Source organism: Danio aesculapii, chromosome 5 (assembly GCF_903798145.1).
Source record: "Danio aesculapii chromosome 5, fDanAes4.1, whole genome shotgun sequence".
NCBI lineage: Eukaryota > Metazoa > Chordata > Actinopteri > Cypriniformes > Danionidae > Danio > Danio aesculapii.
In genome coordinates this window covers 8265163-8337251 of record NC_079439.1, presented here as the reverse complement: position 1 = coordinate 8337251, position 72089 = coordinate 8265163, and the positions used below count along the sequence as shown (strand labels likewise).

Genomic DNA, 72089 nt, shown 5'->3' with positions numbered 1-72089 from the left:
CAACTGATCCAGCGCGAAGAAAACAAGTCCCGCGCGCGCACCTCATCATCTGTGCGCACGATGTACGCTCTCGCGAGCGCGGTCATGCCTACAGCGCGCGCGCGATCAGTTCTCTCCGCTCGCTCGCTGGTTCTTCTCTCTGCTCGCGCGAAACATTTTGGAATTTTGTCAGTCCTGGGGCGGGACTCGGTTCACTTGTTATCTCTAGCGCTATTGGCTACTCTACCTTTCCGGAAGTTAGCCGGGATTGGACGCCGATTAAACGACGAACCATAATTCACGTGATCTTATCATCACCTTAACAATGTTTGTTTGCTTCAATGGACCAGCACGTAAGTAATCATTTCATTTATTATGAAAATTATTGCCTTTGTTAGAAAAGGTAGTTATTAGAAACTTTATTAACAGGCGTCCTGTTTACTGACACATTGTCTTGTTAAATCAACTAATCTACTTAATCTTTAATTTATATTTAATTTACACAAAGCAAATTAAAATTTTTATTATGCTTACTTTGTAGTCAAAGTATCAATACTTCATCAATATATGCAATTGCACCATTGAAGGTAGTAAAACTACATTATTCACAAACTAGTGTATACTTTATATTTGGTATTCTGCTCAAATAAAGTATATAGCATTGCACACTGTATTTTTTCTTTCACATTTAAGTTTTCATTATATACATTTTGTTTAGAGGGAGCACTGCAAAAAATGCTTTTCTTACTTAGATTTTGTCTTGTTTCTAGTATAAATATCTAAAATCTCTCATATCAAGAAGAATTTTCTTGACGAGCAAAACATATTGTCTTGTTTTGAGAAATAATATGCCAATGTGAGTTTTTCCTTAAAACAAGCAAAATAATCTGCCAATGGAGTAAGCAAATTAATCTCGTTTTTTCTTTTGACGTAAGATTATTTTGCTTACCCCATTGGCAAAAACTCAATTAATATTAACATATTATTTCTCAAAACAAGACAATATGTTTTGCTCGTCAAGAAAATTCTCCTTGAATGTGAAAGAAAAAATACAGTGTGCAATGCTATATACTTTATTTGAGCAGAATACCAAATATAAAGTATACACTAGTTATAAAATTTTAATTTGCTTTGTGTATGTCACGGATTGGCCAGGCTCTTCCACCAGCATCACGCAAAGATCACCATCACCTGAGTATTAACCACACACAGCTGCACCCAATCACTTAGTCACTATATAAGCACACACCTCACTTCACTCAGTGTCCGGTCTCGTTCCTACGAAGCGGACTCTGAGTGAAACACCTCCTGGTAATCACTAGCATTTCAACCTCAGTTTATTGTACTTATCTGCTCTTTGTCTCTCCTAGTTTGTCCAGTGTTCCCGGTGTCCTGTCTGCCTTGTGTTTGTCATCAGTCTGTCTTCCCCGCAAGCCCTCTGGTGTGTGCATTCGGTCTCCCTCTGTATCAGTCATCCAGCCTGCCACCAAGGATCACCCGAACAACCAGACTCCACTCACTTCTCCTCCGTTCTCCTTGTGTGCTCAGTTGTTGTTAAATAAACATCGTTGATAATCCACTCACCTCCTTTGTCCATCTGCTTCCCATAACAGAAGACCGGACCACTACAATCAACAGCATGAGCACTCACGATCCCATTCAAGAGTTGGTGGACTCATTGAAGAGAGTTTTATTACCATCTACTCCACTTCCCGAAGCACCACCAGCACCGAGCACTTCTTCACCGTCCACCCACTCATCCAGTCCCATGGCTCGACCAGCGCCCTACTCTGGCGGGGCGGAGGAGTGCAATGGATTTCTTTTGCAATGTTCTCTCATATTCACCATGCAACCTGAGTTATATCCCACAGATCGGTCCAAAATCGCATTCATCATCTCCCTTCTCTCTGGATCGGCTCTTCGGTGGGCAGAAACCATTTGGCAACAGTCTGGGCCGGTAACCAGCTCCATTCAAGCATTCACCAAGTACTTTAAGGAGGTTTTTGGTCGCGCAGATGCAGAAGTAGCAGCTGGAGAACAGTTATACCATCTCAAACAGGGAGCCATGTCCACTCAGGATTATGCGCTCCGGTTCCGTACTCTGGCTGCTGCTAGCGGATGGAATGAGCGATCTCTCCTCACCACCTACCGGCTCGGACTGGAGCCCAGCCTCCGACTACAGCTAGCAGCCCTCGACGATACCTTGGGGTTGGAGAAATTCATCCAACTATCCCTCCGCTGTTCCGATCGTCTGAGGGTATACCAGCACGATCTTCCACCTGTTCCCCAAGCACTCCTCCGTTCGCCAGAGCCAGCAGTCCCTCCAGAACCTGAACCAATGATCGTGGAATCTGGTAGACTCACCATCACTGAGCGACAGAGGAGGCTGACCCGGGGTCTATGTATGTACTGTGGTGCCGAAGGACATGTCAGGCTGGACTGTCCCATTCGTCCAGCACGTCCCTTGGTGAGTGTATTCAGTTCCCCTATTGAAAAAATGCATCCTCTCACCACCGATGTCCAGTTAACTACCCCTTCTGTATCTGTTTCAGTCACGGCCCTCATCGACTCCGGGTCAGCTGGAAATTTCATCTCGTACGCCCTCTGTCGCCAGCTCCATCTTAACACCGAAGCCTCGACGCACGTCTACCAGATCCAACCCATAACCAACGCAATCCGTTCCCAGGCACGTATCCATCGCAAATGTGAACCTATCTATCTCCAAGTGGGATTGCTCCACAAGGAGGAGATCCAATTTCTGGTTCTGGAGGGTGCATCCATGGACATCATTCTAGGGCGCCCGTGGCTGGTGAAGCACGATCCCATCCTCTCTTGGGGCACAGGAGAAATAAAGAAATGGGGTGAAGACTGCAAAACCAGATGTTTTCCCGACCTACCTGTTCAACTTCAGAAACCACTTACCATCTATGTCACGTCTGTCGAAAGTCCAGTCAATAAACAATCCATTCAAATCCCAAAGATCTACTCCACATATGAAGACGTTTTTTGCCCCAAGAGAGCTTCCCAGCTACCTCCACATCGGCCATGGGACTGCGCCATAGACCTGCTGCCAGACGCTCCTATGCCCAAAGGTAGGATCTACCCGTTGTCCCTTCCGGAAACTAAGGCCATGGAGGAGTATATTCAGGAAGCACTGAGTCAGGGGTATATCCGCCAGTCCACGTCACCCGCTGCCTCAAGCTTTTTCTTTGTGGCCAAGAAGGATGGAGGGCTGCGTCCTTGTATCGATTACCGAGTTCTGAATCAAGGAACAATTAAGTTCCGGTATCCCCTTCCTCTCGTCCCTGCGGCCCTGGAACAACTCCGATCCGCCAAGATATTCACGAAGTTGGACCTCCGCAGCGCCTACAATCTGGTCAGAATACGTGAGGGGGACGAGTGGAAGACTGCGTTTGTGACCCCTACAGGGCACTACGAATACCTGGTCATGCCCTATGGTCTGGTCAACGCCCCCTCCGTATTCCAGAACTTCATTCACGAAGTCCTCCGGGAGTTCCTCCATATCTCCGTCATAGTCTACATTGATGACATCCTGATTTACTCCCGGAGTGAGGCCGAACACCGCCACCACGTTGCGGAGGTCCTACAAACCCTCAGAGACCATCAATTGTACCTCAAGGCTGAAAAATGCTCCTTCCACCTACCATCTGTTCAGTTCTTGGGGTACATTATTGATCAGAAAGGGGTTCACATGGACGAGGGGAAGGTCACTGCCGTTGTCTCCTGGCCACAACCAACAACTATTAAAGAACTCCAACGATTTCTAGGGTTTGCCAATTTCTATAGACGATTCATCCACAACTACAGTCTCATTACCGCTCCGCTGACCAACCTACTCAAAAATCACCCCAAGAAACTCTCCTGGCCTCCCGAAGCCGATGCAGCCTTCCAAACCCTCAAACAATCATTCACTCAAGCTCCACTCCTGACTCACCCAGATCCTGAAATCCCGTTCGTGGTCGAGGTAGATGCCTCGACAACTGGAGTTGGAGCCATCCTGTCACAACATCAAGGTACACCAGCATTACTCCATCCATGCGCCTATTTCTCAAAGAAGCTCAGCCCGGCGGAGAGAAACTATGACATCGGAAATCGGGAGCTATTAGCTATCAAGCTTGCCCTGGAAGAATGGCGACACTGGCTGGAGGGAGCTAAACATCCTTTCCAGGTGATTACAGACCATAAGAATCTCCAGTACCTCAAGGAAGCCAAAAGACTCTGTCCTCGTCAGGCCCGATGGTCCCTGTTCTTCTCCCGATTCCAATTCTCAATATCTTACCGACCTGGGTCAAAGAACATCCGAGCGGACGCACTGTCCCGTATTTATGATCAGCCGGAACTCATGGAGACCCCAGCCAGAATCCTCCCAGAACAGATCACGGTCTGTCCCATCACCTGGTCCGCTCCTACAGTCGTCGCCACTCCCGAATCCAGGACTCCGCCGGGCTGTCCCCCCAATCGTCGCTTCATTCCTGAAAACCAACGGGTAGATCTGATCCATTCCACCCATACATCTTTGGGCACAGGACATCCCGGGACCAACAACACCCTCTCGCTGCTATCCCAACGCTTTTGGTGGCCGCACATGGCGAGGGATGTGAGGAGATACGTTCAAGGCTGTAGAGAGTGCGCTATGTCGAAGAGTCCTCGCCATCTACCTGCAGGTAAACTCCATCCCTTGCCCATCCCAAACCGCCCCTGGTCACACCTAGGAGTTGACTTCATGACAGATCTCCCATCATCTGAAGGTAATACCTGCATTTTAGTCATTGTCGATCGATTTTCCAAATTCTGCCGTCTGATTCCCTTGAAGGGTCTGCCCACAGCCCTGGAAACCGCAGAAACCCTATTCAACCATGTCTTCCGATGCTTTGGATTGCCTGAGGACATAGTCTCGGACAGAGGACCCCAGTTCATCTCCAGACTATGGAAAGCCTTCTTCAGACTCCTAGGTGTGACCGTCAGCCTCTCGTCTGGCTATCATCCACAGACCAACGGCCAGACAGAGAGGAAAATCCAAGAAGTGGGGCGGTTCCTCAGAACATTCTGTCACGGTCATCAAAACTCCTGGAGCCAGTTTCTGGGCTGGGCGGAATACGCCCAGAATTCCCTGCGGCAACCTACCACCGGACTTACGCCATTCCAGTGTATTCTGGGCTTCCAACCTCCACTCCTTCCCTGGGATGGCGAACCTTCTGATGTCCCCGCAGTGGATTACTGGTTCCGGGAGAGCGAGAGAGTCTGGGACGATGCTCATCACCATCTCCAGAGGGCAGTTCGCAGAGCCAAGGAGGTCTCCGACAAGAGGAGGATCCCAGGTCCAAGCTATGCGCCGGGGCAGAAAGTTTGGCTCTCCACCAGAGACATCCGCTTGCGACTGCCCTCCCGAAAACTTAGTCCCAGATTTGTTGGTCCCTTCACCATCCTGGAGCAGGTCAACCCCGTCACATTTAAGTTACAGTTACCACCACAATATAGGATCCACCCCACATTCCATGTTTCACTCCTCAAACCCTTTCACGACCCTCTGATTCCTTCCACAGAGCCTGGCCATGAAGAGGAACCTCCTCCCCCACTGATGTCGGAAGTCGGATCCATTTACAAGATCAAGGACCTTCTACGGTCCCGACGTCGTGGTGGTCAGCTGGAATATCTTGTCGACTGGGAGGGATACGGTCCGGAGGAGAGATCTTGGGTCCCCAGATCAGATATATTAGATCCTGCACTTATGGAAGAGTTCCACTCCAATCACCCCGAGTTTCCAGCACCTCGTGGACGTGGTAGACCACCACGGCGTCGGAGGTATAGGCCCTCAGGAGCGGGCCCTGGGGAGGGGGGTAATGTCACGGATTGGCCAGGCTCTTCCACCAGCATCACGCAAAGATCACCATCACCTGAGTATTAACCACACACAGCTGCACCCAATCACTTAGTCACTATATAAGCACACACCTCACTTCACTCAGTGTCCGGTCTCGTTCCTACGAAGCGGACTCTGAGTGAAACACCTCCTGGTAATCACTAGCATTTCAACCTCAGTTTATTGTACTTATCTGCTCTTTGTCTCTCCTAGTTTGTCCAGTGTTCCCGGTGTCCTGTCTGCCTTGTGTTTGTCATCAGTCTGTCTTCCCCGCAAGCCCTCTGGTGTGTGCATTCGGTCTCCCTCTGTATCAGTCATCCAGCCTGCCACCAAGGATCACCCGAACAACCAGACTCCACTCACTTCTCCTCCGTTCTCCTTGTGTGCTCAGTTGTTGTTAAATAAACATCGTTGATAATCCACTCACCTCCTTTGTCCATCTGCTTCCCATAACAGTGTAAATTAAATATAAATTAAAGATTAAGTAGATTAGTTGATTTAACAAGACAATGTGTCAGTAAACAGGGCGCCTGTTAATAAAGTTTCTAATAACTACCTTTTCTAACAAAGGCAATAATTTTCATAATAAATGAAATGATTACTTGCGTGCTGGTCCGTTGAAGCCATGTTTGTTAAGGTGATGATTTATTTATTTATTTGTTTATTTATTTATTTATTTATTTATTTATTTATTTATTTATTTATTTATATATATATTTTTTTTTATTATTTATTAATATAATACGTTCAAGTACAAACCATTACGGCATATACAACAATCCAATACTTATAGTGTTAGTGTTGATATAAAAGTACATTACTAAGAACATAACAAACAAAAAAAAAACATAAATAAATACAATTAAATAAAAAGTAGGGGCGTGAGAGTCTTAATCAAGTAATAGAAACGAGTTCAAGGCATGTGAAAGTTTTCGGGCATTTTTGTTCCTCATGAAGTGTAAAGACCTTCTGAGCATCTTCAGATCATTCCTCCATCCATTGAAATTGGGTTTCACCTTTACAAATTTACATCTATGAATGAAGTGTTTAGCTAGAATAATTAGATTATTAACCAAAAAGTCTAGATCTTTGTCTTTCAAAAATATACCAACTTTGATTGAGACCACAGTTAAGGAGTGTATTTGTATCTGTTTGGAATGCAGCCAGTTTTGAAATTCCATCCAAAAATGTTTCATAACTTCACAGTGAAAAAACATATGTTCTACACTTTCAATATCTTTCTCACAAAAACTGCATGAATTGTTTCCCCAGTTAAATTTTTCAAATAAAAAAAAATTAGATGGGTATATGTCATTTAAAATTTTAAATACTACTTGTTTAGCCTTAGGAAGAACCGGATACGATAAGTAACGTTTCCTTATTCTTCATGCTTCTTCTTCATTGAAATCTTGTAGAACATATTTTCTCCTTAATTGACATGGAAAATATTGTTTTGACAATACATTTCTAACAAACTTATTTGTAAACTGTTAGCTATTAACATTAACACCGTCAATACAGAGTGATCTCATTTCTGGTATAGTATCTGAAAACAATATAAATTGTTGAACCATTGTTTGTAGGGATATTGGAATGGCCTTGATTACTTTATTATATTCTCTAAATGAGCATGGAAGATTAAATTTAGCACATAAATCACTATAATGTAAAAATTGACCACAATTATCCATCAAATGTGATATGGCCCAAATTTCTTTTTCCATCCAAGATCCTACAAACAAAGATTTTCGGTTACAAAGAATATATTTATTGTTCCACAGGGGTGTATTGTGTGGAGTAAAATTATGTTTAAATAATAGATACCAGTATCGCAAAACTTGTTGATGAAAATCTGATAATTTCACAGGTAATTTGCATAAATCATAACCACAGCACAGGAGAAAATTAATACCATCCATTTTCCTGAAAACTGCATTAGGAATGGTGTACCAAAATGCATTATTCTGACTAAGAAAGGAATTTAACCATTTTAACTTAAGAACCCCATTCATCACAGAGAAATCTATAGCATTCAGACCACCCTCCTCAATATCCTTTGTTTGTTAAGGTGATGATAAGATCACGTGAATTATGGTTCGTCGTTTAATCGGCGTCCAATCCCGGCTAACTTCCGATAAGGTAGAGTAGCCAATAGCGCTAGAGATAACAAGTGAACCAAGTCCCGCCCCAGGACTGACAAAATTCCAAAATGTTTCGCGCGAGCAGAGAGAAGAACCAGCGAGCGAGCGGAGAGAACTGATGGCGCGCGCGCGCTGTAGGCATGACCTCGCTCGCGAGAGCGTACATCGTGCGCACAGATGATGAGGTGCGCGCGCGGGACTTGTTTTCTTCGCGCTGGATCAGTTGAGCGCGCGCGTGAAGATCCCCTGTGCGCTCGCGAGCTGTAGTTTTCTCGCGTGTAGATCTGTAATCTGCTCACGGTTCACTTCTCCTCGCGCGCAAACATCACCGCTGCGCTCGATTAAAATTGGCATTGATTTGCCGCCATATTGGGCGGATAGGCTACAGCAGCAGAAGACCACACCGGGTGCCACTCCTGAGTGCCACTGCTGAGAACAGGAAACTGAGGCTACAATTCGCACATGCTCACCAAAATTGGACAATAGAAGATTGGAAAAACGTTTTCTGGTCTGAGTCTCCATTTATGCTGCGACATTCAGATTTTAGGGTCAGAATTTGGCATCAACTGCATGAAATCTATCCTGCATTTTATCAATGGTTCAGGCTGCTGCTGGTGGTGTATATATATATATATAAATATATATATATATATATATATATATATATATATATATATATATATATATATATATATATATACAGTTAAAAATCTGAATTATTTATTTAAAAACATTTTCTAATTATCCATATTACGTCATTGCATATTAAATAAAATGATAATTGATTATCCATCACAGGACGGATACAGAAAGCACTTCACGTTTTCAACACTAGAGGTCAGTAGAAGATTCTGAGAAAACTAAAAGTCCAGATTTGTTTTGAAGTGATGTCTGCGTCCCACTCTCACATCTACAGGGTGAGTGTGTTTTTAAATATCACAAAATGTCATTTTCTGAGTAGTTTTCGTCCTTGATTTTCTTAACCTTAGAACGAAAGCTTTCAGGAAGTAAACGCTCAAATGAAGAAATCAAAACTTTAATTCTCCTCAGCTGAATTCTGTACTTTCATTGAGCAAACAGTTCTAAACATGCAGGTAAATGTTTTTTAGAAGTTAACTCAACACTTAGCTCAAATATATGTCCACCTAACTTACAGTTTTAAGCTAAGTTAACAATTTGTAAGTTAGAATTTTCTACAGTGTAATAGCTGAGCAATATTAAAGGGATAGTTCACCCGAAATTGAACATTTCCTTACCATTTACATACAACCACACGGATCTAAACTTGAATTTCTTTCTTCTGTTGATCACAAAACAAGATATTCTGAACAATGCTGTAAATAAAGCAGCCATTCCCATTCATAGTAGAAATGAAAAATACTATGGAAGTTAATGGCTGCTTTTTTCACCATCATTTTCCACAATATCTTCCTTTGTGTTCAACAAAGTCAAACAAGTGGAGGATGAGAAAATTAAGACAGAATTTTTATTTTTGGTGAATTATTGATTTAAATAAATATATTTTCTTTGTAACATGTCACTCCTCATTGTTTGATATTTAATTTAAGCACTTAAATTAACTACTGGTTTATTACCTGCTTATTATTCAGATATTAACTGTCTATTAGCACTATATAAGATAAGACAAATAAGTATGATCTTATTTTACATCCCCAATCCTACCCAATACCTAAACCCAGTGGCTCAGTGGTTAGCATTGTCACCTCATAGCAAGAAGGTTGCTGTTTTGACTCCTGGCTGGGTCAGTTGGCATTTCTGTGTGGAGTTTGCATGTTCTCCCCGTGTTGGTGTGGGTTTCCTCCGGGTGCTCCTGTTTACCCCACAGTCCAAATACATGTGGTATAGGTGAATTGAATTAACTAAATTGGCCGTAGTGTATGAGTGTGTGTGAATGTGAGAGGGTATGGGTGTTTCCAAGTACTGGGTTGCGGCTGGAAGGGCATCCGCTGCGTAAAACATATGCTGGAGTAATTGGTGATTCATTCCGCTGTGGTGACCACAGATAAATAAGGGAGTAAGCTGAAGGAAAATAAAAGAATGAATATAATAATGCAGGCAGTTTACTTCATAATTTTAAGGTAACTTGTTTACTTACTCCAAGTCAACTAATTGCCTTAAAAGTAACATTGACTGACTTTTTTTTAAGTAAAGTAAACTTTTTAAAAGTTAAGCCAACATTTTTTACATTGTGTTTATGTCCTAAAATATCTTCATCTTCATTTTTTGTCCAGGTTGGCACATTGCTCCACATGAAGCTGCCGTTTAATCCAAACAGGGGATCAGCAAGTAATCACAACTATTCGCTCCAGATAAAAATTCATTCCATTCATCTTGGCCTGAAAGAAGAGTAATCCCAAGACAACAGAAGATTAAGATACAGCATGGCCCTGATGGCGAAGTTTAAAGCCGTGACAAATTGCATGTTATCTCGTTTCACTGGGGAACAGATCGCCGGTCGTAGAGTCAGAGAATTTTATGTCAAGATTTATTTCTAGGCAAAATAAATGCTTTCTAAGAAAATCTGCCTGTCCCTTGAAGATTGTGAAGGGATATTGTGCACACTCACTACAGAAATGACAACAGATTTTCTCCAAACGCTGTTTGAGCATGCAATAGCCGCATTATTTTTATAATACACTCTAAGAAGTGTATGTGAGCTGTCATTGGGGTGGTACCTTTTTAGAAGGTACAATTTGTACCTAAAAGTTCCATATTAATACCTCAAGGGTAGATATTAGTACCTAAAAAGTACAAAAGCGTTCCTCTAAAAACCTTTTTGGTACTAATATATACTTTTGAGGTACCAATATGGACATTTTAAGTACTTTTGGAAAGGTACCACCCCAGTGACAACTCGAGTACCTTTGTTTCTTAGATTGTAGGTAATGTTTTGTTTTTGGAACTGAACCTCACACTCTAAAAATGCTGGGTTGTTGTAACTCAACGATGGGTCAAATATAGACAAATCCAATCATTGTGTTGAAAATTGTCATTAAATGTAAGTAAATAAATTAATCCAAGTGTAACACGGTGGCTCACTGGTTAGCACTGTTGCATCACAGGTAGAATATTGCTGGTTTAACCCCCGGCTGGGTCAGTTGGCTTTTCTGTGTTGAGTTTGCATGTTCTCCCCATGTTGGTGTGGGTTTCCTCCGGAAGCTCTGGTTTCCCCCACAGTCCAAACACCAGCGCTACAGGTGAATTGAAGAAATTGGCCGTAGTGTATAAGTGCCTGCGAGTGTGTATGGATGTTTCCCATTAATGGGTTGCAGCTGGAAGGGCATCCCCGGCTTAAACATATGCTGGATAAGTTGGCGGTTCATTCTGCTGTGGCGACCCTTGATAAATAAGGGACTGAGCCGAAGGAAAATGAATTAATGAATGAATGAAATTAACCCAGTGTTGAGAGTGTCAGTATACTTTTTTTTTTTTTTAAGAGCGCACTTTTCTCTATCTTCTGTGATTTGCATTAATTACGTAGGAACTAGAGCATCTTTACCACTTCAAGAGGTGCATGGAAACTAACTAGGCTGCAAAATGTGTTGCAGCTGAAATGGCATCTGCTGTGTAAAACATTTGCTGGATAAGTTGGTGGTTCATTCCACTGTGGTGATGCCTGATAAATAAAGGGACTAAGCTGAAGGAATATGAATGAATTAGAATAATAACAGCGCATTTGCACTTAAAAGCCTTTCTTGAAACAGCTTTTTTGGAATTTTTAGTACAAGATGCTAATGGTCTAATCTGATTCAATTATCTATGCTAAGCTAAGCTAAAACTGCACTCGCTAGACATGGAGATTGGTTGAATGGATTCAAAAATGGTAATACTCAACTGTTTAACACTAGCAGAGCTGTACCAAAAAGAAGGTGGCATGTTCCTTTAACCTCAGTTTGTAACCCAACATTCACCAAATTACTTTTCCTGCTTGTTTAAACTACTTAATTAAAATGAATCAACACAATTCGTGAGGTTCTTTGGTTGACAACTTAATATTTTTTTGTTCAATCAACTCAAATTTGTAAAAATGATTAAGTTAACTTAATTGATTTGTGTTAGGACAACATAAAGGAATTGTGTGGAACCCAGCATTTTTTACAGTGTTGGGTCAAATGTGGACAAATTCAACCATTGGGATAAAATTTGTAATTTAAATTTAATAACAAAAACAATCCAGTGATGCATTTGCCCATATTTGACCCAATGTTGGGTTATAACATCCAAGTATTTTTTAGAGCACCTTCCTCTTTATTTTTCTGTGATTTGCACATATATAATCTGGAGCAACTTAACCGCTTCACAAGGTCATGGAAATTAACTCTAGGCTGCAAATACGTAGAAAGATCTTCCAGCACTACATTTGATTAAAATAAACTTTAATAATTTGATAATACCAGCGCATTTCAGCTTAAAAACCTACCCTAGGGTAATCCACACACATCATATACTATACACAAACATTTAAAAAGCACATGTCCATCTTGGATCGCACACTCTGAGAAATGCTTGGTTGTTGTAACCCAGTGTTGGGATAAATATAGACAAAGTCAACCTTTGGGTTAAAAATGTCATTTAAATTTAATTGCAAAAATTAACTTGCCATTGGAGGGCGACGCAGTGGCGCAGTAGTGCTGTCGCCTCACAGCAAGAAGGTCGCTAGTTTGAGCCTCAGGTGGGTCAGTTGGCGTTTCTGTGTGGAGTTTGCATGTTCTCCCTGCATTCGCGTGGGTTTCCTCTGGGTCCTCTGGTTTCCCCCACAGTCATGCGGTACAGGTGAATTTGGAAGGCTAAATTGTCCATAGTTTATGTGTGTGAATGAGTGTGTATGAATGTTTCCCAGAGATGGGTTGCGGCTGGAAGGGCATCCGCTGCGTAAAACATGTGCTGGATAAGTTGGCAGTTCATTCTGCTGTGGCGACCCCGGATTAATAAAGGGACTAAGCCAAAAAGAAAATGAATGAATACATGAACTTGCCATTGGCTCTGTACACATTTACCCAATGTTGGGTTGCAAAAACCAAAACCCTCTAATTATTAGAGTGCATTCATTGAAATCACAGAAGCGAACCAGCAATAATATTACACTATATAAACCAAAGATGCCCAAACTAGGGCCAGTCGGCCACCATTTGGTCCACCATCCCATTTAAGACAAGAAGGAGAATGATAGGGAGGTGGTTGGGGTGAAAATCTTTGACAGAGATCATCATTTTAAATTTAATGTAACCTTTTGTTTTGTAATTTCTTTTGTTTTGTAAATTATTCAGAATTTTTAAAAAGTAAATATTATTATTCTACAGATAATAGAAGGCAATGCACAAGACATGGGCGAGCAAATCAAGGCAAAGGCAGGGGCAGCTTAGTGTATTCAGCATTGAATTCCAATATATTATTAATCTGATTGTTTACGTTTTTACTGTAATATATATATTTTTAAAATACACTGGATTAGTTAATATAATTTAAAGCAATGCTTTGTAGTTAATTGTAAATATTTGGAAATCAATTATGAAATTACTCATGGAAACGTTAATGTAATACAGCTGCTATATTTACCTTCGACTCACAGCACAGCACAGCAATCGAGTTTGGTTTTTGGCCCTTCATATTAAAAAGTTTAGACACCCCTGATAAACACACTTTGAATGTTGAAATGGGATTCCAGTCAATGAAAATCTAAAGAACAAATAAGTGTCTAACGTGCAATAAAATCTGCCTGCGGCATACAGAAAACAGCTGAGCAGTCTTTGTGATTGCATGTGCTGTAATATTATTGCTAGTCCCCTTCATGCCACGTTAATCCAAAATGTGAAACATTCTCTCGTTTAAGCAGACATTTCATTTCATGTCCGCCACATTTAGATCATGGTTACATTAAAGCATGATGTTACACAAGGATGATTTTTTTCAAGACAGGCTAAAGAGGCTTATGTCGACCTTTACATGTGGCGCTGTACCACTGAAATATCAGATTGCTTTTATGCATCGCACTGAGTCTAACATGCCTATTTCACTGTAATGTTCATTCATTTTCCTTTGGCTCAGTCCCTTATTTATTAGAGGTCACCATAGTGGAATGAACCACCAACAGTGGTGTAAAAAAACTAATTACAAATACTCAAATTACTATAATTGAGTAGTTTTTCTCAGGAATTGTACTTTACGAAGTAGTTTTATAAACGTGTACTTTTACTTTCTCTTGAGTACTTTTTAGTGCAGTATCGGTACTTTTATTCAACTACTTTCCTTCAACCTGCAGTCACTACTATATTTTTTCCTGTCTATGTGGATTAGAAACACACAGAAGACACGAGACACCAACATGACGTCAGATTGACGTTGTACCCCAACGTCATGGGGACGTTGTATTTTATTTGGAAATGAAAATCGGGTTGACGTCAGAACTCAACGTCAGACCGACATCAATGTCCAATGTCCAACCTAAAACCAACCAAATATCAACGTCTAATGATGTTAAAGCTTGATGTTGTGTGGACGTTACCACTATATGGAAGGCCATTAGGGCCAAAACGTTTGCAACTAACGCGTTTACACGTTATTACGTGTTAACACGTATTTTACGTGTTAACACGTAGGTTGCAGACGTTTTGGCCCTAATGGCCTTCCATACCACTATGACGTCTATCACTGGATTTTGGTTGGCATACCTGACGAATAAATGTCAGTATTTGACATCAATATGACGTTGGTTTAAGATGTTGGCTCAATGTTGGATTTTGGTAACTTTCTAACACAATCTAAAATCAACATAATTTTACGTCATTATTGTACATCAAAATAATGTTGTCCTCAGACGCTGGCTGGACATTGAATTTTGGTCACCTGGCATCACAACCTAAATCTAACCTAATATTAACCTCTTATGACGTTGTGTGCCTGCTGGGCAATAACTAAATGCACTACAGAATGTTACGTTTACACACATCCACTAATTAGATGTAAATGCATCTGTTGGAGCCATTTCTTTCTTTTATTATTATTATGTTTGGACTAAATGTGTTGGTTGGATGATACGATTATTATTATTATTATTATTATTATTATTAAGTTTACATTTGATAATTATTGTATTCAGGTTTGAGTATTTTGTATTCGTATATTATTCATGTCTAAGTATTAGCTTTATTGTTGTGATTTTGTGAATGAAGACTTTTATTTTGTCTAAATTGGGATTTAAGGAAGTCAGGTAGTAGGTGGAGTAGTAGGGGAAGAGGAAACAATTTTCAGACTGAGATTGTTTGTGGTGACGAGTGCTACTGAGGAGCAATGAGCTATTTCACTGATTTGATGGCACAAGATGTGATAAAAGCAAGATGAGAAAAAGGATTCATAGCGGACTCACGCGTCATTGTTTACCCTTACCGCGATAGCGGCTTAAAGCAATAATGCCGCTACAGCATCACCTTTTCACGTAATACTCACTACTCTTGAGTACTTTTGAAAGGTCTACTTTTTGCTCATACTTTGAGTAATATTTACAACAGATACTTTTACTCTACTTGCACTACATTTTAGGCAAGTAATGGTACTTTTACTTGAGTATGATTTTTCAGTACTCTTTCCCCCACTGACCACCAACTATTCCAGCATATGTTTTACGCAGTGGATGCCCTTCCAGCTGTGACCCAGTACTGGGAAACACCCATACACTCACATTCACACACACGCATACACTATGAGTTCATCCAATTCACCTATAGCACGAGGCTTGTGCGGTAATTTGGTATACCGCGGGATAGGGCTGTACAATTTGGGTAAAATATCTAATTGCGAATGTATCGGAGCTTCTTACTGCTAAAATGCAGGGAGTGTGAGTTAAAAATAGGAACTGAAAAGATATTAACTTACTTAAACATTTATTCACAATTGTTTTTAAATAATCAGAAATGAAACACAAATTTTTCTCTAGAGCAAACAGTAAACACGAATAAAATGACCTTACCTTTAGTTTACTAACTAAAATTAGGCAGATAGTGTAGCTTATTATACAAAAAAATAATGAAATAAAAATACAGAACAATTCAATTCAATTTCAATTCACCTTTATTTGTATAGCGCTTATACAATGTAGATTGTGTCAAAGCAGCTTCACATAAAAGGTCACAGTAAATAGGAACAGTGTAGTTCAGTTTGCAGTGTTTAAGTTCAGTTCAGTTGAGCTCAGTTCAGTGTGGTTTAATAATCACTACTGAGAGTCCAAATACTGAAGAGCAAATCCAACGATGCGCAGCTCTACAGATCCTGAACCATGCAAGCCAGTGGCGACAGCGGAGAGGGGAAAAAAAACTTCACTAAAGGCGGAAGTGAAGAAAAAAAAACCTTGAGAGAAACCAGGCTCAGTTGGGCACAACCATTTTAATTTCTCCGCTGGCCAAACGTTTGTGCAGAGCTGAACACTCCGCAAACTAATATGGCTGATAAGAGCCTTTCTGTAGCTTATATTGTCTAAAACAAAATAATCATCACAGATGCTACACGAAATATCATGACGTTAAACGAAGCTGTGGTACTCCAAAATGGCTAAAACAGGTACGAGACGGATGTATATATATCCCATCCTGCATTTAGATGAGTTTTTTTTAAATCTCTCTTTGGTCACTGCATTAAAAGGCACCATGTCTTTAGCGAGGTAGTGCGTTATGGCATTAGTTTTCTCCTGGGTAGGGTTGCACCAGCTGTTCGGAAGTTCTTTCTTAAACTGGAAGGTAATGTCCACACTAGGGGCATTGTAACTACTAGCTAGTTTGTAAATAAATTTGTTAACATGTTCTTAAAGCAAACCGTAGTTAGTAGGTCGAAAGCTTTCCATAAAGTCATGCGTATAGTCGCATTGAATGACGTAATATCCAATAAGAAGCATTTAAATCTGTAAACTATTGCATCTACAGTTGAAGTCAGAATTATTAGCCCCCCTTTGATTTTTTATTTATTATTATTATTTTTTTTAATTTTCCAAATGATGTTTAACAGATTCAGGAAATGTTCACAGTATGTCTGATAATATTTTTTCTTCTGGAGAAAGTCAGATTTGTTTTATTTTGGTTAGAATAAAAGCAGCTTTTAATTTTTTAAAAAACATTTTAAGATCAAAATTGTATAAAAATACCCTTTAAGCTATACATTTTTTTAATAGTCTACAGAACAAACCATCATTATACAATAACTTGCCTAATTACTCTAACCTGCCTAGTCAACATAATTAACCTAGTTAGGCCTTTAAATGTCACTTTAAGCTGTATAGAAGTGTGTTGAAAATAAATATTATTTACTGTCATCATGGCAAAGATCAAATAAATCAGTTATTAGAAATGAGTTATTAAAACTATTATGATTAGAAATGTTGAAAAAAATCTGCTCTCCGTTAAACAGAAATTGGTGGAAAAATAAACAGGGGGGCTAATAATTCTGGCTTCAACTGTATACTGTATACTGTATAAGTGTCCTGTGAAAAAAATTAAATGACAAATAAAATTTTTATAGTTACGTTACATTTATAGCTACATTACATTACAGTCAGTCACTATAGATGACCCACATACCTGCATCGCGAGCCGTGAAAGCACGTGAAATACACATGAAGTTATCAAAACATTAAACTTTAACTGTATGTGACTTTGAAAACAAGATATTCCCATATTACCAATGTTTTACTTTGCTATTAGTTCGTCTATTAACGATTCTGAAGTGGCAGACGCCTCTGTTGTCCTGTCCTGTTTGTTTTTTGGCCGTTCCGCACAGTTCGGTTGCGCAATTCTGATTGGGCAGAACTAAAGTGTTCTTACACAATTGGCCAGTAAGACTGTCACACACACAGGTGTCATCCACGCATTTGCTCCGGGCAGGGGGAAATGAAATAATACATATTTCATATTATCGCAGCCTCTTGTGGTTAGCTAATCGCAACGTTTCAAATCGCGATAGTGATTCGATTTACATTAATATCGGGATCTAAAAATAGCAATGGTCTCAGTTTCAATGCCGTTATATTCCATCAGAAAATCATTCAGTTTCTGAATAATTAAGGCACAAGCCAACAATTTGGTGTCGCTGTCTGAGCCTTACATCCTAAGTTTCTTTTATTATGCACGGTAATACCGTATCATAGATCTATACACTAGATATCGCATACGGACCCTGAGCATGTGTCAATACCGCCGCCATATTTGTACAGTGCTCCCAGGACATATGTCATTCAACCGCACTAGTCAAGACTAAAGCCAACGTGAAGATGCTGGACTTTAGCGATGTTTACAGGTGTAGAACACAAAGCACAAAGGCAGAACATATCATAGGTAAGATTTCTTTTTTTACATTTTTGTATGTCACGAACTTTTGTGCTAAACAAGTATTGATGATAATACAGTCTCTTACTGCCCTGACCATAAGGCAAAGTAGCACCAACTTGCATTAAATACTAGACTTATGCTAGTTTTGTTGAATAGAATAAGCAAACAATGTAAATGGAATATGACAACAAGATGCTGCGGTGCCAGAAACGTGTATTATTGTCAGCTAAGTGAACGAGTTGGTCATAACGGGGATTCATTCACAAACAAATCGCTCCCTCCGTTAGAATGAGAAGTGAAAGCAGGAGAAGGGGTGTGTTTCAGGACACGGGTTAGATCAAATTTGACAGGGAAGGAGGATAATACATTTCCATGCACACAAACACACACTCTTTGTCTGCAATGCCCGTGTAATCACTTATGTTAAGGTAACATCTCATCAAGCACATTTAGTCCACCGACACAAAGTATTGAATTATAGATGGTTATTAATTTGTTTATGTCACCATTTTTGCCAGAGACCTATTGTTTACATTGCTTTACCATGGTGCTCACACGCCGATACGGCGCCTTTGTACGTGCCTTTGTACAACTGTTGCAAACAATTTATTTGTGTTAAATTTAAACAAACAAATTAAATTTAATAACGTTCAACTTAATTTGTTTGTTTAAATTCAGCCCAAATAAATTGTTTACAACCACTTAACGTAAAAAATTTGAGTAAATCCAAGGAATCATCTTTGAATAATTTTTTTCAGTGTAGTAAAGGGCAAGTCGATGTCATAGCTTACAGTGTTACAGATAAAATAAGACCACAAACTAAATAAAAAGTCAAAGTTCAAGTTACTAAAATCTAAACTAAACAGTCGAGTGTTTTGGCCATCTGCATGTCTCTCAGTCATTGCTATCGATCAGTCAATATATATTTTATATACAATAGTATATATTTTTTTGCTTGTTCAAACTACTTATTTAAAATAAGCTGAATCAACCCAATTCTTGAGATTTCATTGGCACAACTTAATTTTTTTATGTTCAATCCACATAAATTTGTTAAAAGTGTTAAGTTAACTTAATCAATTTTTGTTGGGAAAACATAAATGAATTGTGTGGAACCCTGTATTTTTTACAGTGAAGTTACTTCTTACTTCCCAGAAGTTTGACTGACAGAGAAACGAGCCAACGGCTGCATGCATTTTGCAGTCGAGACACCTACATTGCTGACCCAGTTCTGGGTTATTAACTTGGCTGAGACTTGGCCCAGATATGGTCCATGTTTAGCCTCTGCGCTGAAAAAAGTGTTGCATGCAAAACTGTTGCAAACAATTTATTTGTGTTGAATTTAAACAAACAAATTAAATTTAATAATGTTCAACTTAATTTGTTTGTTTAAATTCAGCCCAAATAAGTTGTTTACAACCACTTCACGTAAAAAAAGTAAATCCAAGGAATCATCTTTGAATAATTTTTTTCAGTGTGTATGGAAGCCAGACTTGGTCCAGTGTAGGCATGTGCCGGTATCACATTTTCATGCTGCGATTAATTGATTGAGCTTTTATCACGGTGTACGGTAATATCACGATATTGTAATTTTACTAGAGAAACAGGTAAAAAAACACAAAAAACTTCAGTTTCGTCAACTTAGTAACTTTAATAACTTTTTAATTAACTAAAGGTACTTCAAACATTTAAATACAAATAAATATAAATAAAACAATACACAATATAAAAGTAAACTTGAGCAATTATATCAAAGTGAATGTGCAAAGGGAAACCGTCTTCGATCAGCAATCCCTCTGCATTTTTTTGGAACCCAAAATATTTCCAAACCTCTGACTTTACCCTTTTTGAAGGGGGATAAATTGTCGGCAGCGTTCCTCCTTCCGCCATGCTTCTTCTTCGTGTGAGGATTAGAGAGCGGTGGCAGCGGTGGCAGCGGCGGCGCGCCCTGCGTGCACACAGGGCTTCTACATGCGGGGATTGTTTACATCAGAGTGCGCATCAGTTCTGCGCAGCATATACGCAGTGTTTCTTCAAGCGGTTGATGGAAAATAAGCTAAGGCGCGTTCTAAGAATATAAATTCGGATCTATTATTTTTCACGGTATTTTGAAGTGCCCGCGATAACAATATCGTGTATATTCATTACCGTGATTTATCGCATTACCGAATACCGGCACAAGCCTAGTCCAGTGATGTTCAATTCAATTCAATTCACCTTTATTTGTATAGCGCTTATACAATGTAGATTGCGTCAAAGCAGCTTCACATAAAAGGTCATGGTAAATTGGAACAGTGTAGTTCAGTTTGTAGTATTTAAGTTCAGTTCAGTTTAGCTCAGTTCAGTGTGGTTTAATAATGTACAGTACAGATGTACAGTAATTCACTGCGGCATGCAGGTCAAGCAAAAACTGATTATGTGGGCCAGATCTGGGCCAGAGAAATTTTGCTATGTGGGCTATATCCCATCCTTTTTTTCAGATAAGGAGTTTTAGTCTGTTCCAGGTTAGTTAGATTGATTCTTGGATCTATAGTATAATCTGCAGGAGTCTGTCATGTTAGCATGAGGACGCTTGTCATATAGACTGAATTAGAGTAATGCTGTTATTGCCAGTGAGGTTTTAGCTAAGATGTAGGATTATGGAGAGAGATATAATCCCACATCTTTCAATCCCAGCGTGCTGTTGACTGCCGCGTAGAGAGAACAGAAGTGATGCCTGGATTACAGTGTTAAAGAGACGGATGAGCAGAACACACACATACACACACACAGTCTCTTAGGGCGACCCATTAAGCTTTTTCATTTGCTGGGTTTTGTATAGGATGAAACAAGGTGATCAAAAAAGAGTGTTTTCTGTGAATGATTTAGTTTTCTGTGAATGATATTTGCTAATGGTTGTGTTTAGAGTGCACCTTTTTTGTGAAATGTTTATTTTATTAATTCATTTTTTCTTTTAATTACATATGTGGATGAAAAAAAGATGTGCTCATGGTAAATTAAAAATTATTTTACTCACACCACCGGCAAACAAATTTAGTTTGTCTGAAGGAAAAAAAGTCATTTAATTTTGACTTATTATTTTTGAAAACAAAACTATATTTGAGCCCACATTATACATAAAGGGCTCTTATGATGAAAATCACCTTTTGTAGGCTGTTTGGACAGAACCGTGTGCAGGTATATTGTGTCCACAGTCATATTGGAGTCATATAAACACAATCAGTCTCTTTTTTCTTTTTTAAACTTCCTGACGTTACAATAGGATGCAAATCTCTCCCATTTTGAGGCCCACAGCAATGTTATGTAGGAGTGCAGTTTCCCCGCCCACCGAATTAATTGACAGCCGCGTAGCAACGCGTATAATCATATCAACAAGACAGGACGTCTGCAAAGCAACTGGGATTAAAAGATCTGTTCAGCTCTCTGTGATCATCAATAATCATCAAATGTGATCAAGAATGAGTTTTACAGGTTTAAAACATATTTAAAACAGTGCATGTTTGTAATAAATTGCTGTAATTCATCACCATAGCCGCATGTCAGTACAATTACAAAAGAAAATGCTTCAGTCCCAGTTTGTGGACGTTAAATCAGGTTATTTTGTACATCAACATAACGGATATCCATACAGCAGTGGATATTAACCTGTATTCTGTCACATTTGCAGTGCAAAAACAGTGCGAAGTTAAACACGCATGCTGTGTGTTTGTGTGTCTGCTGTGTGTGTACATAAACTTTGTAACGAATTTGCAGAAAAGCTTCAATAAACTCCACAACAAATACATCAAATAATCATTGGGAAAGTTCTTACTGTAGTATTACTCACAAACGTGAGATCTGTTTCCCTCATGTCTGTCACTGTACTGTTTATCTGACGCATGGAGATTGAGACACACTCTGACAGACTTGTAGGAATGGTGGGCAGAGAAAACTAGCTCAATTGCATTAAAGACACAGTCAACAAAAACAGCTACGCTGTGTTAAGAGCTGAAAATTCCAATATTCTGAAAGGTATAATAAATAATCTGATTGGTGTTTTGAGATGAAACTTTACAGACACTTTCTGGAGACACAAAAGACTTATATTAAATCATGAACAAGGGGTAAAATAGGTGCCCTTTAACCACTAGGTTACATCAATATATAGATACAATGTATTTATAATGTATTTCACAACACTTCTGGTGCTTTTGCGGTGGGATACAGGTTTTTTGTATTTTATGAGGAATTTATAAACAGGACGAAACCCCAAACACTCAAAAACATGACTTTTGTTGCACATTTTTGTTGGTGGACAACCTGTTTTTTTTTATTATCAATCCACTTACATTTGGAAAAATGATTGAGCTGACTTAATTAATTTGTGTTGGGGCAACATATAGGAAATGTGAACCCTGCATTTTTTAAGGCAAAATAAAAATGAAATCTAACTATAGAGAAAAGGAAATATATAAATATAATATAAATAAATATAATATAATATAATATAATATAATATAATATAATATAATATAATATAATATAATATAATATAATATAATATAATATATATAATATAATATAATATAATATAATATAATATAATATATATAATATAATATAATATAATATAATATAATATAATCAATATAATATAATATAATATAATATATATAATATAATGAAATATAATATAATATAATATAATATAATATAATATAAATAAATATAATATAATATAATATAATATAATCAATATAATATAATATAATATAATATATATAATATAATGAAATATAATATAATATAATATAATATAATATAATATAATATAAATAAATATAATATAATATAATATAATATAATATAATATAATATAATATAATATAATATAATCAATATAATATAATATAATATATATAATATAATGAAATATAATATAATATAATATAATATAATATAATATAATATAATATATATAATATAATATAATATAATATATATAATATAATATAATATAATATAATATAATATAATATAATATAATATAATATAATATATATAATATAATATAATATAATATAATATAATATAATATAATATAATATATATAATATAATATAATATAATATAATATATATAATATAATATAATATAATATAATATAATATATATATATTATACTATACTATACTATAATATAATGTAATGTAATATAATATATATAATATACTATAATATAATATAATATACTATACTATAATATAATATGTTTCAGTGCAGTACAGTATATACAGTTAAAAAACTCAAAGACTGACAGCAGGGCTTCTAGAGATATTCCATTAAATTACAGAAAATAACCATAGGCGGCACAGTGGCTCACTGGTTAACACTGTCACCTCACAGCAAGAAGGTCACTGGTTCGAGTCCCAGCTGGGTCAGTTGGCATTTCTGTGTGGATGCATGTTCTCTCCATGTTGGCGTGGGTTTCCTCTGGGTGCTCCGGTTTCCCCCACAGTCCAAAAACATGTGCTATAAAGCAACTGGATGAACTAAATTGGCCGTAGTGTGCATGAGTGTGTATGTTTTCCAGTACTGGGTTGCAGCTGGAAAGGCATCCGCTGCGTAAAACATATGAAGGAAAATGAGTGAATGAATGAACCATTTCACTAAATTACAAGCAAAAACTGCAAAAATACAGACTTTAGGGTCAAAATTAAATGAATTGCAGTTTAATACAGTTGATAATTTACATTTAAACTGTGGTTAAAAACATTCAACTTTCATGTTAATCACCATGAATTTAAGGTTTTATTGCGTGGTTTTGTAAAATTGTGTTGTGCATTTGCAGTGATTTATTTTAAATACAGTTTTTCCATGTGTAATAACCAAACATTTACTAAATTAATCTTTATTTCTACAGAAAAAACCCACAGCTATAACTAATTCCTCTTTAATAAAAGGTATGTAGAAGTTATTTTATGTCAGATTTGATTCCTTCTGTAATTGCGAAGTCACTTTGGATGAAAGCTTGGTCACGCTTTATTTTGATGGTCCGTTTGTTGAATTTAAGTTAATTTGCAACTAATTCTCATTGGATTATAAGTAGACTGTTAGGTTTGGGGTTAGGGTTAGTGTAAATTGACATGTATACTTGCAAAGTTTCTTATAGTCAGTTAAATGTCTGTTGAAGGAGCAGAATCAGCAGATATTAAGCAGACAGTCTACTAATACTCCAGTAGACCATCAAAATAAAGTGTTACCGAAAGCTTTTGTCGGGTGAATAAATGTAAATGCAGTAACTGATCATGTGAATCCTTTCTAGTGACCTGCTGTAGATGTCGGTCTGAAGACGCACTGGATGGAGCAGATGATGGAGTGAACAGAGCATCATGTGACACAAGCAAACGGCTCCCACAAGTAGGTCGCAGTGTGTTTGTCTATTACCGTTACTGATCGTGTGTGACTAAACACTCTCAGTCTGAGCGGAGACACACACACAGACAGACAGAGATGCGTGAAACCGAAGACAGAGATCATGAGTGGCTGTGCGCTCGGCTCTGACTTGTTGAACTTCTTCTTCTTATAATTCTTCTTCTTCAGTGTTTGTTGCTGTATCTTCAGTTTGGTGATGGAGCCCCAGAGGCAGATTTACAAAAGACTGGACGTCCCGGATCATGTGCATTACATCATCGCCTTCCTCATCCTCATCATCGGCACGTTGGGAGTTTCGGGAAACACTCTGGTCATGTTCGCCTTCTACAGGTACAAACTGTGCTGGTTATTATCACTAGTGTGCAGTCTTTTACCTTGCTTTAGAAGGTTTGAAGTTACACTACTGTACATTTAACTATTTGACAAACATTTTTTCAACACATTTATGCTGTCAAACATGGTTTCATTTGGAATTCTTGCACTTTTATTTAGTTATAAAAAACAAAACATAAAGGTAAAAACATATCTGATGATATAAACAATTATTATGTAAACATCTATTTGTAAAACTGTGATTTAATCACTTTTTTAATAAATATTTGGCTAAAAAGTGCACATATGTGACCCTTGACCATAACAGTCTTTTATTGCATGAGTGTATTATTGAGAATATATTTTATTTTAAGATGACAAGCATTCGAATATTAAGTAAACCTCATGTTTATTATGAGTACTATCTCTTATGTCAGAAGGTTTGAAGTAACACTTTACTGTACATTTTTCAATATTTAACTGGAATTGATGCACTTACAAAGGTGCAAACATATTTGGTAAAATAAAATATAATTAGGTAAACGTGTATCTGTAAAACTGTGCACTATAAAAAAATGCTGGGTTCCACATAAATGATTTGTGTTGCTGCAACATGAAGGAATTAAGTTAACAAATGTAAGTAGCTTGAACATAAAACAATTAAGTTGTTCCAACAAAAGACAAGAATTGTGTGGTTACAGCTTATTTTAAATAAGCAGCTTGAACAAACAACATATGTCATTTTTACAGTGTGGTTTAATCACTTTTTGAGGAATTTTAGTAGATCGAACATAAAACAATCAAGTTGTCCTAACAAAATGCAGCTTATTTTATTTATTTATTTATTTATTTTATTAGAACATGCAAAAGGTAGACAAATTGGGATCATACAAAAAGAAAGAAAATGAAACAACAACAAAAATATCAAAAACAGCAACAATTTAGTCCGATACTGGCAGGTGCGTGTGCGTGTGTGTGTGTGTGTGTGTGTGTATGTGTGTGCATAGTACATACAAAAGGGACAATAACAGTTAATAAATGAAGCAAGTAACATAGATATAAAAAAACAGATAGAAAGAAACCAGTCAGTGGTAAGGAGTGACAACAATGCTAGTGATGTAATGATAGTAATAATGACAGTAAAAAGAAAGAAAGGACAACAGTAATAATCACTAACAACAACAATAATAGTAATAATAATAATAATAAATCACACTTGCATCTCATTTTAAATAAGTAGTTTGAACAATCAACATGTCTTTTTTGGGGGGGTTTGCGTCAATCACTTTTTAAAACATGTTTGGGCTGAAAAGTGCACATATGTGACCCTTGACCACAACAGTCTTTTATTGCATGAGTGTATTATTGAGAATATATTTTATTTTAAGATGACAATCATTCGAATATTAAGTAAACATCATGTTTATTATGAGTACTATCTCTTATGTCAGAAGGTTTGAAGTAACACTTTACAGTACATTTTAGTATTTGACACATTTTTCAACACATTTATGCTGCAAACATGATTTCAATTGGAATTGATGCACTTACAAAGGTGAAAACATGTTTGGTAAAATAAAGTATAATTAGGTAAACGTGTATTTGTAAAGCTTGAACATAAAACAATTAAGTTGTTCCAACAAAAGGCAAGAATTGTGTGGTTACAGCTTATTTTAAGTAAGTAGCTTGAACAAACAACATTTTTAGAGTGTGGTTTAATCACTTTTTGAGGAATTTTAGTAGATTGAACATAAAACAATCAAGTTGTCCTAACAAAATGCAGCTAATTTTATTTCTTTACTTATTTATTTATTTATTTATTTATTTATTTATTTATTTATTTATTTATTTATTTACTTATTTATTTTATTAGAATATGCAAAAGGTAGACAAATTGGGATCATAAAAAAAGAAAGAAAATGAAACAACAACAAAAATATCAAAAACAGCAACAATTTAGTCCGATACTGGCAGGTGCGTGTGTTTGTGTGTATGTGTGTGTGTTTGTGTGTGCATAGTACATATAAAGGGACAATAACAGTTAATAAATGAAGCAAGTAACATAGATATAATAAAACAGATAGAAAGAAACCAGTCAGTGGTAAGGAGTGACAACAATGCTAGTGATACAATGATAGTAATAATGACAGTAAAAAGAAAGAAAGGACAAAAGTAATAATCACTAACAACAACAACAACAACAACAATAATAATAATAATAATAATAATAATAATAATAATAATAATAATAGTAATAATAATAATAATAAATCACACTTGCATCTCATTTTAAATAAGTAGTTTGAACAATCAACATGTCATTTTTGGGGGGTTTGCTTTAATCTCTTTTTAAAACACGTTTGGGCTGAAAAGTGCACATATGTGCCCCTTGACCACAACAGTCTTTTATTGCATGAGTGTATTATTGAGAATATATTTTATTTTAAGATGACAATCATTTGAATATTAAGTAAACATCATGTTTATTATGAGTACTATCTCTTATGTCAGAAGGTTTGAAGTAACACTTTACAGTACATTTTAGTATTTGACACATTTTTCAACACATTTATGCTGCAAACATGATTTCAATTGAAATTGATGCACTTACAAAGGTGAAAACATGTTTGGTAAAATAAAATAGAACTGGGTAAACGTGTATCTGTAAAACTGTGCACTGTAAAAAAATGCTGGGTTCCACTTAAACGATTTTTGTTGCTGCAACATGAAGGAATTAAGTTTAACAAATTTAAGTAGCTTGAACATAAAACAATTAAGTTGTTCCAACAAAAGACAAGAATTGTGTGGTTACAGCTTATTTTTTAAATAAGTAGCTTGAACAAACAACATATGTCATTTTTACAGTGTGGTTTAATCACTTTTTGAGGAATTTAAGTAGATCTAACATAAAACAATCAAGTTGTCCTAACAAAATGCAGTTTATTTTATTTCTTTATTTTATTTTTTTATTTGAATATGCAAAATGCATATTATTTTAAATAAGTAGCTTGAACAAACAACATGTGTCATTTTTTGAGTGTGGTTTAATCACTTGTTAAAACATTTTTGGGCTGAAAAGTGCACATATGTGACCCTTCACCAGAAAACAATCCTGTATTGCATGGGTGTATTTTTGAGAATAGCCAAACATACATTAAAAATGTATAATATATATTTTTATTTTAAGACGACAATCACTTGAATATTAAGTAAAGACCGTGTCGATTAGAAGTAGGCTATTTTAATAACTTATTTTAGAAGGTTTAAAGTAACACTTTACTGTACATTTAACGGTTTGACGAACATTTTTCAACACGTTCATGCTGCAAGCATGATTTCAGTTGGAATTCTTGCACTTTCATTTAGTTATGAAAAACAACATGAAGGTCAAAAGATATTTGGTGAAATAAAATATAATTATCTAAACATGCATTGGTCACACTTTACAATAAGGTTCATTAGTTAATGTTAATTACTGCATTTACTAACATGAACAAACAATGAACAATACATTTACTACAGTATTTGTTCATGTGAGTTAACGTTAGTTAATGAAAACACAGTTGTTCGTTGTTAGTTCATGTTAACTCACGGTGCATTAACTAATGCTAACAAGCATGGACTTGGATGTTAATAATGCATTAGTAAATGTTCAATTATGATTAATAAATGCTGTACAAGTGTTGTTCATGATTAGTTCATGTTAGTAAATGCATTAACTAATGAACCTTATTGTAAAATGTTACCCATGCATTTGTGAAACTGCACTATAAAAAATGTTGGGTTCCACATAATTAATTTGTGTTAGGGCAACTTGAAGGAATTAAGTTACAAATTTAAGTAAATGAAACATAAAACAATTTAATTGTCCCAACAAAAGGCAAGAATTGTTTGGTTACAGCTTATTTTTTAAATAAGTAGCTTGAACAATCTTTTTTTGAGTTTGGTTTAATCATTTGTGAGTACGCTTTTGGGCTGAAAAGTGCACATATGTATCCCTTGACCACAACAAACTTTTATTGCATGGGTGTATTTTTGAGAATCGCTCAACATACATCAAAAGCATATGAAATATATTTGATATTATGAAATATTTGTGAAATATCTATTTTTATTTTAAGATGACAATCATTAGAATATTAAGCAAAGATCATGTTTATTATGAGAATGAGTAAGCTATCTCTTAACTTATTTTAGAAGCTTTGAAATGACACTTTACTGTACATTTTAGTATTTGACAAACACGTTCATGCTGTCAAAAATGATTTCAATTGGAATTTGTGCACTTTCTTTTAGTTAAGTTAGTTAAAACAAAACATATTTGGCAAAATAAAACATTTTTCATGTATTCTTGAATCTGATCTACAGTATATTGACAGATTTTTCACAGTTTTAATCACTTTTCGGCCTAAAAGTGCTTACTTGTGACCCTGGACCACAAACATTTTATGTGCGCATGCATGGTATATTTTTTTCAGAATAGCCAAAAATACATTTTCAAAATTATTGATATTGATTTTAAGGCAAAAATCATTCGAATATTAAGTAAAGATCATATTTCATGAAGACACGTTACAATAAAAGGTGATTTTCTGGGTATTTTCTCAGCCCTCAGATTCCAGATGTTGAAATAATTGTATTTCAGTCAAATATTGTCCTATCCTAATATTTTTTAAATCAAAATTGACCCTTATAATATATATTATTTACATATTAATATGAGGTTGTTAAAGCTGCATATATATATCAATTGTAAAAATATGAAACAATTAGCAAATTGTCCTTATTTGCAACGTTGAAACACTGAATTCTATAATATTAACAAAAATATTACATACATTATATTTTAAAAATATTATCTAAGTCTATTTCTTCTAGTACTGAATTATTGGGGGAATATTTTCTTTAATTTATTTACTTTTTTGAATTAATTATTATTTCATTTTTTTATTTTTTATAAATTTGTAATGTATTATATATGGGGTGGCTCAGTGGTTAGGACTGTCGCCTCAGAGCAAGAAGGTCGCTGGATCGAGTCCCAGCTATGCATTTCTGTGTGGAGTCTGCATGTTCTCCCCGTGTTGGCGTGGGTTTCCTGCGGGTGCTCTGGTTTCCAGAACAGTCCAAACACATGCGCTATGGGGGAATTGAATGAATTAAATTGGGTGTAGTGAATGCGAGAGTGTATGGGTGTTTTCCAGTACTGGAATGCAGCTGGAAGGGCAAAGTTGGTGGTTCATTCCGCTGTGGCGACTCCTGATGAATAAAGGGACTAAGCTGAAGGAAAACATGGATATATTTCCATATATATATATATATATATTTCAGTTTTTGCGAGATCATGACTCTCAGCTGTTAGATAATCCCTCCAAGAAAACGTTATTAACTTTAATTGTTTTAGTGAATTGGGTCAGTGTGGTAAAACTAGAGCAAGCGGTGAAATACTAGTAAAAAGCTTCTGTTTTCTTCTCTGCTACACATATCCCCATTCACTCAGATTAAAGTTACCGTCACTGGATAGCCCTAATCCTCGTTTTCAAAAACCGCATCTATTGTATTGAATGTAGGCCAGATGTGCTGGAAATTAGGAATACTGTGAATGTGATATAAATAACCAGTCTAATGCATTTACATAAATGGATGCAATTATTGTAATCATGGGCTTTTGTAGAGAGTGGAAGGAAATTGACTTCTTTTCCAGGAATTCCGGGAATCCCTAGAACTGCAGGATATCAATAGAATGAGAGTCAATGGGGTGTTTGATCTGTTTGATGGCAGCTTTAGCAAATAACACTTATTTACCTCATCTAACTTCATTTTTATTTTATTTATTAAGTTTTTATTTATTAAGTTATTTTATAACTTTTATTTATTTTATTTTATTTCATTCATTTTCCTTCGGCTTAGTCCCTTTATTCGTCAAGTTTGCCACAGCGGAATGAACCAGCAACTTATCCAGAATATGTTTTACACAGTGGATGCCCTTCCAGCTGCAACACAGTACTGGGAAACACCCATACACACTCATTCACAAATATACACCATGGCCATTTTAGTTTATTCATTCACCTATAGCGCATGTGTTTGGACTTGTGGGGGAAACCGGAGCACCCGGAGGAAACACACGGCAACATGGGGAGAACATTCAAACTCCACACGGAAACGCCAACTGACCCAGCCGGGACTCAGCTTATTGTATTTTTTTTACTTTTCTTTTTTTTTTTTAAATATAAAATATTTTGCCTTTACAGAGGGAGGCTTTGATTTAGGGATTATTGAACAAAGTTAATAATATAAACTGCATATACTACATGTATGTGATATTACTGTATGACAGTGTTTTGATCACACACATTACTGATTACTAGGGCTGTGACGGTAACGGATTTTCTGTTACCGCGGTGATGAAGTAAGAAATCATGTAGTATGTCGGTTAACCGCGCATATATATATATATAATCTAATATAAATATTAAAATATAAAATAATATTTTTCTTCCGATGAAAATATCTGAAATGTATATTTTTGTGCGTCTCCATCCGCTACACAACTGTGCAGTGTTTGTTTCGCTCCACGGAAAAAATTATTTAATTAATGCTCGACTGTAATTGCTGCTATACAAACCCCTGTGATATATTAGCTACATATTTTCATAAATGTCTTCACACAAAATTATTATATGCTATAGCCTATAGCCTACTTTAAATAAGTCAAAATATATGCGATTGTTGACTCATCACCATGGTCGCAGCATGCGTGTCTGTTTATAGCCTCTGTAAAAAAAAGACCTACATTTGACCAGCTTTAGCAAAGCTTATTAACATACTGATATTCCTGTAAATTAAACTGAGGAGAGTTTAACTACTTCACAACACTCCGTCACCTGAACTCAGCGCGAGGGCGAAGGAGAAAAGTGCAGCGCTGAGGTAAAATCATATTCTTAAGTCATATTCTTTAAAATAATGACTTGTATTAAACATGTTGATAAAGCGATTGGGATATAGAAATTACAGCGGTGCGTTAAAATGCTTATTTTCTGTGGAGCGATTGATTTCAGTTAGTAGGTCTGCTTTATTAAAATTAGCTTAAAATAAAAACAGCCTATGCTGGTTATAAAAAAGGATTCAGTGTTTTCGTTTTGTAATCTAAATTTATAATTTAAGTGGAAAATACTCAGGGCAGGCCTTTTATTCCTTTTATTTAGTTTATTCTGTTTTTCTATACAATCCTGAAAGATTCACAAGCAAAAATCAATACTAAACTAAAATGGGCGGTGATGACTGTAATAACCACATCACCGCGGTTGACATCTCATTATGGCGGTAAGGCAGTGATGTGGTTATCATCACACCCCTACTGATTACACTGCAAAAAAATGCTTCTTAAGAGTTTTTGTCTTGTTTCTAGTCCAAATATCTCCAAATTCTTAAATCAAGAAGCATTTTCAGACAAGTAAAACATATAATAAGTAAAAAATAAGTGAGTTTTTTTGCCAGTGACGTAAGTAAAGTCAACTTATGTCAAACTAAAAACAAAATTAGTTTACTTATCCAACTGGCAGTTTATTTACCTTGTTTAAAAAAATTCACTTAATTTTGACATATTATTGTCTAGAAAATGGGGCAAAACGGTGGCTCAGTGGTTAGCACTGTCACCTCACAGCAAGAAGGTTGGTTCAAATCCTGAATATATATATCTATATCCCGCTGGGTCAGTTGGCATTTCTGAGTGGCATGTTCTCCTTGTGTTGGCGTGGGTTTGCTCCGGGTGCTCTGGTTTCCCCTACAGTTCAAACACATGCGCCATAGGTCAATTGAATAAACTAAATTGGCTGTAGTGTGTGTGTATAAATGTGAGTGTATGGGTTTTCCCAGTACTGGATTGCAGCTGGAAGGGCATCTGCTGTGTAAAACATATGCTGGATGGTGGTGGAAAGAGTACTGAAAAATCATACTCAAGTAAAAGTACCATTACTTGCCTGAAAATGTAGTGCAAGTAGAGTAAAAGTGTCTGTTGTAAATATTACTCAAAGTATGAGTAAAAAGTAGCCCTTTCAAAAGTACTCAAGAGTAGTGAGTATTACGCTGTGAAAAGCTGATGCATTTACATCTAATTTGTGGATGTGTGTAAACGTAACATTCTGTAGTGCATTTAGTTATTGCCCAGCAGACACACAACATCATAAGAGGTTAATATTAGGTTAGATTTTGGTGATGTCAGGTGACCAAAATTCAATGTCTAGCCAGCGTCTGAGGACAACATTATTTTGATTTCCAATAACGACATGAAATGACGTTGATATTTGGTTGATTTTAGGTTGTGTTAGAAAGTGACAAGAATCCAACATCGAGCCAACATCCTAATCCAACGTCTTATTGACGTTAAATACTGACATTTATTCATCAGGTATGACAACCAAAATCCAATATCTGATAGATGTCTTAGTAGTAACGTCCACACAACATCATACTGTAACATCATTAGACGTTGATATTTGGTTGATTTTAGGTTGGACGTTAGACATTGAAGTCGGCCTGATGTTAAGTTCTGACAATGACATGATTTTCATTTCCATATAAAATGCAACATCTCCACGACATTGAGATACAACGTCAATGTAACGTCATGTTGACGTCTTGTGCCTGCTGGGTGTTTAAGGCCATTTCAGTCATTATACAGGAAACATCCGTCATCTTCTCATCAGTGACATGCATCTAAACAGTCTCTGGGGGAATGTCTGTAAACATTTTGAACATCTTCTTGGACACTTTTAATGCTTCCAAACAGTTTTCTTAATTATAAATCGCCCATGTCTTGAGAAAGTTCATTATGATGTGATTTACCTTCTATGTGTGATTTGATTGGACAGGAATTACAGGACAGATTTTTCAAATCCCCATAGACAAGAAAAATAAAGTAGTGACTGCAGGTAGAAGGAAAGTAGTGGAGTAAAAGTACCAATACAGCACTAAAAATGTACTCAAGGAAAAGTAAAATTACACATTTTTACAACTACTCAGTAAATTACAATTCCTGACAAAAACTACTCAATTACAGTAATTTGAGTATTTGTAATTTGTTACTTTACACTACTGCAGACGACTAAAGATATTAAGCCAAAGGAAAATTATTGAATGAATGTCTAGAAAATGCTTCTTGATTTTAGAATTTGTAGATATTTGCACTAGAAACAAGTTTTTTTGTTTCAATATTCCAACTCAGATTTGCAGGATATAAACTCTCAAATACAAGAAAAACATCAAAACCTGTATTCATAAAACATTTGATCTTACCATTAAGGGTTCAGCTGAATAGCAGTAAAACTTTTAAGCTGAGAGTTCACTTAAAATCTGCTCACAAAGCTGCTGAGATGAACTTTAACTGAGAATTTCTACACTGTAAAACCCAAAAAGTTAAGGTATCTCAAACCGTTTAAGGAAACCGATTGGAACCAACCATTTAAGTTCAAAAACTTATCTTAATGAGTACTGTGAACTTAATCCGTTTGAGTAAATGAAGCAATTTGAGCACAGTAAAACGCGATAAATGAAGAGAACTCAAACCAGCTGAGTACTGTAAAACCCAATAAGTTAAGTCAACTTAAACTGTTTAAGGAAACCGATTGCAGCAAACCATTTGAGTTAAACTAATCTATATGAGTACTGTGAACTTACTCTGTTTAAGTTGAAGTAATGAGGTATTTAATTAACTCATTACCTTCAACACTGGGTTCAAAACTCTTTTTAAATGAGTAGATTAATTCTTTCAGCCAATTTTGAGTTAACTACACTCATTTTATTTGATAAAGTTGACTGTTGGGTTTTACAGTGCAATGTTTAAGCTTAGAGTGAGGGTGGGGTTGACTTTGTTGCAGTGGATGATGTCATTGTGATTATAAACTATGCTCACAGTAATTGGCTGATGAAGAGGGGGAGGAGTCTTTGTCAGAGATTTATTGATTAAAACTTTGCAGTGAGCAATTTTATGTTGCAATATTAAGAGTTTAAAGATAAGAATATTCAAATAAAAAAAATTAAATGCAGGCTAAGTGAAGAATTGCATTGTAAAAAAGTGTTTTAATGTAAAAGCTTTTATTTATTTATTTTTTATGTGTTTTTCTTCCAATGTCACAAGTTAATGTATTTTCTTAGAAAATAGTATTTTACATTTTAAATAATGTACACATACAGTTAAAGTCAGAATTATTAGCCCCTGTTTATTTTTTCCCTTAATTTCTGTTTAACGGAGAGCAGATTTTTCAACACATTTCTAAACATATTAGTTTTAATAACTCATCTCTAATAACTGATTTATTTTATCTTTGTCATGATGACAGTAAATAATATTTGACTAGATATTCTCCAAGACACTTCTATACAGCTTAAAGTGACATTTAAAGGCTTAATTAGGTTAGGGTAATTAGGCAAGTTATTGTACAACGATGGTTTGTTCTGTAGACTATCGAAGAAAAATATTTGCTTAAAGGGGCTTTTAAAAAATTAAAAATTGCTTTTATTCTAGCCGAAATAAAACAAATAAGACTTTCTCCAGAGGAAAAAATATTATCAGACATACTGTGAAAATTTCCTTGCTCTGTTGAACATCATTTGCGAAATATTTAAAAAAATAAAATAAAATTCAAAGGGGGCTAATAATTCTGACTTCAACTGTATATTTTAAATGCTTTTAATTTAATAAAATATAATAAAAATGGAACATTTCAATATATAGAACACAAAAATCATCCATATATTGTTGAAAATCTATGTTTTGTCCATTTTTTTATTTAGAAATGTAAAAATATATTTGAAAGCTTGCCTCTGCAATTGTTTTAATTCTAAAAGACACAAAAGAAGATATTTTGAAGACTGTTGGTTACGAGACTGATATGATTATCATTGATATTTTGTCCATATAATAAAGGGCAAACATTCTTCATAATATCTTACATTGTCATTTACTGTATAGATAAATGTATCCAAGCATTAATTGTTCATAAACTTTGTACTGTCTGTTTTAACATTAGAACTTTTATTTTTTAATTTTGCAGTAACAAAAAGTTGCGGAGCCTACCAAATTATTTCATTATGAACCTGGCGGTCAGTGATTTCCTCATGGCCATCACACAATCTCCAATCTTCTTCATCAACTGCCTGTATAAGGAGTGGATGTTTGGAGAACTGGGTAAGTATTTAAATCTTTGGTTAATATCTTAAATACGCTGAATAGAATATGATGCCATTAATCAAATGCCAAATTCTAAGACAAACACTTTTGACCGCATGTTATTTGGAAGGTTTATACATTCTGTAAACCTAGTGAAATTGACTCAAAATTGGCAAATTCTTGACCACATTTTCATATTTGTCAAGCACACTGAGCTCGGTGCGTATTTATTAATTAATTATCATATAAGCCAACAATACAACATTAAGGGCCATATCATACATCCGGTGCAATGTGGCACAAGGCGCGACGCAATTGTTGTTTGCTAGTTTCAGCTTGGCACAAGAGTCGCTTTGACGTTTTGCATCACGCTGTTTAAATAGCAAATGCATTTTCGCTCATATGTGCGCCCATAGGCGTTCTGATCTAAAAAAAAAGTTTGCTGGTTGGCAAGTTTGCAAAAAAAATTGCTGGCGCGTTGCTATTTTGAGAAACTTTAATCGACTGTTCTATAGACCAGAACAAAGCCGGTCTATTGTCCAGCGCAGAGCACGTTAGTTATGCGTCTCGCTTACACATTGCTTAATACAGACAGGATGTACAACAATACTCAAATATCTTTACATATGAAAAAGAATTAAAATATTAAGGATACATATATATATATATATATATATATATATATATATATATATATATATATATATATATATATATATATATATATATATATATATATATATATATATATATATATATAGGATATAATAAGGATCTATATAGGATATAAATATAGCCTACATAAAAATAAAAAACATACTTTCATGACTTCTTCATCTCGGGGGGGCTTTTTCAGTTTATTCATAGCAATTTGCTTTTGTATAATGTTATTATTATTAGCTGTATTATTTATTATATGCATATTTATATTTGTTTTATTAAAAACAAGCTGTCAGGTATTAGACCAGGGGTCACCAAACTTGTTTCTGGAGGGCCGGTGTACTGCAGATTTTAGCTCCAACCCTAATCAAACACACCTGAACAAGCTAATCAAGGTCTTACTAGGTATTCTTGAAACAATCAAGCAGGTGTGTTGAGGCAAGTTGGAGCTAAACCCTGCAGGGACACAGGCCCTCCAGGACCGTGATTGGTGACCCCTGTATTAGACCATATGGGGCAGAGCATGTGTATTAGGATATAACTCAGTTGTTTTGACCACACTTCGTTATTCATGTTCAGTTATTCATTTGCTGGAAATGAGAATTGAATGTAGAAATAGCTTTGAAACAAATATTTGCGCTTAACAAACGAAATTAATTATGTAGGCTAATGGATGTCTGTGCGTACAAGAAGTTTCCTTATCCTCGAGAGTGAAAGCGAAAGTAAACAATGAGGAGGCTCATCTCTCATTATCAGTCTGTTTAACTGTTTTCTCTCTAGTGAAGTGTTCAGTTTTTACACTTACAAAGTCTGTCATGTAAATAGCAAATGCACTACGGCACAACGCAACTGACTCTTAAAAGGAATGGGAGATGAGACTGATTGGTTTATTCTCAAAGCATTGGACAAAGCCAATAGTTCTTTTCTTTTTCTCTTTTTAATAAAAGTGAGGACAACAAAAACATCCTCACTGCTTGAAGTCTTAGGGCTCTATTTTGACGCTCTATGCGCAAAGTGCAAAGTGCAGGGCGCAAACATTAAGGGCGTGTCAGAATCCACTATTGCTAATATAAGGACGGAAAATTCGCTTTGCGCTGTGGCACATGGTCTAAAAAGGTTGAGCTTATTTTCTTAATGAGTTATAGGTGTGCATAGGGGTCTAGAAACTTATATTTGATTATGTATGCAAATGACATATATGGCAAACAAGTTCATAATTGCATTTCACATATACAGTATGTATAAATATGTATCATATATACAACTTATATTTCAAAATATTACAAAAATGCCGGTTTACATTTTTTTTTTTTTTTAACCATTTGAATATACATGCAAATATATTTGTAATGTGAAGTGGAAGCTGACAAACGGAGTGAGGATCCAAATGCAGGGTTTATTATACAGAGATGGTCAGGCAAGCAGCAGTCACAATCAGGAGCAAACAGATGCATGTAGGCAAATCTAGAGTCGTAGTCAAATACACAGGCGATAGTCAATACAGGCAGGCAGCAGGCAACGTAAACAAACAAACAAGGCGAGGGTCAAAAACACGGCAAGGCAAGGAAAACGCGTTGTAAATTTCACAAAACTGTTTAACAAGACTCAGCAACTTCTGTGTGTTTGTGTGCTGACTTTATAGTCCAGGCAATCAGTTCATGAGCGGCTTCAGCTGTGAGTGTTTGCAATCAGACAGGATCTGGGCCTGGTGTGTGAGTGGTGCATGACTGGATCTTGTAATTCTTTTGCTGGCAGATTTGTAGTTCTCCAGCGATCTGCATGGACTAGATCACTGGTGACTGTGACAATATTACCTATAATTGGCTACACTTTATTTTAAGGTGATGTAGTTATCGTGTAACAATTCATTTATTTACTCCATATCTCCTGAAAACAAAAACATTTTGCATTTCTGAAGTGTGAGATTCACACAGGTGAGTGGGCTTGACAAACCACCTGTAGAAACCCTCTTCTCTCCATATGCTTTGGACACTTTACTTAAACTCCATCTTATAAGGACTCAATAAGAAAAGCAATGTTTACTTGTGAGTGTACTAGAGGTGTGAATCTACACTGTTCTCATGGTTCGTTTACCATGCCATCGATTTGCTTCAATTCGATATGTCGGTGTATCACGGTGCATTGACGATGCTTTCTATACAAAATTTACTTCACAGACGCTGTTCACCGATGAGTGACACTGATAAACAGCAGCAGCGCAGTGTTGCCAGATTGGGCGGTTTTGGATAGGCATTTCGGTGGGTTTTGGATAGTTTTGGGGCTGGAATCAGTCAGCTACATCTGGCAACACTGCAGCGGCAATCACAGCTGATCCATGATAGACGCAGTGGAGAAAACTCGCTCGCTCGTGTCTGTATCCAGAAGTATCGGTGTAACAGCCAAGAGAAGAGGAAAAGTCATGCAGCCGGTTAAATGGGTCACAATGAGAGAGAGAAATGGAGTTTACTTTCATTCTCTCAATCGCAGTGAAATAGGGGCTTCTGCTGTAGGTGTCAGTGAAAGGCTGTCCAGCAAACACACAAGCAATTGTGCAGAGTTTCTGCGTTAAGTAGTAGGAGCATTGTAACCCCTCGCGCTCACCTCCCTCGCCATAGTAAGCTACCGCGACATAGTGCATATGAGATAAATGACGTCACTACATAATAACATTTATGTTTATTACTGAACCGATGTCGAATTGTCCGCGTCTGTATCGCACCGAAGAAACAACTAATTCTGACACCCCTAGAATGTACCACAAAGCACTACTGGTTTTCTTCAACCTTAAATACCTCCTTTATATTCTATTTAATATATTGCACAGTATTGTTCTGTCTTATATAAAAGTTCTTTTATATTCTTGATCTTAGGTTATAATAAAATATGTAAAGCATATGTATACATTCATTCATTCATTTTCTTTTCGGTTTAGTCCCTTTATTAACCTGGGCTCGCCACAGCAGAATGAACCGCCAACTTATCCAGCATATGTTTTACACAGCAGATGCCCTTCCAGCCGCATCCATCCGCTGCGTAAAATATATGCTGGAATAGTTGGCAGTTCATTCCGCTGTGTCAACTTATGAAATAGAAACTAAGGTTAGGTTAGGTTACTTTATTTATACCCGAAGGTAGATTTGGTTTGCAGTCAAGAGTCCTCATCTCACAACAGTGCCACACAAAGGAACTCACACAGTAACAACAACAAATAAACATTAGGACATAAAACATAAACATAAAAACACTTATAAAGTATAAATGAATAATCATTTCAAGTGTCAACAAAAATAAATATTTAAAAAGATCTAAAATATACAGGTCACCGAAATACCTTTGCTTTAGTCTATGCCTTATCTAAATATCTAATGGCTGCTGGTATGAAACTATTTTTGCATCGTTTCGTTCTACAGCTTAATACTAAAAACCTGCGACCAGAAGGAAGGAGCTGAAACTCTGAGTGTAGGGGATGAGCAGTGTTACTTAAAATTGAATTTGTGATTCTCTTTAGCTGCCTGGTGTACACAGCCTCTAGATTAGCTAGTGACACCCCATTCAGTTTACTGGACCACTTAACTATTTGATTTAGTGAGTTTTGATTCTTGACAGAGAGATTCCCAAACCATGACACCAAAGCTAAGGATAGAACGGATTCAAGAAAAGCATGGTAAAATAAAATCATCATGTGTTTGTCAATATTCAATTCAATTCAATTCAATATGGAAATGATTTAGCTTTCTCAAACAAAATAATCGCTGGTGCCCCTTTTTACACACTGCTGCACAATTCTCATCGAAGGAAAGTTTAGAGTCAATAATTGTGCCAAGATATTTGTATGATTGCACACTTTCCACAGTCTGATTTTTAATGGAAGTGCTCACCTGTGTGTTAGCAGCCTTCCTAAAATCAATGATCATATCTTTTGTCTTTAAAACATTTAACTGAAGATATGACTCCTCACACCATCTGACAAAGTCAGTTAGTACTGGACCATGACCTGTTTCATTATCATAAAGTTGACTGACAATGACAGTGTCATCTGCATACTTAATAATACTTAATAATGGTTCTATTTTACTTTTTTTAAGTATTTTACTATTTTACTCTATTTTACTATTTTACTTAACTTAACATTTACTATTCTACTTAAACATACTTAATAATGGTTCTATTTCCCCACCTGCTCTGGCACATGTTTGTGTAAAGGATGTATAACAGAGTTGAAAGACCACATCCTTGTGGGGACCCGGTTGAGAAGCAAACTTTATCAGATAAGCATCCATTCACTCTAACACTAAGCAGATAGAAGATGAATGAATATGCACACGTTTATGATTATGTTTATTTCTGTAGCAAATACACACACACACACACACACACACACACACACACACACACACACACACACACACACACACACACACACACATATATGTGTGTGTGTTTGTGTGTGTGTGTGTGTGTGTGTGTGTGTATATTTGCTACAGAAATAAACATAATCATAAACAATATATATACACAAATATATATGTGTGTGCATGTGTGTGTGTGTGTGCGCGTGCGTGCGTGCGTGGGGGGGCTTTGTGCTGCAGGACAATGTGGATCAAATCAGATCATCAAATCACACAGTGGCACCTAATTTTCAAAACAGATCTCAAAGTGTTGTGCTGAATGAATGTGCTAAGCGTAGAAAATGTAACCTGATTTAAATGTTTTGATGACAGACGTAATCTTCAGAGGCGTGATTCACATGAAAGAGATTGTGTTGATTAGTTTTCGTGAGACAAAAGGTGGACAAGAACTTCCTTGGAGGAGTTTTTGTGTCTCCTAGATAAGCCTTCTATTATTTTTCCAAAACATTTTTTTGAATAATAGCACAAAATATATCAAGTTATGTCTAAAAATAATGTTTGAATGTGTATTTACCGCTATTTTGACTTTAGAACTTCCACTATGCACGTTTTTGACTGTCTCTGCCTCCCAAATCATACGTTCAGCTTCAAGTCGTCAGCAGTTGTGTGTTTCATTCATTCATTCATTCATTCATTCATTCATTCCTTTTCCTTCAGCTTATTTAGGTTTTCAGAGGTTGCCACAGCGGAATGAACCAACAACTATTTCAGCATATGTTCTATGCAGCGAATACCCTTCCAGCTGCAACCTAGGGAAACACCCATACATAATCATTCACACAAACACATACACACACACATACACTAAGGCCAATTTAGTTCATCCAATTCACCTATAGTGCATGTGTTTGGACTGTGGGGGAAACCGGAGCACTTGGAGCAAACCCACGCCAACACGGGGAGAACATGCAAACTCCACATAGAAACACCAATTGACCCAGCCGGGAATCAAACAAGTGACCTTCTTGCTGTGAGGTGACAGTGCTAACCACTGAGCCACCGTGCCACCATTCATGCAAGATTTGAAATGAATTATAGATTCAGTATAGAGTCAATTACACATTTGTTGTATTTCAGTGTAGTTCAAGGAATGGAAAATGCTTGAAATGTAACTGCTCTTCTGGAATGGGTCATCTATTCTCTCTGTGTGTTTTTTTAGGGTGTAAAATCTATGCATTCTGTGGTGCGCTGTTCGGCATCACCTCGATGATAAACCTGTTGGCCATCTCTATCGATCGCTACCTGGTCATCACCAAACCACTGCAGGCCATCCAGTGGAACTCCAAGCGCAGGACTGGTCTGGCTATACTGTGCATCTGGCTCTACTCGCTTGCCTGGAGTCTGGCTCCTCTAATTGGCTGGAGTAAGATTCACATAATTCAATATACAGTTGAAGACAAAACCATTTGCCCTCCTGTGATTTTTATTTGTATGTTTATTTATTTAAATATTTCAAGCAAGGAATTTTTCACAGTATTTCCTATAATATTTTTTCTTCTGGAGAAAGTCTTATTTTTTTATTTCAGCTAGAATAAAAGCAGTTTTATATTTAGGAAAAACATTTAAAGTCAATATTGGGGGGGAAATATACAGAAGGGCTAATAATTCTGACTTCGACTTTATTTTTATAGGGATAGTTCACTCAACAATACAAATTCTGTCATCATGTACTTACCCTTTGCTTGTTTCAAACCTGTTTGACTTGCGTTCTTCTGCTGAACACAAGATAGGATATTTTGACTGGAAACCTGTAATCGTTGACTTCCATAGTATTTGTTTTTCCTTCTATGGAAGTCAATAGCTTTTATACTTAGCGATATCTCACAGCAATTCATAGGTTTTTGATTTTGGGTGCTCTTTTGACAATCTAGGCACAAAGTCCAAGGCGCATGGCACAAAAGCATTAAGGGCATGTCTGAATGCACTTTTGCTATTTTAAGGACGGAAAAATATGGTGTGTGCCCTGGCGCAGGGTCTAACAGGGTTGTGCTTATTCTCTTAATGAGTTATGGGTGTGTTTTGAGCATAACATGCATTAAACCAATCAGAGTGTCATCTCACATTCCCTTTAAGAGACAGTTTCGTTGTGCCATGGCACATTTGCTATTTACATGACAGACTTTGTAAGTGTAAAAACTGAACATTTCACTAGTGAGAAAACAGTTTAACAGAACATCAGCAGCGCGAGGATAAAGAACGAACCTCCTCCATTCGGCCTCTTTACTTTCTCTTTACTTTCACTTTACTTTTGCTCTTTTACTTTCGTGAAAGTATGGAAACCATGGAAACTCACTCCACTGAAGACATCCATTAGCCTACATATTTAATTTCGTTTGTTAAGCGCAAAGATTTGTTTCAAAACATTTTCTAAATTCAGTTTTAATTTCCAGCAAACGAATAAATTAACAATAATAATGAAGTGTGTTCAAAACATCCAAACACGCGTCCTGTTCTTATGCCTCTTATAGTGATGCAGACGTCTCTAAAACCAGACAGGAGGATAAATCTAAACCTGCTTTTATTAAAACAAATATAAATATGGATATTATAGATAACACTGCTAATAATAATAAACATTATAAAAATGCAAATTGTCATCAATAAATTTAAAAAAGCCCCCCCGAGAGGAAGAAGGCAAAGCACGGAAGGAGGCAGTGGTTTTTATATTTATGTAGATTTAATATTTATTTTTATAACATTTTAATCCTTTCATTTGTTTTCATACGTAAAGATATTGCTGTACATCCTGTGTGTATTAAGCAATGTGTAAGCGTTTGGACCTGCATAGGCGCATAACTAACGCACTGGACTTTAGAGCAGCTTTCAGCTGGTCAATGGTGCGGTCTATTTTAGTTCCTCAAAATAGGAGCTATTTTAGTTCCAACAATTCACCTTAAAGGGGAAATAAAGCACTCAGTTAAGTTTACATTATTTTGTAAATTGATTTCCACTTTAATGAAAATATATATATATCAAAGTCGATTAATGTAACCGTTTAGAAGAAAATGGCATGCTTTACTACAGCTTTTAGACCTAGGGCGGCGCCATCTTGGAATTTTGCTGTGTCTGACGTCACAGGGTTGGTTCAGTTCCCTCAGCGTGAAGTTGTGAACGTGAAGCTGGTGCAAATACAAGCATCAGATGTGTGTCTAATATAAAAATATATATTTATTCTATTTTTTCCCTTTTAATTACTGACCATTTGATGCGCTTTGGTCCACTCTCTGTATTATGCCACCTGACACACCTCCTTTTTAGACCAGCACACATGTATGAGTCCAGTATGAGTCCACAAAGTGGCACAAATGGATTTGCCATTTAAACCTGAAAATTAGAGTTGTGCGGGTCTGAAAATATCAATAAATCATGCCAAACATGTATTGTGCAGTATTGCGCTGTGTATGAGAGGGTCTTTAGTGTGGTGAGGTGAGGTTTGGTGTCACGGCTCTTTTTAAATATTCACGAGTTCACACTTGCAATAGTTTCAGAATAAAGCGTATTTGGCGTGCTGTCCGGGGAGAGGGCTCTGAGCTCGGGGAGACACCCCAATTCGAGTTATTCCCCTTATCAGGAAACAGAGAGGAATTGGGATTCGAGCGAAGTATCTAGCCCGGCCCCAGAACGCTCCCCCCGGGATTGTAATGCTTAAGAGGTGAGGTGACGGGGTGGTGGAGGGATGCTAAAGTCGTAAGATGCTGCAGGTAAGACAGCTTTGGTATATATTGGGGTTTGGTCAAGAACTGATTGGATAATAGAATAATTGTCAATGACGTATTTGATACTGAAACTTCTGCACATGCTCCTCCCGAAATTTGTTTATAAAACATCACTACATTTTTGTACGACTGACCTCATACAAATGAGTTAGCCACTACACTGACAAAACTGAAAATAGTTAGAAAATAGCTGAATGATCTTATTTTGTGTCAAGAAATTAAACTCTTAAAAGTATGAAAACACTTAAGTTTGAGTAAATAGTGAGCATTTTCATTGTTGGGTGACCTATTTCTTTAATAAATTATGTTTTTTATTTTGAAACATAATGCATAAAGGGCCTTCATCGATCCTCCAACAACTTTTAACTTTGAAAACGTCTTAAAAGTGACTTTTATTAAACTTTTTCAATAGTTTAGAGTGTTATATTCTCTGGGTTGGTGTTGTATATTATGGCACAAAAACCTTATAAATTGGCTGTATATTTCTGTATATTTTACAGACTTATTTCTCTGTGCATATTTTTTATACATTATATTATTTTAAACTCCTAAAACGTCGATAAAAGTCACTTTGTTAAACTGTACAACATCAAAAGTCGACAAAGCAGAGATCAACATCCTACACTGAAAAAATTAATCAAAGATGATTCCTTGGATTTACTCAATTTTTTTACGTTAAGTGGTTGTAAACAATTTATTTGGGCTGAACTTAAACCAATTAAGTTGAACATTGCTCAATTTAATTTATTTGTTTAAATTTAACACAAATAAATTGTTTGCAACAGTTTTGTATGCAACACTTTTTTCAGTGATAATGCAATTCACAACCCTAAAGAAACAGAAAACACTTGTGAATCACAACATATGGAAACTGTTAACTGACACATTGTTTACAGTGTACTTTTTAATAATTGAATTGTTTTAAAATTGCACTTTGGTCAACTTGAGTTGTTTGTAAAAGTGCTGTTTAAATCAACTCTCCTTGTTAATTGAATCTTTTGAATTGAATTTTACTCATAAAAGTAAGTAGATTAAACTGCTTTTGCAGGTTCCTACATCCCCGAAGGTCTGATGACGTCATGCACATGGGATTATGTCTCTCCGTCTCCTGCCAACAAGAGCTACACCATGATGCTCTGCTGTTTCGTCTTCTTCATCCCGCTGTCCATCATCCTCTACTGTTACCTGTTTATGTTCCTGTCCGTACGGCAGGCCAGCAGGTCCGTTGAAAAGCAATGCTTTTGTGGAAACCATGATGTGCTATGCCAGTAAAATGAAGTGAAGTGAAGCTGAAATTAAACAAAAGTGGGAAGCACTGTACTTGAAGGGGGTGTTTTTAAGACAATATAAATTAGATTTTATGCATGTTTATTATAACAACTCATTAAGTGTCATTTAGCTCAGTGATGCTATTATTAATGCAAATATGACATTGTTTGAGATGTCTTTGTTATGACAACTTGACTTAAACGATTACATAAAAACCTGTTTTTTGTCAAAGTCACACAAATACACTCACAAATTCACTCACCGGCCACTTTATTAGGTACACCTGTCAAACTGCTTGTTAACGCAAAATTCTAATCAGCCAATCACATGGCAGCAACTCAATGCATTTAGGCATCTAGACATGGTCAAGATGATCTGCTGCAGTTCAAACCGAGCATCAGAATGGGGAAGATAGATGATTTAAGTGACTGTAAATGTTGCATGGTTGTTGGTGCCAGACGGGCTGGTCTGAGTATTTCAGAAACAGCTGATCTACTGGGATTTTCATGCACAACCATCTCTAGGGTTTACAGAGAATGGTCTGAAAAAGAGAAAATATCCAGAGAGCGGCAGTTCTGTGGGCGCAAATGCCTTGTTGATGCCAGAGGTCAGAGGAGAATGGCCAGACTGGTTCCAGCTGATAGAAAGGCAACAGTAACTCAAATAACCACTGGTTACAACTGAGGTCTGCAGAAGAGCATCTCTGAACACACAACATGTTGAACCTTCAGGTGGATTGGCTACAGCAGCAGAAGACCACAGCGGGTGCCACTCCTGTCAGCTGAGAACAGGAAACTGAGGCTAAAATTCACACAGGCTCACCAAAATTGGACAATAGAAGATTGGAAAAACAATGCCTGGTCTGATGAGTCTCGATTTCTGCTGCAACATACAGATGGTAGGGTCAGAATTTGGTGTCAACAACATGAAAGCACGGATCCATCCTGCCTTGTATCAACGGTTCAGTCTGGTGGTGGTGTAATGGTGTGGTGGATATTTTCTTGGCACACTTTGGGACCATTAGCACCAATTGAGCATCTTTTCAACACCACAGCCTACCTGAGTATTGTTGCTGACCATGTCCATCCCTTTATGACCACAGTGTACCCATCTTCTGATGGCTGCTTCCAGCATGATATCGCGCCATGTCATAAAGTGTGAATCATCTCAGACTGGTTTCATGAACATGACAATGAGTTCACTGTACTGAAATGACCCCCAAAGTCACCAAATCTCAATCCAATAGAGCACCTTTGGGATGTTGTGGAACGGGAGATTCACATCGTGGAAGTGTAGCCGACAAATCTGCAGCAACTATGTCATGCTATTATGTCAGTATGGAGCAAAATCTCTGAGGAATATTTCCAGTATCTTGTTGAATCTATGCCACAAAGGATTAAGGCAGTTCTGAAGGAGAAAAGGGGGTCTAAACCAGTACTAGGAAGGTGCACCTAATAAAGTGGCCGGGGAGTGTATATATGAAGATATTCTCTAAAATGTTATTTAAATATGCAAATTTGGCATTATTTGATTAAATAAACATGCATTTCTTGCAAAAAAATGTAAACATTGTATTAGTTTCAAAATTATTGATACTTTTTGGAGTCAAATGTTTTATTGAAGGGATTTGGGGAATCTTTTTATCTCTACATAATTTATAAAATGCAAATTATGTACAGTGGGGAAAATAAGTATTGAACATGACATGTTTTTTTCTTTGGAATAATATCTCTAAAGGAGCTGTTGCGATGGAATCAGGTGATGAAGACCATGTTGGTCGAAACGTTGTGACATTAAAAATTTATTTGAGAGCTAAAGTGGCAGTGTGCCGATTTTCTTTGGATCTTTTTCTACAAATGTTTGTTTTTGATCGAGCACCTGTCTTTGAGATTTTCTGATGTGCACACACTTCTGTTTTTAGCTTAAAGACGCCTCTCATATGGAGAATGAAGTCACATGCATTGCTCAGGTGTGAGTTTCTCACAGACTTTAACAGAGTGTCAAAATCTTGATGGTTCTGTGGGTCTCGTCTATCAAATCTGACGTTTATTTTGTATTTCTATTGGGTTCAAGTCAGGTGATTGGCTGGGCCATTCTACAGCTTGATTTTCTTTCTCTGAAAGCATTTGAGAGTTTCCTCGGCTGTGTTTTAGATCATTGTCTTGCTGAAATGTCCACCCTGGTTGCATCATCATCCTCCTGCTAATGTAGCTGTTGGACTGAAGCAGCTGATATTCATTTACACTGACGAAGGGCAGAGGGTTGCTGAAGAACTACTGAGAGATTTCAGCTGCTGTCTGGGCTTTCACTGCCTTTCTACACCTTCCTTTCTTCATGTGTTCAATACTTCTGCCCTGCGTTATTTCATTTTATTACACAGCACTTCATTTGTAAATAATTAGATTTGTTTTCTTTGCATATATTTATTTCTTTGGTTGTTACCAACATCTGATGAAATTTTCTGATGAATGTCAACGGCACCGTTAGAAATAGGATTTCTGAGACAAGTGCTGACATGTTCAATACTTATTTCCCCCACTGTATGTAGAATTACATATCTCTCTGTAAAACCATCAGAATATACAATAAATATGTTTAGCATAAAAATGTTTGGTGTATATATGTAAGAACTGCTAAAGTGCAGATTTATAGCTCAGAAACAGCTAAAAGATTTTGAGGATACGACCTTTAAAAGTAAGTGTAGTATTTGAACTCTACAGACCCATTGATAATGTGCAAAGAAACCATATCCATCTCTATTTTCTATCCATCAAACTGATAATAAAAAACTTTCTGAAAAAGTCAAGTGTCAAAATTGAGAGGCGCATAAAAAAATGCTCTCGCCTTAAAAGATATTTCGTTCACCTTACAATAAGGTTTCATTAGTTCATGTATTTACTTACATGACCTAATAATGAACAATATATGTACAGCATTTATTAATCATTGTTCAATATTTACTAATGCATCATTAAAATCTGTATTTACACTTGTTAACATTAGTTAATACACTGAGTGAACATGAACAACTTTATTTCCATTAACTAAGGTTAACACACATGAACAAATACAGTAATGAATGTATTGTTTATTCATGTTATTAAGTGCATTAACTAACATTAACCAATACAACCTTATGGGAGTATTACTTATAATTCTCCCAAAAGCATCAGTAAAGGTAATTATTCCAGAGGTCTGATGTGTAATATTAATATATATGTGTGTATTTGTGTGTGTAGAGATCTGGAAATGCTGAGCTCTCAGAAGTCCAGCTTTGTGAAGCAGCAGTCCATGAGGAGTGAATGGAAACTGGCTAAAATAGCAGCTGTGGTCATTGTGGTGTATGTTTTGTCCTGGGCTCCATATGCCTGCGTGACCCTCGTGGCCTGGGCAGGGTGAGTAGCAAATCTGCATTCATTCATTTGCTGAGGACTTCACATTTACATGCTGGTCACGTAGGCTTATGCAGCGTCATTAAATGTATTGCTCATACTTGGAAGTAGAGATTTTAAGCATTTCGCTAACATCGCATGCATCAATCTACCGCTCAAAGATTTGAGGTTGTTTTTTAATATTAATACTTTTATTCAGCAAAAAGGAATGCAACTGATGAAAAGGGACAGTGAAGAGATTCAGGCTTTATAAAGGAGCTCTGTTTCAAATAAAATCTCTTGTTACTTTTTATCACCACAACATTTTAAAAAAAGAACGATCATGGTTTGCTCGGTGTTTGTTTTTAGTGTTTTTAATATTGATAACAATCCAAAAAATTGTGTCGCGACTCGCAACAATTTTTTCAGACCTGGATTTGAGGATCTTCTGCCATTCCTACATGCAGATCCTCTCCATGTTGGATGGTAAACGTTGGTGGACAGCCATTTTTAGGTTTCTCCAAAGATGCTCAATTGGGTTTAAGTCATTGCTCTGGCTAGGCCATTCAAGAACAGTCACAGAGTTTTGGTGAAGCCATTCTTTCGTTATTTTAGCTGTGTGCTTAGGGTCATTGTCTAGTTGGAAGGTAAATCTTCAGCCCAGTCTGAGGTCCTGAGCATTCTGGTAAAGGTTTTTAGTCCAGGATATTCCTGTACTTGGCCGCATTCATCTTTTCCTCGATTACAACCAGTCGTCCTGTACCCACCCCCACAGCATGATGCTGCCACCACCATGCTCCCCTTTTGGGACTGTATTGTACAGGTGATGAACAGTGCCTGGTTTTCTCCACACACACCGCTTAAAATGAAGGCCAAAAAATTCTATCTTGGTCTCATCAGACTAGAGAATCTTATTTCTCACCATCTTAAAGTCCTTCAGGTGGGCTTTCATGTGTCTTGCGCTGAGGAGAGGCTTCCGTTGGGCCACTCTACCATAAAGCCCAGACTGGTGGAGGGCTGCAGTGATGGATGACTTTCTACAACTTTCTCCCATCTCCCGACTGAATCTCTTGAGCTCAGCCACAGTGATCTTTGGGTTCTTTTTTACCTCTTTCGCCAAGGCTCTTCTCTTCCGGTAGCAGAGTTTGGCGAGATAGCCAGCTCTAGGAAGAGTTCTGGTCATCCCAAACGCCTTCCATTTAAAGATTATGGGGGCCACAGTACTCTTAGAAACCTTAAAAATTTATTTTTGTAACCTCGGCCAGATCTGTGTCTTACCACAATTGTGTCTCTGAGCTCTTCAGGCAGTTCCTTTGACCTCATGATTTTCATTTGCTCTGACATGCATTGTGAGCTGTAAGGTCTTCTATAGACAGGTGTGTAGCTTTCCTAATCATGTCCAATCAGTTTGATCAAGCACAGCTGGACTCGATTGAAGGTGTAGAACCATCTCAAGGATGGTCAGAAGAAATGGACAGCACAGAGTTAAATATATGAGCGTCACAGCAAAGGCTTTGAAAACTTAGCACCATGTGATATTTCAGTTTTTCTTTTTTAATAAATCTGCAAAAATGTCAACAATTCTGGGTTTTTCTGTCAATATAGGGTGCTCTGTGTACATTGAGGAAAAAAATAACTTCAATGATTTTAGCAAATGGCTGCAATATAACAAAGAGGGAAAAATTTAAGGGGTTCTGAATACTTTCCGTACTCACTGCATATATATATATATATATAATTAATTATATATATTTACTTTATTTATTTATCACAATTACATATAATAAAGTTAGTATTTTTTAACGGAGTTCCTTTTATTCCATCAAATTTTTGAAATATTATTACAATTCTCCACAGTTAATTAATCTTAAAAGAGTAAAACATGTTTGTTACCTGAAATAAAATAATATACAATAAAAATAAATTAATACAATAAAGTAAATTAAAGTAAGTAAAGTTAATTAGCAAGTATTTTTTTAGGGCAAATTAATTGTCTACTTTAAATAAATCGATTTGCATTGGGACAATGTGAACGAATAGTTCTTTTTACAGTGTATACATTAAGGCCTTATGAAGAGACTTGTTTTGATCTCTCTGAGCTCTGGTCTCTCTGAGCTCAAACTGTTGCATGTACATTAAACTCCATGACAACATGCATTATCCCTAAACGTAAGGATTATTGTCACATGCAACCATATGGGGTTATAAAATTATGCCCTGGTATTGAGGTTTCAGTCATGTGATGAGAGCAGAACAACAGCTCGCTTGTGTAAAGGCAGTGTTCAATGCTCCGCTCTGTTGTTCTTTGTCCTGTAGGCACACATGCTCTTTCCTGGGAGATCAAAAAAAGATGCATCTTACTGAGAAATACCTCTGAGAAACAGTCTTTGACCTACATTGCAAATCATATGGTACTCTTTTCCTCTATGCACTGTAAAAAAAGCTGGGTTCCATTTGTTCGAGTTAAGTTAACTTGTTAGTTTTTACTTATTTTAATAGATTGAATATAATATGTCTTTTTAAAATGTCATACACTGTGAGTGAACAGGGTTAAAAATTTAATAACTATACTTCCCTGGATTATTGATCTATAAAATTACAACATTTAGCTTTAAGAAATCGTTAGTTGGATAGTTGATTGATAGATTTTTTGATTGGTTGATTAACTGATTGATTCGTTGGTTGGTTGATTGATTCATTGGTTGATTGATTGATTGGTTGATTGATTCGCTGGTTGGTTGGTTGGTTGGTTGGTTGGTTGATTTATTGATTGGTTGATTGATTGATTGGTTGATTGATTCACTGGTTGGTTGGTTGGTTGGTTGGTTGATTGATTGATTGGTTGATTGATTCGTTAATTGATTCGTTGGTTGGTTGGTTGGTTGGTTGGTTGGTTGGTTGGTTGGTTGGTTGATTGATTGATTGGTTGATTGATTGATTCGTTGGTTGGTTTGATTTATTGATTAATTGATTGATTGGTTGGTTGGTTGATTAATTGATTGATTCGTTGGTTGGTTGGTTGATTGGATTGATGGATTGATTGGTTGGTTGGTTGGTTGGTTGATTGATTTGTTTGGTTAGTTGGTTGGTTGGTTGGTTGGTTGGTTGGTTGGTTGGTTGGTTGATTGATTGGTTGATTGATTCGTTAATTGATTCACTGGTTGGTTGGTTGGTTAGTTGGTTGATTGATTGATTGGTTGATTGATTCGTTAATTGATTCGTTGGTTGGTTGGTTGGTTGGTTGGTTGGTTGATTGATTGGTTGATTGATTGATTCGTTGGTTGGTTTGATTTATTGATTAATTGATTGATTGGTTGGTTGGTTGATTAATTGATTGATTCGTTGGTTGGTTGGTTGATTGGATTGATGGATTGATTGGTTGGTTGGTTGGTTGGTTGATTGATTTGTTTGGTTAGTTGGTTGGTTGGTTAATTGGTTGGTTGATTGGTTGGTTGATTGATTGATTGATTTTTGTTGGTTGGTTGATTGGTTGACTGATTCATTGGTTGATTGATTGATTGATTGATTGATTGACACACACACACAAAATAAAAAATAATGCATATTATAAATGTTATATCATTCTGCTATTACATTGTATTGTAAGATATTTAAATGTCTTTAACTCTTTAAATATGCAAATTAGGGAATATATTATTGAATATGCACTGATTTCTTGAACAATGATTTGAACAATGCGTGAAGTCAGGTTTGAAATTCTTGTTTGTTTGTTTTGTAACATTATAGAGTCAAATGTTTTTAAAGTGAGGATTTGGGGATTTTTTTTGTTGTTAAACAAAATGTTGTAAATAATTAGGCTAATTATAAATTGTATAAAATCGTACAAATCTTCGAAATATAGATATGAATATAAACTGTGTCTACTATAAACTACTGTATGTAAGATCTGTTGAAATAAATATTTAAATTTCAGCACAATTTCCACATCCACACACACACACACACACACACACACACACAGCAGAACACATCAGTTCTTTTGGAAAATGAAACACTTCATTAAAAACTTCACAAAAATATAACAAAACGCAATTTTGACACCGTACGGAACACACACGCCTCATTCAATAGAAATCTGTTTGCTTCATTTACACACTGCTGTAATCAATCTTAAACACTCGTATCATTTCTAACTGACCAATACTGATATAATCTCGGTTTGAGAGGTATTGCTACAAAGAACATGAACATACCGAATTCACCAAACAGTGAGAGACTGATTTGCCCTATCCTATACAACAGTGTAAAGCTTATTTATTCAGCTGATGATGTATACATTTCAATAGCAAAAAAAATAAAAATCTCTCCCATCCCGTCCCCTGTTTACCAATCTACCTTCCTTTCGTGCTTTCTCTTTTTTTCTTTCCTCTTACTGGGACATTGCCTTCTATATTTACAGTTTTTTTCCAATTGCTAACACACAATTTTTCAAACTAGTCAGGCTTTATCAAAATACTTAGTTTTTTACAATGGCTATGGCAGTTTTTTCAATACATTTAACAAGTTTCCTACACTCTTAACACAGTTAGCACAAGATCTGTCTTTGTAGGCTATACAATTAACACATTTCTTGTTGCTTTGACACAAAATGCATCAAGTTAACACTAATTAAAAATTCTTAAACTTCTTTTACACACAAACTCAACCAAGAACAAAACAGTGTAATTTTACAGTCAAATTTACAAACGCTTTAACATGGTAAGTCCGATCAGATAACATCATTTTCTAAACAGAACTTATATAGGCTAAAGTCAAAGTGAGCAGTTATTCATATTGTCAGTTGATACACAAATATGCTCCCTGTTTTTTATTCCATTGCCAATAAGAAACATATATGTGTATATCGATCTTGCAGATTCGCACTCTATAACATCAGAAAGGTCCGACCCTTCATATCTGAACATGCAGCTCAACTCATTGTTCAAGCTCTTGTTCTCTCCAAACTGGATTATTGCAACTCTCTGCTAGCCGGGCTTCCAGTTAACACTATCAAACCTCTTCAGCTGCTTCAGAACGCAGCAGCACGAGTGGTCTTTGATGAACCCAAAAGAGCACATGTCACTCCGCTACTCACCCGTTTGCACTGGCTGCCAGTTGCTGCTCGCATCAAATTCAAAGCTCTGATGTTTGCTTACAAAGCGACCTCTGGCTTTGCTCCTTCGTATCTGCTCTCACTTCTGCAGATTTATGTGCCCTCCAGAAACTTGCGTTCTGTGAATGAACATCGCCTCGTGGTTCATCCCTAAGAGGGAAGAAATCACTTTCCCAAACTCTCACATTCAATCTGCCCAGTTGGTGGAATGAACTCCCTAACTACATCAGAACAGCAGAGTCACTTGCTGTCTTCAAGAAACGACTAAAACTGTTTAGTCTCCACTTTCCTTCCTAATCTGTAACTGCCTCTCTGGCTATACCACTAACTGTACTCTCTCAAAAAAAAAACACTTACATTACTAATGCTTTGCTTCTTAGACTTTACACACCTGAAACTTGTCTATAGCACTTGTTCACTGCTGCTCTTATAGTTGTGTAAATTGCTTCCTTGTCCTCATTTGTAAGTCGCTTTGGATAAAAGCGTCTGCTAAATGACTAAATGTGTATATATATATATATATATATATATATATATATATATATATATATATATATATATATATATATATATATCACAGCTAGAAACCACACTTTAAAAGAGGACTCTTGATGTTTTTGAAAGGAACAGTGAGTGCATCCAAGAACTCCGTCACCAATACGTCCAGGTAAGGTTATGCAATACAGTCATTACTGTACTATACATAGTGTGTTTTGCAGTAAACTTCTCTATAAACCTGGAGTTCATTAGTACATACAGTAGATATACAGTACAGTAGAGCATTTACATTTACATTTAGTCATTTAGTCATTTAGCAGACGCTTTTATCCAAAGCGACTTACAAATGAGGACAAGGAAGCAATTTACACAACTATAAGAGCAGCAGTGAACAAGTGCTATAGACAAGTTTCAGGTGTGTAAAGTCTAAGCGAAGCATTAGTAATTTATTTATTTATTTTTTTTTTGTGAGAGAGAGAGAGAGAGAGAGAGCACATGCACTGTGTATAATTACTTTCAGAGAGTTATGGAGTTGGAGGTCAATCAAGTCCCACATGAAATTATCTATGTTGATGAGGTTGGCTTCAACTTGGCGAAAAGGCGTCGCCGTGGGTAAAACATAAAAGGCCAAAGGGCCACAGTTACCATGCCGGGCCAGAGAAGAAGAAGCCGGGTAAATGCTGAAGACCGGGCAGAATAGAAGATTACTTTGGTTTTTTTTATTATTATTATAATCGTGGTGTTTTTCTATTTGTATATCTTGCAGTGATGTCCTTTTGCAAATAAAGTCTGTGTCTGTATTATTTTTTTACATAAACTGTAGATTTTATAAAGCTATTTTTTTTCTTCATTTTTTGTGTTGAATTTCTGCAGCAAAAGAAACAAAATGCATTTACTAAACCCAACAAAACAAAACTGTAGAGAGGCTTCAAATAGGGCAGACCGGACACAAAATAATGCAGTCTCTGTAATTTCAGCTGATGATAGTGTCAATGTGTTATGATTGACTAAATGTTCCTGTTGGAAGAGAACATGTGTTGGTGTTTTGGTTAAGTATTTGATTTTGAAACATGTTTGCAGTGTTTTGTTAGACATGGTTTATTGTGTGAGTTTATTACTGTATTTTGAACATTAGTTTTGAGGTTTAGTTTACAATGTGTGATTTTGAGCATGAAATTAACCGTTTAGCCCAGGGGTCACCAAACTTGTTCCTGGAGGGCCGGTGTCCTGCAGATGTTAGCTCCAACCCTAATCAAACACACCTGAACAAGCTAATCAAGGTCTTAGGTATACTTGAAACACCCAGGCAGGTGTCTTGAGGCAAGTTGGAGCTAAACCCTGCAGGGACACTGGCCATCCTGGACCAAGATTGGTGACCCCTGGTTTAGCCAATTGTGCGTTTTAGGTGTGTTGGTGCGTTAAGAGTTTAGAAAACTTGCTAAATGTATTGTAAAAACTGTCATAGCCATTGTAAAAAAACTGTAAAAACATGTTATTTACAAGTTTACTGAAAAAAATCACAAAATGTACAGATGCATGTGCAAAATCAGATATGCACGGTTTACAGTGTGAGGAAGCTTTCAATAAGTGATGAACTGAGCCAGTATACTGGATACTACAGTATGAATAGTGTGAAGTGCTGTTATCTGTATGTAATATAAGTGCTATAATGTACTGTATGTAATCTGAAAATACCATGATAAAAACAAACCTGTAATCTGATTACACTTGATCTGGCACTTTATCTGCTGTACATTTCTCTCAGACTGTAAATGTGTGAGTGTGGTGTGTGCACATGTCGCCGTGTGTAAGAGTTGTGTGTTGTGAGTGTGCACAAATGTTGTGTTGTGTGTATGCGTTGTGTGTATCATGTCTGTGTATCATGCTTGTGTTTTGTTCATGTGTGCATGTACTGTGTGTGTGTGTGTGTGTGTGTGTGTGTGTGCGCTTATGCTTGTGTGTATATGTGTGATCTAGTGTATGTTAAGCTCTGCACAGCAGTATGAAGTGCTCAGTGATTATGAAAGATTGTAATCTCTGTCTTTCTGTCTGCAGCGCTGCACTTTCTGAATGACCTACATGTGTTGAGTTGAGTTGTGTTGTGTTTCAGGCACGCAGACGTTCTCACTCCCTACTCAAAAACACTGCCAGCCGTCCTCGCCAAATCCTCAGCCATCTACAACCCCTTCATATACGCCATAATTCACAACAAATACAGGTGAACAAGTCTTATGCCTTCTATTATAACTTTGTTGGTATGTTTGTGGCATTTTAATTACTTTTTTTTTGTCTTTTTTATTGTTTTTTATTTATTATATTACAGTTTTTCTTAATGTTTACACACAATTACACAATGACTACAACATGTAACTGATGCACCAACCCCCTGAACCAATTCTGCTACACTACAAGCACAATTCCTGCTTTACACTCAGATTGCAGGTTTAAAACGCACTTTTTTCAAAACACAACACACAATTCTCTGCATTTGGCACAATTTTAATGCAGAAAATATCTTGTTTTCACAAGGAACACACTGTTATTCTCAATTGTAAAGTCAGTTTTCCTACTTACTCATCACATAGGTAAACACCGGTCACACATAAATGCAATTTAGAAACCAGAGCTCATCTGGTTCATAACTGTTTACTGCCCACCCACATTATTTAGTTGTTTATTTCCCTCCATGTTCTCCATTTCTCAATCCTATTGAGGAATTTTTTTTCTGCCTGGGGATAGAAAGTGTATGACTGAAATCCACACACACATATACCCCTTATCCATGCTATAGCAGTTGATGTTTTTCATGGCTGGATTCACCATGCAAGGTGACATTTCCCCCGCTGCTTGACCAGACCAAAACAGAAAAGAGGAGGCAGTATAGCTGTTTTTTATTTATTTATTTATTTTTTTATTTTTTTACTGTAATTGTATTCAGTAATACAGTAAAAATAGTTGGGATTAACACTGTGAATAAAAACTGTTTGGGATAAACACTGTGTGCACTGTTTTTGTGGGAAAAATACAGTAAAATATATTTGGTACTGTGTGTTTTTGTAGGAATGGGTTTTAAACTACAGCGGTTCGAACTGTAGTTCTGCCGAATGACTAAACAGTTTTCAGTATTGATGGTAAAAACTATCCATTTTAGTCAAACCATTCTTCTGCAATCTTATACCAAAAACAGAAAATAAGGGCAGTATTAATAGCTATAAATGTGGGAGAGCGTTGATATTATGTGATTGTTTTGTATTACAATATGGAGCAATTAGGTGTTGATGTTAAATCAAAAGTAATTCACAAATACTTGAAAATGAGATGATTTAATGACAATAATTCTCTATAGTTACAAATGAATTAATTACAAAATAACTATATAAAATGATCAAATATGATATGATAAAGCATATGATATAAATTGTACCCAGCTTAAATGTAAAATTAAAGTTACCAGAGGTAGAAGGAGAGACACAGGGGGAGGGAGAGAGAGACAAAGAGAGCAGGCCCAGAAGTTAGCCTGATTGCAGTAGAGTCAGAGAAGATAGACTCCAGAGGAGGAGAGGAGCAGAGCAGGAAAGCAGACCAGCAAAAGAGAGCCCCGGAAAAGAGCCAGAACAGCGCTTTACCACCTATTTTGTATCTTTCTTGACCATGTGACTAAAGCCTAAATGCAGAGACATTCAAACTGACCAATCAACATGTGACCACATCGTAAAACCCCCAAAGTCCACACACCAGGCCCTGATCTTATCAGTATCTGCCTTTGGAGTCAGTATGGACCTTTTTGAGTCAAAAAGACATGTTTTGTCATATAAACAAAAGCATATGATAATTTAGCCTCTTACAATTTGAATGAAAAACAATATTTTGAAATATTTTACAATGCACTTACAGTATATACTGTAGGCCTGTGTACTGTCTGTAGTGCAGTTTTTCCCAATTGTTTACACAATTACTTGTATTTCAGACACAATGACTACAACATGTAACTGATGCACCAACCCCCTGAACCAATTCTGCTAAACTACACGCACAATTCCTGCTTTACACTCAAACTGCAGGTTTTAAACACACTTTTTTCAAAACACAACACACAATTCTCTGCATTTTGCACAATTTTCATGCAGAAAATCTTTTATTTTCACAAGCTTTCACTGTCATTCTCAATTGTAAAGTCAGTTGTCCTACTTTGCATACTAACTCATCACATAGGTAAACACCGGTCACACATAATCGCAATTTAGAAATCAGAGCTCATCTTGTTCATAACTGGTACAAATATATTGTTTTTATACAAAACACACAAATACACAATACCAAATATATTTTACTGTATTTTTTCGCACAAAAACAGTGTACACAGTGTTCAACACAACCAACCAACGTGGTCTACATATGCCATCAACATAAGTATTTTCTGAATACAGTTACAGTAAAAAAAAAAGTGTGGATTTCGGTCGTACACTTACACATCCCCAGGCAGAAGAAAAATCCTCAATAGAATTGAGAAATGGAGATTATGGAGGTAGATAATCAACTAAAAAAAGTGTGTTTTAAACCTGCAATCTGAGTGTAAAGCAGGAATTGTGCTTGTAGTCTAACAGAATTGGTTCAGGGGGTTGGTGCATCAGTTACATGTTGTAGTCATTGTGTCTGAAGTACAAGTAATTGTGTGTAAACTACTAAGAAAAACTGTAACTGTTGTGCAAATGTAAACAGTGTTATGAGAAATGCACCAAAGCCACTGAGGAAAACTGTATTTGTGTTATGCTTTCAGTATCACAATGACAAGATCTGGCAACAAATTACAGTACAAACAGCAAAAAATTAATAAATAAATAAAAATTAATAGCCATAGTTTATGTCAGGACACCCCTCCAGAGTACACTGTTATATTGACAACATGACTATGTAATTTTTATCCATACACAATGACAGCAGGACTTGTCCTTCTGACGACACTGACACATTCATTGAAACAGAAATGTTATTTTGAGAGGTGAACTAAGGATTTTGAGCAAGAGACTGGCTTTTGCTGATAATACATGGGGCTCTATTTTGACGCTCCATGCACAAAGTGCAAAGCGCAGGGCGCAAAAGCATTAAAGGCATGTCGGAGTCCACTTTTACTATTTTCAGGATGGAAAAGTCCGCTTTGCTAAAAAGTGTTCTGCTTATTTTCTTAATGAGTTATAGGTGTGTTTTGAGAATAAACCAATCAGAGTCTCATCTCCCATTCTCTTTAAGAGTCAGTTGCGTTGTGCCGTAGTGCATTTGCTATTTACATGATGGACTTTGTAAGTGTAAAAATGGAGCGCTTCACTAGAGAGAAAACAGTTAAATAGAGCATCTACAGCGCGAGAATGAGAGATGAGCCTCTTCATTGTTTACTCTGCTTTCACTCTCGTGGATAAGGAAACTTCTTATACACAGACATCCATTAGCCTATATATAATTCATTTAGTTTGTTAAGCGCAAAGATTTGTTTCAAAACTATTTCTAAATTCAGTTCTAATTTCCAGCAAATGAATAAATGAACAAAAACAACGAAGTGTGTTAAAAGTTATATCCTAATACACATGCTCTGCCCCATATGGTCTAAAACCTGACAGATGGACAAATCTAAGCTTGTTTTAGATAAAACAAATATAAATATGCATATAATAAATAATACTGATAATAATAATAACATTATACAAAAGCAAATTGTCATGAATAAACTGAAAAAGCCCCCCGAGATGAAGAAGGCATGAAAGTATGTTTTTTATTTTTATGTAGGCTAGAAAATAATATGTTTTGTAAAATTTTAATCCTTTATATTTATATCCTATATAGATCCTTATTATATCCTGATTATATCCTTAATATTTAATTCTTTTTCATATGTAAAGATATTTGAGTATTGTTGTACATCCTGTCTGTATTAAGCAATGTGTAAGCGAGACGCATAACTAACACGCTCTGCGCTGGACAATAGACCGGCTTTGTTCTGGTGTATAGAACAGTCTATTCAAGTTTCTCAAAATAGCAACGCGACAGCAATGCGCCTCAACATGCCTCCTTTTTTAGATCAGAACACCTATGGGCGCACATATGAGCGCAAATGCATTTGCTATTTAAACAGCGTGATGCAAAACGTCAAAGCGACTCTTGTGCCAAGCTGAAACTAGCTAGCTACAATTGCGTCACGCATTGCGCTGCATTGCGCCGGGTGTATGATAGGGCCCATGGTGTTTTGCTGTTTGTATGAGACATTCTACTAGAAACGTACATTTTCACTTATAAAAAAACGTGAAAGGGCCTGACTTAAGCTTGTCGTCCTCAAAAAAAAATCATACAACAACAAGCATAAAATAATATAATTTAATGATAGAACGCATCCTCGATCACTCTCAGCTTCTTCTCTATCAAATGGTGTCACTTTTCGAGTCATAGTCTTAAAGGTGTATTGCAGACATTGTATGTTAAACTTTTGTAAATTGTAAATTGATTTGTATTATATATTTGTTGTATTTATTTGTAGAATTTATTTAGAATTTCATGTTTTTAATCTATTGATGTGAACGATAACAACTTAAACTTGCTATTTCTGTAGTTTGTTTATCTAAATAAGAGTTTTTAGCATAATAAAACTATTAAAGCTGTAGGTTCAATTGGGCTGAGGACAGGGACAATGACAGGGTTTGTAAATTTGTAAAGTGTTTTTAATAAAGAGCAAAAATCTGAAACCAAATGAATGACATTTTCCTTTACAGACCATTTTAGACATTTTTGGGATGAAATACTAACTCTTCTGAATACATATTTTACTGTCTTTTATTATTTAGTTTTATTATTACTGTCACCCACCTGTGAGAACATTTGCCGTTACATATTTAAACATCATTTGAAAGCTTAGAATTAGTTTCCAAATCTGAAAAAAATAGATTTTTGATTGATATTTTTCTGAGTTACCATTATTTATTAATTTGGCGACAAGGATACTCATAAGAGTCGTAAAGCATTACTTTGCTACATCAATCCGCATGTAAATTTTTTAAAATGTGTTTTAGAGGCTAAATTCTAATCAAATCTCACCAAACTGCTCATACTACTTTATAATTTGATGCCCACTTTACAAATATTGTCAAAAGTATAAAGAAATATGGTTCATACTCCTCAAAACATACACAGAAATAGGGGGCGCCCTCATACGCTCACCAATGTAAACTGAACGTCATCTGGTGGTCATGTTTACTACTGCAGCCAAACCAAAAATTACTGAAAGCTCGTTTTTTGAGATATCAACTTCAAATTTGGAATATAAATTGTTTAGAAATTAAGCTTTGATTTTCTGTCAAATATGGGCAAAAACAGGTTTTACGTAATACAATAAACTATACATTTATTGTGGTATTATTTGGATGAACTTAAAGGCGTATAATATTTCTAATGCTTTGTGTAAAATAGTGTTTTGTATAAATGAACTGGTTTGTTAAATTTCCTCACAATTTTTCAAAGCTGCTTTATGAGAAATGGCTTATTTCTCATCATCATGATGTTAATTTCTATGTTTTTTCCTTTCTTTTTTCTCGCAGAGCCACATTAGCTGAGAAGGTGCCAGGTCTGTCGTGTTTGTCTCGGTCTCAGAAAGACGGTCTGTCCTCCTCCACCAACAGCGATGCCTCCGCTCAGGACTCTAGCATCAGCAGACAGTCTTCTGTGTCCAAGAACAGACTCCACAGCATTATGGTACAATAAAAAACCCCATCTGTATGTGGGTTGGATCAGAAATAGTGTTAAAAGAAAAAGAGTTTTCATTTAGATTTTGCTTGTAAAATGTACAAATAATAACAAAAAAAGAGGCCAAAAACACATTGAAATAAAAAAAACATGCAATATTTAGCTATATATTAGTCTCTTACATTATCTTCATGTGATACAGCACACAATCTCTAATGGCAGACGGCTGCTTCTCTCTGTGTGATTGCAGGTAAAGGGAGAAGTAGAACTGGGCCTGATGGAGAACAGGCCAAAGGTGTCATTTAAAGGCTTTTCTAGACGGCGGCTCCTCAAATGTTCCTCACTGCTTTTAGAGAAGGTGAGGTTCAGTTAAAAACATCATTTGTTTTCCACTTATAAATCATTATAGACAGATCTGTTGTAAGCTCTGAGGGTGTTAATCAGTTGTGTGTGCTTCTGTTAAAGTCATCGGCAAAACACTTTTTTTTTTCAAGAGTTCACACTTAGCTGATGATTGATTATAAGCAAGTTTGGCATGCTGTCCCGGGAGAGAGCCCTGAGCCCAAAAGGTCTGTGAGCCCTGGGCTCCCTCCCGTTAGCAGGGCGAGAGGGGAGCTTTGAGCTCAGGTAGATCTCGACAACCCCCCCTGATAAGAGCTGATGACTAAAATAAATGCTATGAAGAGATATGCTGCAGGATAAGAGTTTGACTATAGTGCTAAATTTAGATTGATCAATTCACTTGTAGTCCATGTTTTTGGAATGTGGGAGGAACCGGAGAACCCGGGGAAAACCCACGCGAGCACGGGAAGAACATGCAAACTACGCACAGAAACAACCGCCGGCCTGTTAAAGGACTAGAACCGGTGACGTTCTTGCTGTGAGGCAACAGTGCTTACCACTGGGCCACCGTGCCGCCCTATGAAGGGAAAGGTGGAGGAGTAGGGGTGGAAGGGGGGATTCTTCAAATCGAAGATGACTGTAGTGGGAAACCCTGGCTCTTTATAGAGGATTAGGAATCGCCTGATTGGTGGATCATACGTAGCTAATGCAGAACCAGCCGTGTTCAATCTTAATCACGTGATCCTCTCGAAATTAGTTTGCAAATAAACTTCACGTAAATGAGCATCACATGGTAAATCACAGGAGGTTTTGAACATTTTTTTGTTAAAAGAGGACAATCTTTCACATGTAAAAAAAAAAAAATGTGTTTTATGTGTGTTCTGCATGCGATTTTAATGTTACACTCGTGCGACACTCATTTAATTTTTTTGTGAGGGTGTATCGACCTTATTCTTCAATGTGGAAGTGCGCTTGTTTTTGCGATTGCGATAGAACTTCCGATTCAGTCGCATATGGTAGAAATGACTAGGAATAATAAACGGCAAAAAACTGCTTGCTCTACAAACAAGTGTTTGCATGACTATACAGACAAAGTAGAATAATATAATAAGAAAAGGTAGATTTGCATGAAAGAGCGGCCAGGAAAAGAGAGGCCAGGAAAAGAGCCAAAGCAGCGTTTTACCACCTATTTTGTATCTTTCTTGATCATGTGAATGGGAGATTAACCTGCTGCTGCTGCTGCTGCTTTTCCAATAAGGTAGGAAATTAAATATGAAAGAAATGTGGATGATGTGTGGAGGTGTGACAGGGCATGTAACTAAGCAACACAACGATCTGCTAATGGGGAAGTAGTATGTCCAAAAACTTTAGTTTTTTAAAACTTGCATACTCTTCTGTTACACACTCAAAAGTGTGTTTCCTTCACAAAAAAGTACATACTTTTAGGGTGTAGTATAAGTATGCGAATTGGGATGCAGCAACTGTATTGACCTTATTCTTCAATGACGAAGTGTGCGCGTTTTTTTGATTGTTTTAGAACTTCTGATTCAGCTGCCTATGGGAGAAATGACTAGGAATAGTAAACGACAGAAAACGGTTAAACTACTTACTCTACAAACAAGTGTTTGCATGACAATACAGACAAAGTAGAATAATATTAAAAAAAATATATCAGTTTGCAACATCGAGCAGCAAAACGAGCTGTTTTTAACGTTTAAAAATGAATGGAAGTGAACGAGACCGGAAGTCTCGAGCCAAAATGATACAAATGGCTGTGCCCACCAGTGTTGCCAGATGTAGCTGACTGATTCCAGCCCAAAAGCTATCCAAAAACATCCGAAATGCAAAATGACCCGCCCAGTCAATTGGAACTCACGCTCAGTGGGGGGGTGATGGTCACCAAAATCACGCTCAGTGGGTGGATGGAGCGCTCGGGGGATGGAGCGGGCATTGCGTTGCAAAAACGTCCAAATTTTCACTACCCGCATATGTCCTTTTTTACCCGCAAAAATAAATTCAAAACCGCCCAATATGGCAACACTGGCACAAAGTCGTACGCGGAGAATAAGGTGAATAGAACAGGGGTGCCCAAAGTTTTTCATATGAAGGGCCAAAAACCAAATATCATTGATAGCTGGGGGCCAAATATAAATATACCTTTATTTAACTATTTAACATTAAAATTCATGTTGGTAATTGGTAATTCCCTAATTCATTTTATAATGCTTAAAAATAAATAGAAAGCATTACATTAAATCGTATTAACTAACGCAGTATCTCTTTTTTAACCATAACTTATTGCAATTAAAACATAATCAATCATATTTATAACACAGTGGAATTCAATGCTGAATACACTAGTCAAGCAGAAGCTGCCTTGACTTGATTCTCTGCATTGATTCTCTGCACTTGATTCTCTGCACAGTCTCTGCATTGTTTACACCATTTACATTGAAACATTTAATTTCAGAGAGCTTTTTTGTAGCTTAACAATAAAACAAATATAAGGTTACATTAAATTTGAAATTGAACTCTCTAAACCATTCTCACATGGTATGACGAGCCAAGTCAAAGGTTACCATGGGCCAGGGTTCCTAGTTTGGGCATCTTTGGTATAGAATGTACTTTTTCTATTGGTCGAGTAGGACATATAAATTCAAATGCAGAACATACTGAGTAGAAGGCGGTTTCGGACACAGCCCACAACTTGAATAGTCGGGTCCATCAGATTTTAGGCTCCCCTTGAAACTTTTGCATTGTTTTCCATGCTTTTTGCATGTGTTGTGAGAAAATCAAGACGTTTTCTTAATTTGTTTGTGTGGTGAGAAAATGCAGAGCGTTTTTTTTAATGGGTTTGCATTGTGAGGATTTGTGTGCCCTCAAACCGATGAGGATCTTTTCTTAATTTACTAGCGTTTTTCGTAATTGCATGTTTTTTTCGTTAAATCAGAGCACATTAAGATCTCTTGGATAGAAAATTATTGGTCAAAATATATATATTTTATTTGTTATGATAGAGATTAATGTTTATTCCACCAAATAATGATTTCCTAATTCTCACTCAGAGTTGTAACTGTGTGTGTGTTTACAGCCTCCAGTGCAGATGAAGGAGTCTCTCAGTCTCTGTGAGCGAGATCTGGTCTCGGGCTCCTTCTCCATCGCAGCCACACCGATGATCATGTCGAGCAAGCAGAAGAGCAGGAGTGCAGATCTGATCCACAGCGCAGCAGACTCACAAAACCCCATGCAGAAGCTTCTGTCCATTAGTCAACTCCAGCAGATTCATGAAGGAGAGGCCAGCTGATCAATAAACAAACCTAAAGGCTTGCATTCAGTGCGGAGGAGAGATGATGAGAGATTTAGAGGTGCGGATTTTGAGCATGATGGTCAAATGTTGACAACCGAGGTTGATTATTGAAACCTTTTTTATTTTTGTAAAATAAATTGGGTTGTTTTTTATTTAAAATTCCTATATTTTCCTTTTGTTCTTGCAAAATTAGGTCATACTTTACAAGTCGCTTTTATTAGTTAATGTTAATTAGCGCATTTACTAAAATTCAATTCATAATATGAACTAATAAGGGTGGCATGGTGGCTCAGTGGTTAGCACTGTCGCCTCACAGCAAAAAGGTCGCTGGTTCGAGCCCCGGCTGAGTCAGTTGGCATTACTGTGTGGAGTTTGCATGTTCTCCCCGTGTTGGTGTGGGTTTTCTCCGGGTGCTCCGGTTTCCCCCACAGTCCAAACCCATGCACTATAGGTAAATTGGATGAACTATATAGGCCGTAGTGTATGAGTGTGAATGTGGGAGAGTATGGGTGTTTCCCAGTACTAGGGTGCAGCTAAAGGGCATCCACTGCATAGTAATACTGATGGAATAGTTGGCGGTTCATTCCACTGTGGTGACCCCTGATAAATAAGGATGTAAGCTAAAGGAAAATGAATGAATGATAATAGTTAATGCTTAAGTTTATTTGTATACCATGACCTAATAATGAACAGCATGATAAACTACGCTGAAGGATAGTGAGTGACTTGTATATCATGTATTTATCATAATTTAACATTTACTAATGCATAAGTTAAAGTGAACTATAATGAAGAGCTTTACTTTTATTAACTAACATTATCAAAGATGTATAAATACGATAATAAATGTATTGCTGTACCGTGAAGATGCTGGACAATGGAGTTGGGGATTCACGTGCAGTGTATTAAGAATCGACAGGCAGGCAATTGTCAACAGGTACAAACAGTGTCATGAGGGTAATCCAGAAGCCAATGTCACAGGCAAAGGGGTTAATACAGGCAGGAAACAATGTTACTATAGAAAAAAGGCAAGGGTCAAGAAACATGGAAGGACTAAACCAGGAGAACGCTTCGTAAAGTTCCAGGTAGACAACAACAAGACCCAGCCAAGTGTGTGAGAATCAGAGGGGTCTATATATATATATATATATATATATATATATATATATATATATAGACCCCCTATATATGTATACTGTATATATAGTCCTGGTCATTAGTCCTTACAAGTTTCAGCTGTGAGTGTAATCATGGGTGGAACTGGTGTGTGTGAGGTGCCTAATGGGAAATGTAGTGCCGTTCAGCGGCAGTATTGTAGTTCGAGTAATAGTAAATATCCTCAAGTGATCTATAAGGGGTAGATCACTGGTGATTTTGACAATTCATTATTGTTTGTTTGTGTTGGTGAATACATTGACTGACATTAACTAATGCCTATTGTAAAGTGTTACTGAGAATTTTATACTCAAAACATTCATTCATTCATTTTCTTTTCGGCTAAGTCCCTTTATTACTTTGGGGTCGCCACAGGGGAATGAACTAACTTATCCGGTGTATGTTTTACACATTGGATGCCCTTCCAGCTGCAACCCATCACTGGGAAACATCCATACACTCTCATTCACACACATACTGTACACTACGGACAATTTAGCTTACCCATTTCTCCTACCACATGTCTTTTGACTTTTGGGGGAAACCGGAGCACCCGGAGGAAACCCACGCCAACATGGGGAGAACATGCAAACTCCACACAGAAATGCCAACTGGTTCAGCCAGAGCTCGAACCACCGGCCTTCTTGCTGTGAGGCGATTGTGCTACCCACTGTTCCACCGTGGACCTATTGAAAACATTTTTAATGCAAATATGGGTTTAATGATGTAATATAAATACACCTTTGACCAAAAATCACACATTTTGACTCAAATATTTATCAAAAATATTTTAGTTTTATTATTTAGAAAAATTATAAAATGTTTGTTTTGATTAAAGATAATAGAAACCTACAGTATTTGTACTTTGTCAAAATGTTGTCAAGTTATCTCATGAAATAGCTTTTGTTTTAATCACTGATGAAATATTAGAAACATTTTAAATAAAAATATGTGTTAAATGATGGTATAAAAAATACACTTTGACCAAAAAGCACACATTTAGACAAATATTTAACACAAAATCATTTTATTAACAAAGATAAACCTATTAGTAATTTTTAATTAAAAGCTTTTTTTTTTTTCAAATTTGTTATTTGAAACTTGTTTTTATAGACAATTTTGTCAAGTTATTTCATGAATTTGTTTCAATTATAGATCATTTATTAGAAACATTTTTAATGAAAATATATGTTAAATGTTGTTATAAAAATACGCCTTTGACCAAAAATCACATATTTTGACACAAATATTTAACAAAAAATTATTTTATCAACAATTTTGTTTAAAAATATATGAAATGTTTGTTTTGGGTGACGTGGTGGTGCAGTGGGTAGCACAATCACCTCACAGCAAGAGGGTCGCCGGTTCAAGCCTCGGCTGATTCAGTTTGCATGAGTGAGTTTGCATGCTCTCCCCGTGTTCGTCTGGGTTTCCTCCGGGTGCTCCGGTTTCCCCCACAGTCCAAAGACATGTGGTATAGGTGAATTGGGTATGCTAAAATTGGCCCTATTGTATGTGTGTGAATGAGTGTGTATGGATGTTTCCCAGTGATGGCTTGTAGCTGGAAGGGCATCCGCTGTGTAAAACATATGCTGTATATAAGTTGGTGGTTTATTCCCCAGATTAATAAAGGGACTAAGCCGAAAAGAAAGTGAATGAATAAATGAATGTTTGTTTTGATTAAAGATAAACCTATTTGTAGTTTAACAAATTAAAAATAATTCTTATTGACATTTTTCTTAAAATAATTAAATAAATTAATTAACATTTTTCAAATTTGTTTATTAAAACTTGTCTTTATTGACAAATTTTGTCAAGTTCATTCATGAAATAGCTTTTGTTTTAATTACAGATCACAAATAAAAACTTTTTTTTTAAATAAAATTGTTCTAAATGATGTTATAAAAATACGCTTCGACCAAAAATCACACATTTTGACACAAATATGTCTTGAAAAATCATTTTATTAACAATTTTGATTAATCAAATGTTTGTTTTGATAAAAGTTAAACCTATTTGTACTTTAACAAATTGAAAATATTTCTTATTGACAATTTTGGCCAAAATTTTATCATTTTTAATTAAAAACTTTTCAAATGTGTTTATTGAAACGTGTTTTATACTTGTTTTTACTGTTTGATGAAATAGCTTTTGTTTTAATTACAGATCATATTTCAATTCATTTTAATTCAGTTGAATTCAAGTTTATTTGTGTAGCACTTTTCACAATAATTAATGTTCCAAAGCGGCTTTACAAAAGATGTACATTATTACATTACAATCAAAATCTAACTTTCAAAATGTGTCGTCTATTGGCAAAATTGTTCTTATTGATAACTGTTTGTTAAACAAGTTATACAACCTTTTTTAATCATATATATATTACTTGTATATTGCATATATATTACGTTGTATATTGACAAGTATTTAATGTACACTTTTTGTGTCGAAAGAAATTGTTTGTTTTTTATTGTAAACATTTTTAAAATAAAATTATATTTTCTTTTTGAAAATTTTAAAAGTTGTTTTATGGGCGGCACAGTGGCGCAGTGATTAGCACTGTCGCTTTACAACAAAAAGGTCGCTGGTTTGAGTCCCAGCTGGGTCAGTTGGCATTTCTGTGTGGAGTTTGCATGCTCTCCCCGAGCTGGCGTGGGTTTCCTCCGGGTGCTCCGGTTTCCCCCACAGTCCAAACACATGCGCTATAGGGAAATTGGATAAACTAAATTGGCCGTAATGTATGAGTGTGCGTGAGTGTGTATGGGTGTTTTCCAGTACTGGGTTGCAGCTGGAAGGGCATCCGCTGTATAAAACATACGCAGGATAAGTTGGTGGTTCATTGTTGTGACCCCTGATAAATAAAGGGACTAAGCTGAAGGAAAATAAATGAATGAATGTTGTTTTATTGATAATTTTTGTCAAAAGAAATGTTTATTTTGATTAAAAACCATATATTTGACATATATTTTGATTTTAACATTTTTTGTCCAAAAAACAAAAACAGTTTGTATATAGAAAATATGCTGTATGTATAGATATCAATATATATTGTACTTTATGCCTTTGCACACATGACCTCATGAGATTTTTTTTTTCGTTTGTTTTTGAGAAACTGCTGCAAAAGTGTTTATATGTGTTGAGATTAAAAAACACACACACACACACACACACACACACACACACACACACACACACACATATATATATATATATATATATATATATATATATATATATATATATTTATATTTATATATAAATAAATAAATGTAGTTTTGTCTTTTTTTCTTAAATATTTTTATTTCACAGATTTAACAGTTTTGAGTTTATACATTTTTGTAAATAAATATCAGCATACAACAGCCTCTGCTGAAATAACAGCTTAAACCAGCCTAGGCGTATTGGCTGATTTTAGCTCATTAACTAGTCTGGTTTTAAAAGGGTTTTGGCCATTCCAGGCTGGTTTCCAGCTTGACCAGCCTAGCCAGGCTGAGAGCCCAGCCAAAACCAGTGGTGGAAAGAGTACCATTACCTAAAAATGTAGTGCAAGCAGAGTAAAAGTATCTGTTGTAAATATTACTCAAAGTATGAGTAAAAAGTAGACCTTTCAAAAGTACTCAAGAGTAGTGAGTAGTGAGTATTACGCTGTGAAAAGCTGATGGATTTACATCTAATTTGTGGAAGTGTGTAAACGTAACATTCTGTAGTGCATTTAGTTATTGCCGGCAGACAAACAACATCATAAGACGTTAATATTAGGTTAGATTTAGGTTGTGATGTCAGGTGACTAAAATTCAATGTCCAGCCAGCGTCTGAGGACAACATTATTTTGATTTCCAATAACGACACCAAATGATGTTGATACTTGATTGATTTTAGGTTGTGTTAGAAAGTGACCAAAATCCAACATCGAGCCAACGTCCTAAACCAACGTCAAATTGATGACAAATACTGACATTTATTCGTCAGGTATGACAACCAAAATCCAACATCTGAAAGATGTCATAGTGGTAACGTCCACATAATGTCAAGCTGTAACATCATTAGACGTTTATTTTAGGTTAGATGTTAGACATTGATATCGGTCTGACGTTGAGTTCTGACATCAACATGATTTTCATTTCTAAGCCAAATGCAATGTCCCCACGTGGTTGGGATACAACGTCAATCTGACATTATGTTGATATCTTGTGCCTGCTGGGTGTTTAAGGCTGTTTTGGTTTTTACACAATAAACATCCGTCATCTTCTAACACAATCTCACGGCTATTCGTAATTTTTTGATTTAGTGGCTAATTCATACGAA

At 36.3% G+C, this 72089-nt stretch overlaps 1 protein-coding gene across 2 annotated transcripts; it reads left to right on the top strand.

The window, feature by feature from the left end:
- The first annotated feature begins 24640 nt into the window (after positions 1 to 24640).
- Positions 24641 to 67750, top strand: opn4xb (opsin 4xb). 2 transcript variants are annotated; one of them, XM_056457311.1, is made up of 10 exons: positions 24641 to 24728; positions 24912 to 25073; positions 36107 to 36240; positions 42451 to 42654; positions 46056 to 46227; positions 49516 to 49671; positions 57369 to 57476; positions 62836 to 62989; positions 63231 to 63338; positions 66414 to 67750. In XM_056457311.1, the coding sequence occupies exons 2-10, from the start codon at positions 24940 to 24942 to the stop codon at positions 66624 to 66626; spliced, it is 1383 nt and encodes a 460-aa protein (XP_056313286.1). In that variant the 5' UTR covers positions 24641 to 24728; positions 24912 to 24939; the 3' UTR covers positions 66627 to 67750. The 2 variants fall into 2 exon arrangements, with proteins under 2 accessions (XP_056313286.1, XP_056313288.1); XM_056457313.1 differs by lacking the exon at positions 24641 to 24728 and having other exon boundaries at positions 24821 to 25073.
- Positions 67751 to 72089: the final 4339 nt, after the last annotated feature.

Excerpts from the sequence above, each read along its gene's own strand:
- opn4xb (XM_056457311.1), top strand. The coding sequence starts at position 24,940 with ATGGAGCCCCAGAGGCAGATTTACAAAAGACTGGACGTCCCGGATCAT. Across the intron at positions 25,074-36,106 it reads GTCATGTTCGCCTTCTACAG|TAACAAAAAGTTGCGGAGCC; the intron begins GTACAAACTGTG and ends TTAATTTTGCAG. Across the intron at positions 46,228-49,515 it reads TCCGTACGGCAGGCCAGCAG|AGATCTGGAAATGCTGAGCT; the intron begins GTCCGTTGAAAA and ends TTGTGTGTGTAG.